General features: G+C 42.7%; 1 protein-coding gene across 1 annotated transcript; it reads right to left on the bottom strand.

The window, feature by feature from the left end:
* Window positions 1–18802: 18802 nt before the first annotated feature.
* ETS2 (ETS proto-oncogene 2, transcription factor) lies at window positions 18803–33602 on the bottom strand. The gene is made up of 10 exons (XM_030476875.1): window positions 33198–33602; window positions 29825–29896; window positions 26699–26819; window positions 25044–25163; window positions 24405–24605; window positions 23474–23557; window positions 22448–22690; window positions 22021–22284; window positions 21206–21324; window positions 18803–20268 (listed from the first exon to the last, which is right to left on the bottom strand). The coding sequence occupies exons 2-10, from the start codon at window positions 29894–29896 to the stop codon at window positions 20053–20055; spliced, it is 1440 nt and encodes a 479-aa protein (XP_030332735.1). The 5' UTR covers window positions 33198–33602; the 3' UTR covers window positions 18803–20052.
* Between the last annotated feature and the right edge of the window lie 30400 nt (window positions 33603–64002).

Raw genomic sequence — 64002 nt, 5'->3', positions numbered from 1 at the left:
GCCCTTCTTTATGACCACTTTCCAAAGGGGCCTGCCCAGCTCCATGTTTTCCTCCATATCCTTTTTTGAAGGATAGAAATAAAATCATCAGATTGTTGCAGAATGAACAATTTTTAGGAAAAAAAAATTAAGATCTTGGGGTTTTGCTTGTAATTAGGATGAAACTATCATTCCCAAGACTGAAATCCCATACAGTATAGGATAACTTTATGTTTGATGTAAACCTACATGCTGTTGTAGAGCTGTTCACATTATATTTCCTGCATGACTTTTTAGATCCTAATAGACTAGACTAGACTAAACTAGACTATCTCAGTGGAAGGGACCTACAATGACCATCTAGTCCAATTGCCTGACCAATTCAGGGCTGACTAAAGGTTAAAGCATGTTATTAAGGGCGTGGAGCATTGGTCACCTCTCTAGGGTACCTGTTCCACTGTTTTACCACCCTCTTAGTAAAGAAATGCTTCCTGTATGTCAAGTCTGAACCTCACCTAATGCAGCTTTGAATAGGAGACATTCACAGGTGGTTATACATCTCTTCCACCAAAACCTCATCAGATTTCTTCTCCCAGATTACTTCAGGTGATCTATTTCATATACATTTTTCTGTGTGTTTTTAGTCCTCATACATGGTGCTCTTTGGGTACACCCTGAATTTCAAAGGGCCCTCTCAGGCGTGTGAATGCTGGCTTAGTCCAAACATGGTGGTTTATGGGACTGCCATCCCTTGGAAGCTTTGTGCTGTCACTTCAGAAATGTAACAGTCCTCTGCAAAAAGTCCTCTCAGACTTCTTTGTTAACCCAGAGAACTCACCGAAGTTCATAAAGTTGTTTCTAGAAATCCTTGCGTAAGTCTACATTTGCATCACATGTGCTATTCCTACTGACTTTGGTATGTGAAAGAGGAATATAGTCTAAAACTCTTGATTTGGCATCCTAATGTGATTTAAAAGAGCCATATAATGTTTTATTTCAAATAAAAATAAAATACAAATATAGTCAGACATAAACATAAAAGATGCACATATGTACATACATACTACATATCTTCTTTTGTTATCAAGGCTATTAGGCATGCTTATTAATGTTGATAAAGATTCAGTCCTTGTGTTTAGTCACTCCTAAACCCTTCTGCAATGACTAAATGAAAAAGTCTGATTTCAATTACAAGAAAAAACCCAAAAAGACGGGAAGAAGTTATCCCATTTACTGTAGGTCCTTGTAGGCTGGTTGGATTTCAGTGCCAAATTACTTTTTTTTTTCAGCTAACATGGAAATTATTTTTTTTTTGGCAGTGGGTTGAGAGAAACCTTGGCTTTGCTAGAGGAATTAACCGTGCAAATTCAGTTGCCATAAGCATTCATCTCAGCTGCTCTTCTCCCTACAAGACAACAGGCTGCTCTGTGTTTGACACTAGCACCAAGTGAATGGAAGAATTCTTGCTTCTAATACTGTTCTAAAAAAGGAGCAACATAGACTAAATCTATACTGGTAAATTAAACATGACCAGGAATATTGCCAAGTTCTGATGCCAGAAGACACAGACTAGCCCATGTCTGAACTGGTAACCTGGCTCGCCATCCAAAACAAGGTGGCTTTGTGCAAGGCACTTTTTGGGAATGGTCCCTGAAATGTTCTACCTACCAAAGCATGCCCCAAAGTTACTTAGGGATAGTGCTGGCAACAACACCAAATTTAGGTCAGGAAGTATCCCTATAGTTCACCAACCTAAATGATTGCCTTGCAGGGCCTGATAATGCTTGAGGGCTTTGTCATAACGTTGTATCTTCTGACCAGTACACGGCTTAAATCTTCAGCTGATGGGCAGCATATGGAGAATTTCAGTCAATTTTCCAAAGCCAACACAGGAGTGCCATCACATCAGAAAATCTATACATGGTTAGATGGTGAGTTTTGCTCATCCATCTGAAAAGCTGAAACACACAGAGTTCATAAAGTTTGTTTGAAAGACAAGTTGTTGCTCATGCTGAAGTTCTCGAATCATGAAGTTGTTGCTTCATGAGCTGCACTGAGGGTGATATCGCTTGCAGTGCTCTCTCTGCAGCATGAATACTTGGCATTACTGGAGCCCACTTATGAAACAACACATTTTTCCTGACCTCTGCAAAAAATTACTATTCTGTGTTAGCCACTTCCTTTCAGCCATTATATCCCCAGAAGCTTATCTCCGTGATGTATTTGTCGAATGAGCGCAAAAAAGACTCTAAAAATTAAAGGAATGTGCTTCTGATTCACTCCTCTATCATACTGCTGCGTACTCATAAACCGAGAGGTCAAAAAAAGGACTCATTTGGCTCTACATATGTCTAAAAGAGAAGAATGTAGTGCAGATGGCAGCACATACTCTCTTCAGCCCTGCAGGGAATAAGTGACTGAAGGGAAGTTAGCGTGGGCACAGGAACAAAGGCATCCAAACTTGCCTATATTGAATTTGGGCAGGAAAGAGTCTACTTCTGCTCCATCATAACAGTGAGGTCCAAAGACAGTTTTCAGAAGGAGTACTGGGACAGCTTCCTTCCAACCCTGAATAGTTTCTGAGGAAAGTTTATTGTTATTTCTAAATGATATTATTTGAAATGGTAGCGAGAGAGCATGTACTAAGCAGTCTGCAGACCTCCAGTGATACGTTCCTACTGGCAACCCAGAGATGATAGGCATAGAACTCTGTCCCTGAACTGTTTTCTGGATTGCTTTGGCACCAAGGCAATTCAACTGGGAAAGTCAAGATTTTTACTAAACAGCTTTATAGCAAGCTGCTGGAAGCACTTAGCAGTCAAAACCCCTGCTTCAGTCAGCAGACTGTATAGTTTAATGGGCATCATCTGAAAAGCAAAGCAGAAATTAAACAAAAGCAAAATAGGATGCCCTGACCAGAAATTCAACTCTGCCCCATAACATTTTGGTATCATATCTACAGCTAACTTCTGCAGTTAAACTGCATGCCACGTTTTACCTCAAACTCATATGTCAACACAATTTACTAAGCATTAAATGTAGGAACACTTCTCACTTCTGCGTGGGCCTGTGAAAGTAAAGTGAAGTTTGCAAGAGAAAGAATCTGCCTCTTGTTCACTAAACTTTATTATTTTTACAGATTTTATTTTTTGGAGCTGTGTAAGATTTTTTTACTTCTAAAGTAATCACTTGATAGAAAAGACCCCAGCACCATTTACTTTCTAAAACCATGCATTTCTAACCATAAGGCCACATCACACTATATGGAAGCAACTTCTAGTAACATCAATTCATGCAAATTGCATGCAGAAAAAACCAGAAAGCATTAGCTTCCCCTTGCCTGCGCTCCCCGCAGCTTGACATTTGTCAACGATTTTTTTTTTTGACTGAGTAGTTCTTCTCTTAGGCAGTCTTGGAAGAGTTTCAGCTTTGTCCTCCACTGTGCCCACACAACGCCTCTTAGAGGTGCTTGGAGGAAAGTGGAAGGAGCTCTTCGAGGAGCAGAGAGGCTGATCCATCTGGGCTGGATTCTGTAGCCTGACGCTAGCTAAATGAAGTGTCCAGTGACCCTTTTGGGAAGCAGCCTTACAGGTAGTTGTTTCTGAAAGGTTTTGGAGAGTCTTGGTTTCATTTCAATGACAAAAGTGTTTGTGGTATTTTTATGACCTTGGTTTCTGATCACTGGTTGACACCTCAGATGTTGTTGGCTTCCACCTAAACTGGCTACCTGAGTGATGAGTCACAACCTACTTTCACCTGAGGGCGGGATTCAAAAAAAGTCCCTTGTGTGTTGCTGGTTTGGTTTTTATTCATTCTCAGATATTCTCAGTGAGAAAGCAGTGCTCACTGAGTTATACCACAGAAAGCCACTGTAATCCTCCACAAGCTGAACATTGTGCCTTGTGGGTGTTAAAGAAGATTAGTACTCACTATGAGGGATATGGAGACAGGGAAGGGGTTTATTTCCTAAAGACTTTTTGTATGGTTTTGGTTTCTTTCCTCTCCACACACTTAAAGTTAGTTCAAACCATTTGTGAGAGGTAGCTTTCCTTGAGACATCATATTTGTGGCCCAGCTCATATGCAGTTAGTTTGCCTGTTGTTTCATGGTGAAATACTACTGTTTCACAATGTTTTAACTCATAGGGCTTGAAATGACTGGTTATTGTCTTCAGCAGTATTTCAGTCAAGTTCCTCGCTCTGGACAATTCAGATCTGCAGTCAAGAGAAAAGCACAGAAGTGCCCCCCTGAAATAGTGGCAGCAATTTTCAGTGACAAAGCTCTGTAATGAGATTCAGTGCACAGGCAAATCTGCCTTTGTTTTGCTCTGTAGGAAGTGTTTGTGGCTTGGTAATGTGTTTGATTGGTGATCCTTAACTGAAATGAAACAGACCATGCAAACCCCAAGCTGCTGTTTTTATCTCCTTGTCCTCTCAATTTTGCATTGGGAGAACACGACTTTGCCACTACAAGAGCTCGTGACGTGTGTCGTGTGCTGCCCTGACAGATACATCTCTAATAAATGTGTGTCTAATCTTCGTAACAACAGCTGATTACAATTTATCCCGTATCATGAGCGATTTGTCAACTGTTTGAATCCCTGGCCAACAGGGGTCCATGAATGATGAATCACAGTGGCTGTCTATGCCCGATTCAAAGACAGACATGTTGACACACGCGGTTGTTTTCTGAGAAAAGTAGGTTTTTATAGGACACAGAATCGTATTACCTTGCTGTATCCTTCTGTCTTGTGATAGAAAGAATCCAGCAGCCTTTTTGATATAGAGTTCAGATTCAAAGTGCAGCATAGATCCTCCTGCTGCTTGTTTTACCGCCCCAGGCTCGGAAAACTGGTGCAAGAATGAAACCACAGAGTGCTTCTGCATGTGTGTTGTGGCTTCTGCTGGCTGCTCAGCCCTGTTCAGATGGACCCAAGCTGAAGGTATGTGCAATTGTGCTCATCTGGAAGTGTCATCTTCACGGGCATTTCTCCTCTTCTTCCCATTATCAGAAAAAAGAGGGCTTGATCTTTGATTAGGTATCTTAATTGTCTTCATATTTCCTGCCCAGGTGAGGCTAGTCTTGAATTGAACAATGGAGCAGATAGCCAAGTGTCTAGACCAGGCAAGCTGCCTGCTACTTACAGCACCTGCAGCCCGAATCCCTTTAGCACCTAGCAAGTGAATAATTCACTGGGGTGATATGGAGATGAGGAACCGGGAAAAGGGGGTTTCTGCACATCAGCATCCTTTGGTGCAGCTTTGAGGCCCTCTGCGGCACCACTGCTCATACAGCAACCGCATCCAGCCTTGAGGTCACAGGGATACCTGCTTGCCAGACTGGGGCCTACTGCATTAATGACAGTTGCTTCTTTACATCAGCATCAAGTGCTGACTTTGCCTTCCACAGGTGTGGGAAATCTGATTTTGTTTAATAACCAGTGGCTTTCATTATCCCAGTTACAGTTTTGTCCACATTAAATTGCTGTCTGTTACAAGCTTAAGACATGCAGTTTGGTTCTAAGCATGTGGCTTAGATCATGCATCAGGCTCCTGGTCTCTAGCTGTTCTACTCCACTGCATCCAGGGCGTGGAAGATGAGCTAATGCACCTGTGGTCTCACACTGGCATGGTGTCAAGAGCACTCCCATGTCCGGTGGTTCTGCTATAGTTATAACTGTGTGATACACACCCAGAACAGAAAAATACAATGCTGCAGGCATAGTTATGCAGTCTCAAAATTGCACCTATTAAGGGTGAGACTGTCATGAAACTGAACAGGAAACTGAAGGGTACAACCACTTCCAGAAACAAAACCTGCCCCTTTTCTTGGAATGTCATTATTTTCAGAGCATGGAAATAATGAGGATTAAACAGAGATGTCTCTTTAATGAGACGTCAAATGATCTTGAGCAACACCGAGAAACTGCTTGCATGTTTGGGCATTACTTTGAATGTTTGGTAAGAACAGTTTATAGAAGGTCTTTCCAGGCATTTGTACAAACAAAGCTCCATTAAACTGCATACCAAACTGAAGCCTCCATTTGCTGAGCAAAACAAGGGGAATTTAGAGGAATCCAAGGAGCTCTGATGGGGTGGGGAGAGAACAGAAAAAAAAAAGAAAGGACAAGGAGGTTATTTCTTCCTCACTTTCTATTGCATTGCTCCTGAAGTACAAGTTCTTGTTGAAGGGTTGTAGGTTGTGTCACTATCACCCCATAAAAGGCTAGAGCTTAGAGACAGTCACAGTGCAAGTTGAGGATATGGAGATTTCCTGCTGAAAGAGATCATGGAGTCAACCTGATCTCAGAGTCTGATCTCAGACGTCCCACGTCATCTCTTGGATTTCCTTGAACTGATTCTCATCTGAACCTGAGTACATCAGCTGAAAAACCCCCTTCCTGTCTTGATGGTGACATTTCTAGAGATGAAAAATCCAGTATACAACGTGAAGTATTATTTCCATTGGTTAATTCCCTCTACTATGAAAAATGCGTTTATTTTCTATAGACCACTCATATCTGGCTTTAATTTTGAGTCACTGAGTTTTATTGTATTATCATCAACTACGCTATCATGAAATTTGCATTTTCCAGGGATACACTTTTTATCCTATGGCTCTACCTTTTTTTTTTTGTTAAGAAAGCTGGGCCGAGTGCTTGAACTTCTTCAAAGGAAATACCTGCTTCAGTGTAAAAGTTTTGGGTATTCTTTTTCTTATTTTTTATCACAGTTCTACTGTAAAGTATTTCCTAGAAAGCCAAACAGAACTGATACACTTTTCTGCCATTACTATGTTTATGTGCTGTACCAAAAGCTGTACCCACATGGTCCTGCCAAGGCTGGCTGTGCATGTGAGTGTAACAGCATTCCCACTGGCCCCAGCTGAGGGCTTAGCCATGATCTGTACCTGTGGTGGTCCATAGAGTACAAAAGGGTAGCTACCACCCACCACCTTCTCTTCACTGCATTTAGTCATGGGTAATGTTCATGCCAGGACCCACAAACTCAGAAATATTCTCCAAACCACCTCCCCTTTAGACATAGCCACTGCACTTAGGAAACCTAGGGGAACCTAGGACGCCATTGTCCTTCATGCTGTACAGATGCTAACTGTGGCCAAGGAGACAAGAGATATCAGCATTGCTAGTATGGCAGGTGATGGTATCACTGCAGCAGCCAGGATCTGACCGGAGTTGGACCTTTCTCCAGCTGTTTGGCAGATAACACAGTGGAGGAAAGCCTTATTGTGGGACACAGGATGAGGTAGAAAAGAAAATGTGTGAATGTTTACGGGAAGTTAATCCTGTGCACACAAGAACTGAGCTGTAGAGGGAAATGTGTTTCAAGCTTTAGTGTTATAGTAATGGGGTTAGATACAGAGGGGTGGCCACAGTCAAGGGTTGTGCTCTGGGCTGGGCTGGAGACAGGGTAAAGAGGGCTAAGAGATCTGACTTGACTCCTTGACAGTGAGACATTTGACTTGAAGATACCAGTGGTCCTGAGGGATGAGAAGGCTGGTGCTTTTGAAACCCTAAGTACAGAGGTCACATCACCTTTCCATTTTTATTTTGGTGTTCTCCTAGCTACATATCCAAAGATGGTATTAACTCTCTGGCCAAATGTCATGCCATGACAATATGAACACCTATGTCTGTTAGAAAGGAACTTTGTCATTATAAAAGTTTCTCCTTCCCTAGTCTTTTTTTCCCCAAACTTTATGGTTTTACACACAGTTGTCTCAAAATGCAGAGTTGTGGTGTCCAACTTACCCGCTGGCTCTGTATTGATAATCTGTCCTCTCTGTTATCCTCCTTGATGATTATCAGCTCCCAGAAATATCACACAAGGCTGAGTTTTCTGCACCAGACTTGTTTCCCTCCTCAGAGGGAGAAAGTACTACACAGAAAGTACTACAAGGTGGCAGCCACAATCACTGTAGGCAGCCTGTTGTCTAACACTGGCTTTGAGGGCCTGGTGGCAGAAACGTTGGTGTTGGGCCATACCTGCTGCCATTGGCCAGATGCCTGTGTGGCACAACTCCAGTGGGTTTGTTGTATTCTGGCGTCCTCTCTAAGCCTTACGTGGCCTGTGAGACTTGTTCCTGAGGCTGTTGTTTGGAACAGTTCATCAGAGTTACCAGATGGAGCAGGCATGAAACCCAAACTAGAGATGCTAAGGAGGCTTAGTGGGCTCCCAGCAGGGAACGAAGGTCAAAGAAGACCTGATGCTTTTAGCATTTTTCTTGAAAACAAGTTTTTGTGTGAGAAAAGAGAGAGATTTCAGAGGAGAACCTGGAGAGGTACACCTCTTATGAGGCTTAAAGGAAACCTGCACTCAAGCCACATGCAGGCTGCTTGCAGTGGAGGACACAGAAATAAGGAGCCTGGGGTATAGCCCACAGAGCACTTGTGAGGCTGCCATTGCACCTTCATCTTGTAATGGAGGTATGGCTGCTTGGTCAGATGGGGACCTGGGGATAAGCACAAGCTGTAGGTCACCATGTTCTCAGCCTCCGGACCCTGGAGGCTGCTGTACCGCAGCTCTAGAAGGTGCACTGTTTAATCCCTTGGTACAGACATGTGCCATCAGCTCTGGAGGTGTCTGCCTAGCCCTAGCTGAGATGTTTGCCATGTCTGTTATACATCTTCAGTCTTGGCTTCCAAAATCTTCCACAGCAATAAGTTAGTTTCACAAATATTTCCAAGTAGTAGTTGTGTTTGGTCACAGTGTGTTTCATTGCAGGAATGGGATTTGTTTCTCAAGATGATAAACTTCCAAAATCTGGAAAACACTTAAAATGTTTGGACTTGTGAATCTGCCCTTGTCTTTGCATCCAAATACATTTGTTGGTAATGCTTTGTGTATTGTCATTGAAGTCATGGATAATAATTGGATTTCTTCATGATTCCACCTGAAGTTTCAAATATGATAACAAGAGTAATAAAATAATCACAAACCTAATTCACAAGGCTAAAAAGCAGACTTAGAACTCTCCAGATCTAAAAAGAAAAACCAATTAGAATCCTTCTGCTAGTTATCTGTTGAAATTTTCTTGCGAATTGCTACACAGTTGCTTGTTTTCTTTTAAATAAGCTAACAACCAAAGAACAGACTACTTCCCTAAATTAGGTTTATCAGTGTTTGTTTGTCTTTCTCCATAGAAATTCAGGCCTTGTCCAGACTTGGAGTCTGTAACAATGACTGATACTGTATTGTGAGACATGAGAAAGATGAATACAGCTGAGGGCAAGATATGCTGTCAGGACTTTCATAGGTTGAGCTACATCGCCTTGGTTTTATATGTCTTTGCCATAAATATGAAAGTCAATCTGTGTTAGAACTGAAGACACGATGATGTGAGTAGGTTTTTTTCCATAAATATGTCATATTAAAATGTAAGGCTTAAACTGCTTTGTACATAGCATGCACAAACACCCCATTTCCAGCAACGGAAATACCTATAACTCCTTATCTTGGTTTTCATGCACTCCTAAGTAATTAAAAAGAAAGGATGATAAAGATCGAATATACTTTGTTTAAAACACTAGAATTAAAACTACTTTTGTTCTGGTGTTTTTTCTCCCACCCCCAAATACACAATTTACTTTTGATCAGATAAAACATTTCATTCATAAAGTATGTGATTTTCTGTTTTCGGTTCTCATTTTAGGCAAAATTGGGGAGGGACAGAAACATTGAAATGAAGAAGCAGATCTTTCAGTAGAACATTTTGAAACACAAGTCTTTTAGTTTTTGTCCCCTACATATTTTTTTTTTGCAGCCGAAACAGTGAGAAGTCTGGCACAAAAGCGAATCATCTCAACTGGCTTGTACATACATTTTTTGGCAGATGAAAATAACTAACTAAGGAAGGTCTTCAGCTCACAAAGCATCTTCCCTGAGAGTGCTAGCCAGAAGTAGCTGCATTTTAAAACACCTAAGCTTCATAGCCTGCTACTACAGGTAAGAAGCAAGAGAAAGTAACCTTAAAACAATTAAAAACTTAAAATGTTGTAAGTTACTTCAACTTGTGATGTGGTTGCATCTCTAGCAATGTTTTCCGTATGCTGACACACATGGTTACTCAACAGCTCAGCACTTGTTCCTGACATGCAGGCCTGCAGAGCCAAAATAGTAGGGACATTTACAATACAATGATGTAACTTTCTCCCACATTTTGTAAATGTGGTTGCGTGTTGCAACCTTCCTTGGTTTTTAATAGTAAAGTGGCAATGTTTAGCGCACAGCCTGTGCTGCAACATGAAAACTCCTTCCTAGCAGCTCAGCTGGTGTTTTGTAACTCGGTGGAGAACTCTGTGTTCACATAGTTATCATCCATGACTTAATCCAGATACAACTTTCTGTTCCTCTATTTTTGCAAACAGAGCTGACCAGTGCTGCTTTTCTTCTGCAGCGGATGCTGGCTTCATGTCCAATCCTGAAAGCAAAGGAATCCACTGCTTCCCTACAGCACTGGGGGTTGTTGCCTCTGTGGCCAAAATCTTGTGTCCCATAGCGACAGAACAGGGCAAACTATTCACAGGGACGCCTTACATACATCTTCATGCTGCTTCTGCGCTCCTATTCTGGGGACAAGAGGAAAACTGGAGCTATTTAAACTTTGGACTTATCTACATGGGAAAATTAATCAGAAGTGCAACAGTGCAATAGTCCCCTGTGCCTTCCCCTGGCTTGGTTTATCCCAGTCTGGGAGCAGAATTACTCTAGAATGCAAACCCCACTTGACATTCATGTCATCTTTTACGAGATAATCATTCTCCCTCCTGCAGGGAGACCCACGCACAGCCCTCAGGGAGCTCGGGGAGCACGGAGCAGCTGAAAGCAATGCCTCTCCCCTCTCCTCCCTTCCTGTGCCGGCTTGAGGGGATGAGCAGGAATGAGCTGGGGTGGGCAGAGAGCTCGGAGCTGGGCAAGGAGAGAAGGGGATGGTGAGCAGGGAACGATAATGTGCTCAGGGTGTTTCCTGGATCGTGCCACCAGAGCTGCTCTGATTTATAGCCAGGCCAAAGAGGCCTCTGCTAGGAGCAGCTCTCGTATTTCTCTTACCACCCACACACAGGATCAAGGAACAATAAGGATCTTGACCCACTTTCCATTTGCATTCCCGGCCCCTTCCTTGTTGTCTGGAAGTGGGCAAAAAAAGCACTGTGGGAAAAGAGAAGTCAAGTGATGGCAGCCAGGGCAAGGGAAGTCTTTGGGCTGTAGTAAGAAGGCAGCAGCCGTGTTCCCCCTTTTCCCTGCCTTGTTTTAGCGTTTGCAGATCTCTGGCTGGCTGGCTGGGTGAAAGAGTCCGGGCTAACGTGGTGACTTAAAGCCAAAGCAAAACAAGGGCCTCTGTGAGCAACTGGAGAACTAGCTCCCTTGTGCGAACTTCATCGCTAGACCTCTCCTCACTTGCAGACACAGCTCCTGACCAGGAGCCCCACAGTTGAAGCAGCACCTCAGTACCTGGCACAGCTCCCCACCACCATGTCAGGTCTCAGGCCTCAGATTAGGGCAGGATACTCTATAAGATGCCTATCTCAACATTTCCAACCTACTCAGGAGGTGCCAAGGCACAAATTTTATGGACTCCCTACCTCAGCATGGCAAACTTTCCTTATGCAGCTGGGTGAAAGGAATGTCAGGAGTCGGGTGGCCGCTGTCAGCATCTGTTCTTGTTGCTGTGCCATGATCCTAGGATGAGTTGGGCCTTTACGAACAAAAGACCAAGACATATGTTAAGCGAGGCTGGCTGGAACCTCTGGTGCAGCCTCCTGCCCAAAGCAGGGCCAGGTTAGGGGTTACATTAGATTGATAAGGAGGCAAACCTGCTGATAGCAGTGAAGCATTGCTATAGAGTTAGTTACACACTGTAAGCAGTTTGTGATACCACAGGGTGAAAGAGGAGGTAAAACCCAAACTGGACAAACCCCAGAGAGTTTGGGTTGTGTGCATGACATAAATGGCTCCCATTGGTCCCCTGCAGCTCCATTATTGAGAAGCTGATCCCTGCAGTGAAGGAACTGTAAAAATGCAGTTGCAGTGGCCAGTTCCTTATCTGAGCCATGCTTAAACTCTGTTTCTGGAGAGCCTTACAGGAATAGCTGGGACACCTTCCTAAAACCTAAAATCACCTCTGCTGCTGCAGCAGAGACTTGCAAGAGCAGCAGAATCTCACTAAATTCTCATTTCAGCTGGATCCTCTGCACATCCGTCTCAAGCGGAGGGAAACGCAGGGACAGTAATTGGCATGGAGCAGCAGCTCGGTTGTGCAAATGACTGAGAATACTGTGGGAGATATTAAGGGGCTGCTGTTAAGGCACTACTAATAATTTTCAGAATCATTTCCATTCCTATTCTTCCCCTGACAGCCTGAAAATGCTGTGGGTCCTTTTAAAGCTATTCTGCCTGCTAATAGTTTATTGCTTTATTTGATAGGTTGCTTAGGGATAGCTAGGCAGCTCGTGTGTTTTATTCCACCCTCCCTTCAAATAGTGAGAGCATTTTAATATTTCTTGGAGAAAAATGGATGTAATAAAATATGAACATCTTGGGCCCAATCATGCTGCAGTGGAAAGCTCTGCCCTGCGAGGCTGTTTTGCGCCGGCTCTTCCGGTTGCTGTACTCTGCAGAGAGCTGGCAGCACCATCAGTGCTCTTCTTGCTTCAAATAGTGGAAAGATTCACTCATTTAGGAAGGGCAGATGGAGCATATATGGACCTCTGTGGTCTCCACTGATGGGTTTTTCTTTTTTGAATGAGCCATTGCATACGGCTGACCTTGGTAAAGTCACACAACTACAGCCAAAATTGCCCAAGCACTGGGATTACCGCTAACAAGAGTCATTTTGGACTGTGGTCTTCAAGGTTTGGTGAACATACAGGTGATAGCAACACCACCACTGAGAACTAGCCGTACTGACCCTCTAGAAGTGTGGTGGCTGGGACGTAGCAGCAGACACCATAAAACCAAACAGCATTTGACTGAGTATGGGTAAGGTCTGCACAAGGCTTCTCCAAGGGAAATGGCAAATCCCATATTCCTGAGCTGCTTAAGGCTGGAATGGGCAGAGAAATAGGGAGCACTGCACAGGGACCGGCCTCACTGGTAGCTCTCATTGCTCCTCACTGCCAGGAATCTCCTTTCCTTGCAAGCACAAGTCGTGGGACGGGGATTCAATCATGCCACTGGGATCTAGCTGGGGATTTTAGAGATATTGCTTAAAAATGTGTAATGAAAGTTGTTCATGTGTATGAAAGAGAGAAAGCAGAATGTGTGAATTCTGGAAGGCACTGCCTTGTAGAAAAGATATATCCCAAGCCTTTAGATCTTGGCAAAGCCCCTTTAAGAGAAAGTGGAATTTTCCCTGTATAAACAACAATGCCTATATTTGTTTAAAAGGAAAAAAAAGTTGGGAAGCCAGCAGAGCAGACACAGAGTCCTGATGAGGAAGAAAAGGAGTGTTGTGCCCAGGACACTGGGGAAACTGTTCAAAGCCAGTTCATCCTTACACAGAAGCTGTCCCTGCTGGCTCACCAGCGGCAGCGGTCACTTGAGCTGCGGGGCATGCAGCCCCTGGGTGGGGGATTTGGGACACGGTCCTGACTTCAGCAAGAGACCTGGATTCTTGGCATCTCCCAGGGGCTGGCACTCAAGATGGGGAAAAACAAACAAACAGGTCTGTTCAAAGGCGTGTAGGAGGAGTTATATTTCTTTTGGAAGAGCTCCCCTTCATCCACAGGGCAAAAGCACCCTGTGAGAGAATGACAACTGCCTGCAAATGGGAGGAAGTTAAATGGAAGAACTGCATCTGCTAGATTGCTCTTTGCCTTCTGTCAGGGTGAAAAATAATAATAATAAAAAAAATAATTAAAAAAGGAGAAGATAGATTGATTCAAGATTCATCAGATCAAAGAGAGGCAGCCCAAGTGGGAACAGGTCTCTTTAGTCTGATAATCAGGCATCCAGCTGAAGGAGAGGGGGAATTCTGGTCTCTGCACCTGAGAGTGAGTTTTAATCTGCAACCATTTAATGGAAAACACTTTCCTCCTTTTCTGCACTTCACTCAGAGGGCCAAGCTGGGAGATGGGCACTGGAATCCCTCCTGTGGCAGTGCGATCCCACCCCAGACCTTGACAAGGAGGTGAGTCAGTTGTACATGCAGTAGGGTGGGAGCTCTCGCTCCATCACTATCCCCCCTGGCAAGCTCAGGAGGGTGAGCCCAGCCCCAGTTTTCCAGAAAGGAAGGGTATGGCCACCAGCTTTCCTGAGGGACTGCAGGTTTTAGCCCCTCTGTGTGTTGCCTTTAGCTCCATGTGCATGCACCTGGGATGGGGCTAGGAAAGCAGGGTTAGCAAGCCCTGATACATAGTGGTGGTGGCCTGGAGTGGGTTCACCACTCAGTATGATGGCTCCCTCTGTTTCCAAACTACAATCTCTAGGCTCAGCTTGCCCAGCCCTGTGCTCTGGATTTCCTTCTGCAGCCCAAGCACTGAACGTTAAGTAATGCATAGACAAACCTGTTTTGTTTCGTGGTTGTGTTCACAGTGGAAGAAAATAATGAACAAATAGTTTTTGGATATGCAGTCTTCCAGGGAATTGTTTCAGGTCTTCTGCATTTCCTCTCTCATTTTGGGTCCTGATTCAGAAAATTATAGCAAACCTTCTATATAGGAGTTTGGGCCATTTTGCTAGTTATCTAGAAAGCATCTTCCAAAGAACATACCCTTTTGCATGTGCAGAGATTTCATCATACTTGTTATCTTTATTACTTAGTGTATTTTGTTAAGCTTGTAATTTACCTCATTGTAAATGCCAAGAGAGATAGAGACAGAAAAAAGTGGCGAGATCTGATGCTTCTTCACCAAACCACAGAATTATCTTAAAACTCTCCTTTTCATAAATGAAACTTATCACTTGAAAATCTCAGCTTGCACAGAGCAAATTATGCTGTCACTGGCCAACCTACTTTATTTATTTTTAATAACTTCCCTTATTGTGTGGTTCCAGACTGCACATCACATGGCACACATTGCAAATGAGATACTAGAGATCTTCCTCAAAGATCGTGCACCCTGGGCTGAATTTTTAATTCTCCTTGATTACAGGGTTGCCTTTTATTCCCTCTGTAGTGTTTTGAGCATTCATGTGTCAAGCATATGAAGCACTGCTGCAGTCACATGGCTGTGTGAACACAGACAGTTCAACTAATGCTCTGCTTCACACAGAATAAAAGAGAAACATAAGACACAAGATAAACTGCAGTGGCCGAGATCTGGCAATTCTTTATCAAAATTTGGACCTTCCTTGGAGAGGGCATCAAAAAGGCTTTCTACTAGTGCTGTGAACATGTAAATTGGTTTTTAGGTCTTGCTTCCTTTCAAATTCCAGGAGGCTTTTTTAGCAAAAATACAAGAAGTTCCAGTATCTGGTTGGCATTTATAGAGTACCATAGTTTCAGAGAGTTTTACTGAACCCTCTTGAGGGCCAGATGCTCTGTTTCCACATTGAACAAGCTGCTGCTGATCCTGTTCATTGCCAGATATGGTCCTGCACCACAAGAGTGCTGGCCCAAAACCTACTTATGGAGAGGGAAAACTCAGAAGATATTTGGCAGAACACCACCTTGGTGCTGCTACTTGCATGCACAAGGATGAGTTAATGAGATTTGTACTAGAATAGCAGCAGACCTGTCAAGAGAGGCTCAGTCTCGGAGTGTTTTACCTGGGGCCACCCAGAAAACTATGGAGGAGCTGGAAACTGAAAACAGAAGAAGGGGTGAATCCTGCAGCAGCCCTCTTGGTCCTTTTATCATGATAACAGCCACCTTGCCTCTACTGTGGCCAGAAATCCCAGGCTGATGAGAGGACCTCCAGGTTTGCAGATGGTACCAAATAGCCTGAGTAGTCAAATGCCACAGTGCTGGTGAGAAACTCCGGGAGGACTTCACAACATGGTGTGAGTTGACAAAAAGGTGGCATATGAGCATCAATGTAGGTTAATTTAAAGTAATACACCCAAGAAAACATAACCCAAACGGGGTGTATGTAGTGCTAAACTAGGAAATGGTAGTTACCAGGAAATGGGTCTGAAAGTCGTCACTGACAGCTCTCTGAAATCATCAGCTCAATGTGAAGTGACTGCCAAAAAGCCAAAACAGTGTAAGGTACCAGAGGAAGGGTACTGAGAGGAGGGCTTTATTTTGCTGCTGAGAAAAAACCTAGCCCCTGGGTGAGGTGCTTGTCTTCAATGCTTGAAGGCAAGCCAGCAGAGAGTGGCAAGGGGCCTCCTTATAGGCTGGAAAAGGAAGAAGTCCTCAAGTCAGTAGTAAAAGAAATGGGCAGTGTCCCACCCAACAGGCCAAACACTGCGGGGGGTGTTGTTAGGGAATCACATGGGGAATGGACCAGCAGAGAGTGGCCAGGTTTAGTCAATCCTCTTCCCACTGGTGGAGATACAGTACTGGGATAAGTGACCCATCATTTGCCCCATTTCTCATGCTCCTAACCTGCGCCCGGCAGTGGCTGACAGCTAAGACCTAAGGTGAGTATAAGAATAGGGTGCAGCAGACAGATGTTTCCCAGAATAGCCTCCTCGACATCGAGTGCTTGTGGCTCACAGATTTCCCGACCCGGAGGTGTTGTTTTATTTAGGATGGGATTTTACCTTTTTAAAAAATAATAAATCTTAAAAAAAGAGCAAAGAAGGCTTTGAAGTCAAACTTTGTTATTAGAGGTGACATGCCAACCATGGGTAGGTGCCAACTGCAAGGCTTTATTTTGACTGCTGTCTCATGAGGAAAGCTGGCAGCTGGAAGGGCAGGGAGGCATGTCCTGAAGAACTTAGCCAGGCTGCTTTCAACAGCCTCTTTGACGCTGGGTGGCTGAGAAAACAGAATGGTGTTCTCTGTGTGTGCTATGACAAAATACCCTTTAATAATTGTCTTCTGGGTCGCACTGGGTTACAACTTGGACCACCGCATTGGGCTGACCCAGTACAGGATACCAGGTTTTGCCTCTGGAAGGCACACTAGTGTGGGTTGCGTGCGTTGGGATGCTTTGTTACTTCTGCTGTCACGAAATTTCTTTTCCTGCTGGGGGGGGAAATATACAAGTTCCCTTTAGTCTCTAGGTTGAAGCTAGCACTGATCAAGAGGCAACTGAAGTTGCAACTCAAGAGGCAACTAAGCTTTCAGTCTAAATGACAAAACAGTTCTGTGTTCCAGGAAAACAGACTGAAAATGAAACTTGTACAGATTGAGAGGATGATTAGGGCTCTGCAGCCACAGCGTGAGAAAGACACCCAGAAAAAAAAAACCCACCAACATATTCATTGTGACAGACTGACCATACATTATTTCCTGCAAAATAAGGCATCTTCCCCTGGTTAGGATAACAGCTCAAAGGCAGTTAATATGTAGCACTCTGTTTTTAAGGGTGTTATTCAAAGCCCAGGAAAAGTTGTTGATTTGAGGGTTTTTTTCCCACTCTGTGCCAAGTTCTGGCTCAGCTCAGGGGATTGCAGCTCTTCATGCCCTTACATCCTCTTCATCGTTAGTGTGAGACCAGTCTGCAGGCCAGCACTGACTGAGGTGCATCTAGGCCTGCAGCAGTAGTAGATGTGAAGAGAGGAATGATGTGGGAAGCTTCTTTTCCTTTACAGGAACAATGAAAAGCAAGGCTGAAGGACAGTGTCTGCAACTGTCCAAGGAAGACCAGGGCCATGTTGCAAGACTCACACCTACCATTTCAGTTTATTTAGGAAAGGCACATTCTCAGAAAAAACCCCCATCCTTTTTCTCCAAATTTTTAACTCGCTGCCGAACACTGTGACTAAAATGAAAGCAGCATCAAGACATGGCCACAGTTTGGCAGAAAGAAAGATCAAAAAGCCTAGGGAAAGCACCATTTTTATTAATAACCACATTTTCTGCTTTTTAAATACGTGCTTAAGAGCAAATGTTTCCTTATTTCCTGCTTTTCTGTAAGGTGGAGGGATAGAGAAAAGTAGAGAGGGCTGGAGCACCTCTCCTATGGAGACAGGCTGAGAGACTTGGGGTTGTTCAGCCTGGAGAAGAGAAAGCTCTGGGAGACCTTATAGCAGCCTTCCAATACTAAAGGGGGCCTGCAAGAAATCTGGAGAGGGAATTTCTACAAGGGTATGTTGTGAGGGGGCAAGGGGGAATGGCTTTAAACTGAAAGAAGATATTTAAGATTAGACATTAGGAAGAAATTCTTTACTGTGAGGGTGCTGAGGCGCTGGCACAGGTTGCCCAGGGAAGCTGTGGCTGCCCCATCCCTGGCAGTGTTCAAGGCCAGGTTGGACGGGGCTTGGAGCAGCCTGGTCTCGTGGGAGGTGTACCTGCCCGTGGCAGGGGGTTGGAACTAGGTGATCCTTAAGGTCCCTTCCAACCCAAACCATAAGCCTATGCACTTCTGCAGAATCAAGCTCCCTACCCATGTAAGTTTGTCCATTTGTTCGGGGGTTTTAATCCTGCAGAAAATGAGGGCAGTGGTGGGAAGGACAACGGTTGAACAAATAAAAAAAAAAAAAAAAAAAAAAAATGAACTTCTCTGAAACTTCCCAAATTAAAAAGCACATGCATTATTTTCTTATTCAAGAGGTTTTAATGAAGACTCATTTTTAAACCTCTCACACTGTACAACACATTTAAATGTACATCAAGCTCAGATAAAAAATAAAGCTTTCTTACAAAGTACATTTTTTCCAGTGATTTTTTCTTTTTTTTTTTTTTTCTTTTGCAGTAAAAATAGCTGCTACATAAATCCCTCCTGATCTTTGAAAAGGAGTCACAGTTATTTCCAAAAATAGAATTCATATTTTAATCATACAGGATAAACTGCAGGAAGAGACAAGTCAACTGAAAAAATAAGGCTTGTATATAAATTTTTTTTTTCAGAGGACATGCATAGAAGTTGAAAAACAGATGCCATTTATAAAGAAAAAAGGTAATTTTATCCATATTAATATTTTCATTTTCAGTTACAGAAGAAACCACAAACAGGCCCTTTATGTCCCAGAATATAACATCAGTTTCTTGTAAAAATGCCAAAATGCACAAAGAATTGCCAACTTCAGTCTTGGCAAAATACTGAGCCAACCCTCCCTCCCCACCCCCCCCATTTCATATTGTAGGCATACCATATGCATGCACACTGAGCACTTATGTTGTCTCTCAGGCCAATTAAATATTTGCAGAAGGTTGTATATCCTAGACAAACATGAAAAAAACCATGTGATAAGTTTACATTCATCCTATTTCAAAACACACACACAATTAGTTTAATTTACACTATACAGTATCTGTTAAATAGGAACATTACAGAGTTTCAAAAAGAATCACAGAATATATACAAACTGAATATTGAAATGGTACGATTTTCCTTCCCTTCTTTACAGGGTCTTTCTTTTTTGTTAACGGTTGCTACATCTGGTTTTGGACACAGAGTGTTTATGTACCTATGCAGCACATTTCTGAAGGAGTAATAATAATAACAATAATCATAAAACGTGCTTTAGAACAAAACTAATATCAATTCTCCTTACTGCTCATTTAAAATAAATTACCTTTGTTGGGGTGTTTTTTTGTTGCTGTTTTTTTATGAATTGCATGATACTAGATGTAAGCAAGGACAATGGTATTTTAAAATATCTGAGCAACAGTTCTGCTGCATCACTGGTTCTTCATCCAACCTTTGGTTTTAAAGCCAACCCAGTTTTACATGGCAGTGTAAGTAGCCAAAACACTTAATACGGCAGTACAGGTAGTCGAAACGCTTAACCCGACAGCACTTCCATGTCTTCATGACAGAGCTAAGGTCTGTGCTGACTTCCATGCTGCTCAAGTGCCTGACATGGCAACACCCAAAGCCACTGATGAAATAAGGCCACTTCCTTCCAGCTCTCCCTGGTTACAAAAATCGGGTAAGGTCCTTATTTCCCAACAGTTGCAGCCATCTGAACAGCCAGAAGAACTGACTACTGCAGACGGTTCCCAGACACAGTCCCAACGCGTGATCTTCGCCCCTGCAACGTGACATTGTTGGGCTCAGTCCTCTGTGTCGGGCTGCACCCCCAGCATTGCGTGCAGCTCCTCTGCTGTGTACCCCAGCAGGTTCTGCAGGTCACACACGAAGCGATACACGTAGCGTTTCCCTGAAGTCTTGTGGATGATGTTCTTGTCATAATAGTAGCGTAGGCCTCGGCTGAGCTTCTCATAGTTCATTTTTGGCTTGTTTTTCCTCCTTCCCCACCTCCGTGCCACCTGGCAGTCCGAAAAGAAAGCAAAATGCAAAGGGTTTATTCAAGTCATGTTCTTCTAGTTGGTGGCTGATACACAGTTATCAAAGCCCTTTCTCAGTCACGGCATTTTACTTGCTTTGGATGTCCTGAACTCAGATAAGGGAAGAGTTGGCGACTGACTGGCGACTGACCCCACAACTGAATATACCCCAGGAAATTATCAGCAGCAGCTTCAGGAGAAAGTGGCTGATAAAAGTGAAAAGGATAGTGGATAGGTCAAAATGTGTTTAAGGAGATCAAGTATACAGGAAATACAGTCTCCAGTCCTGCAAGAAGACACCATTTAACTGTTAATTTGCTATTGAGCAGCATGGGACAGGTCTTTAACTGGAAGCTGAATGAGATGAAGTTCCTTGGGTTAATAATTTCTGCCCCCCTTTTTTTTTTTCTTTTTATTAGAGCCTTTGTATCACATCTCCTAATACAATAACTTTCCTGCTGGTAACAGTATGAGAAAATGAAAATGCATTCTGTTAATTCTTAATGACTAAAGCCGTAAGTTCCCAAAATATTTCAAAAGTGGCACTACTGTGTATCTAAAAGAACACCTATAGGCAGAGTGCATTTTCCCCGTGCCTTTATGCAGTCCCAAGCATTGTTGATTCAACTACATCCAGTAAACTAACCTACAGTATTCCACTGTTTGAAGAACGAACTTGGTATACTACCTTTAAATTTCAAGCTATAAAACATGCTCTCCTAACTACAAACAAATGCTAATATCCCTGGGTGGGAGGAGAGGGGGAAACATCCCACAGCAATCCTGACTGTACAATAAAGCATTTGCAGATGAGATTGCAGCAGGTGTCTGATCGTGTAAATGCTTTCTATTCAAGACTGGGCCCACAGATGGTGGATCAGATCTTAAATGTTTGTGTTCACCACAGCTAGCCACATACCTCATCTGGGTCAGCAAGTTTAAATTCCCATCCATCTCCTGTCCAACTAATGAATGACTGACATGACTTGTCAGTCAGTAGCTCCAGAAGGAATTGCCATAGCTGTATAGGTCCACTGCCTATTGAGAAAGAGAGGGTGGGGAGAAGCCACAATTAATACTTCTGCAAGCTTTTACCATAACCAATGTATGTAACCATACTCATATGATCTTGTAATGACTCTGATCTACCTTTTTTTTTTTAACATCAGAAAAAACCTAAGGTTTTTCTCTGTAACACAAATCTGCACCTATACATGTTAAAATTAAAAGTCTGCTTTTTCATGGAAACACAGCATCTGACACAAGATATGGCTTTCCCTTTCATATGGATCCCTTAGCCCTCACTCCCACCTCCCATGAGCTGCATTCAAAGCTCCAGGGCTTGTCCTGCAGTCCTTGGCTTGGCAAATGTTCTAAAGGAAAAACTGATTTCGGCAAGGACTGTAGGAACAAGTTCTTAACAGGCAAGCCAACACCTGCAGAAACTCCCAAGTACGGCAGTTTTTTTCCACGTTTCCCTCTTTTTCAAACAGATCAAAAAGCGCATTTGATTTTTAAGTGTTCTGGCACACCTGCCTGTCCTTGCTTTAGATGGATAGATCTATGAGACTTTCTTTAGTAACATTTAAAATCGAAGCTCTCTGTGAGTAGTTGTCTCTGACTACATTGCAAGGCATAACTTACAACCATACAACTTTATCACCGTGGTACGTATTTATAGAGAATACTGATGTTACATAAGAATAGGAGTGACCATTCTGCTTCACTACTTACCAGTAAAGCCAGCTAGAATTGCTGCCGGTATAACTGGTTTCCCTTGCTCTACAGGATCACTTCGTTCTTGAATATAGTCTTTGAAAGACATTGTAGGTTTGCTCAGACACAAGGACTGGCTACAGTCATCTTCAAAACTCTCATAGGATGGCACACGCTGTAAATCCACTAACGACGACTGGCTGTTCCAGGACTGTAGCATTGAATCCGAGCTTTCATAGCTTTCTGCACCACTGTCACTAGATTCATGTTCTCTAAGCTTACCTTTATAAAAAGACAAACAAACAAACAAACAAACATAAAGTGTTGGGTTTGGTTGGTTTTTTTATCCTCCTCCATCTAGCTTGTATGTATCAATTATGGAGAGGAGGAAAAGCCATAGAGAATATGGCCTTAGACCACAGTTATCATATAGATGATAACTCACCAGAATTATCTATCAGCAAGTTCAGATTGCTTCTTGGGAAATCTTGATTTACCGCACAGTAGTTGACACCAACAGCATCTGCTTGGGTTTTAGGGAACAACGAAAACTCTTGTTCTGGATTAAGGAGATTCGGTCCTGTGGAAGTCTGACAGACATCAGTCAGGAGACTAGGTTTGGGATAACTGAGGGCTTTAGGGTATCCAGGCATTTGCATACCATAGGAGTTCTGATCTACATTTACAGCTGAAGAAAGAAATAAAAGAATTAATTAGATTATTTTCCCTGCAGACCCTTAAACAGACTAATACACCTCCAGAACCTCACTACAGTTGTGCCACTAAGAAATAATTTTCCCATGAAAATCTAAGAGAGTGATAGATGCTACAGACCTACTGAAAAAGCTAAAGGAGTCAGTAAGAAGACCCCCATCTATGGGCTCCAAATCAGATTCTGTAAATCTCCTTCTATAACTTGCTGACCACAAATATGTCTATTATTTGTTCTTCAAGGAAACTACAGGGCTATAGAAAAAGCTGGAGAAGCTTAAGTGGTTTTGAATAAGACCCTCACCATTAAGTGGTGTAGTAAGGTTGAGCTGGAGATATTGACTATGGTAGAATGAAATACAACACTAATCAAAGGGAGCTAGCACTGTCCCCCACACACTTTGAAAAGGTCTCTTACACTTCTAGAGTCTTCAGAAAAGCCTAAATATAGCTCTTACTGCTCCCCAGTGATGCTAGTTTTTGACTGTTTGCTAGAAGTGGGAGCAGTCATTCTGCTCCACAGATGTAGTCTTTGGCATACCAAGAGGAAATTTGATTTTCTCAAAGCCTTTGCTCTTCAAAAGACTTCTGATATGAATTAGATGACAATTAAACAATACTAGGAAAGAAGGCTGTAGCAATTGAAGTTGAGCGCTTTCTTCAAGCACAGTGACTATTCTGGTGCGCTTTTTTGTTTGGGCTCTGTGACATGCTTACAGTAAACAGAGATGTAAAATGTCAAATTTCTTAAAATACTTACTTAAGGAATTATTATTGACCCAGGGAGGGACTGAGGTGAGATGAGAGTTCTCCGCATACTGATCCTGTGCCTTCTCTTGGCTGTCTGGGGAGAGAAGAGGGGAAACAAAACAAAATAAAACAAAATTTAATTTGGTTTTATAGTTTTAAAAATCTGCCCTATAGGCCACAAAAAGCTTCTAACTCCCATGAGTACTTTGCGGTCATCATTCACATAAATTTTATGAACACACTCCTTTGCATTCTCTCTCTTGAAAAAAAAAAAAAAAAAAAAAACCAAAAAAACCCCACACCAAAACACCTAACCAACTTCCAACAGGCCTGAAAACCATCATACCAATTGAATTTTAACATAAAAATTAGAAACAACATAATTGCAGTGTATTTTAAGGTCCAAGTCCTTAATGTATGCAACTACTGAATGTTACACTCCAAACCCCACGGAACTCACAGGGAACTGCATGTAGTGTTTTAGCAACACCATCAGAGTTCACCCAAGATACCTATAGGTGTCTTTGACTTTTTGATATTCATGCACTGAATTACCTCAAAACACTACATTAAAAGAACAAAACCAAAAACTTGCCATGAGAACTGAACAAATTTTGTGCAACTCTTGGTTATCTTTTTTAAATGGTGTATTGCAGTAGTCTTATCCTAATCTCATTTCGATGATTATTCCAAATAAAATCTGACCACAATAGTACTCAGCCTGAACATAGGAAGATTTCTGCAGATATCTGTATCTGTGCTTTGCATACTAAGGATGTATTAAGGGTTAATAAAAGCATTACCAGAACTAAGTTTTAAAGTTCATTTTGAGTCTTCACATGTAATAAAAGCCCTTCATAGTGAAACAAGTCTTGAAAGAGTCCTGTTTGTGTTTCTATTAGAAGAGCCTTAAAACAAAAGCTTTCTGGCTCTATAATTACCTTTTATCATCTGTTCCAGGTGTTCCCACAGAATATCACCCACATAGTCAGGTGCCAGTTCCAGGAAACGCTCCTTGCCCAGGTTGCACAAGTCTTGGCCGCTCATAAGAAACTGATGGAAGTTCACATTTACCAAACTAAACTCATTGGTAGCCCATGAAAGCCACTGGCAAACTTGCTGTTCAGTCCACAACCAGGGATCTGCAAGACAAAGTATCCAGCACTTAGAGATAACTCCTGACCTTTGTCAAATAATCATTAGAAGGCAGTGAATGAACAAAATTGTTTACCCAAGTTACTTAGTTCTGAATGAATTCAGAATGAACCTATTCTGAATTAAAAAAAAAAAAACCACCCCAAAAAACAGTCCTCTATTTTCCTCCTGCATTCACTTGTAATCAGAGATGTCCTCAGCTTACTTGATTCTCTCTTACGCTGCCAAAGCATGAGCTCTCCCTGCACCCATTTTTAATACCAGCAAGTCTGGTCTTTCCAAGTCAAGCTGTGCCAGATTCACATAGGATCCATTCTTGTATTTCCTACTGACATCATTCTTTCTCTTTTGAAAGAGCCGCTATTCAGCCTCCTCCTTAGCATTAAAAAAAAAAAAAAAAAAGCTTATAAATAGAGAACACTTACTATTTGGGATACCCAGCCGACACTGTTCCTTTGTGAAACCACTGAAAGTATCTTTCAAGGCCTGATTCATCACAGCCTTACTGCATGGGGTTAACAGAGGCAATTCACAGTTGTTTGACTCTACAAGAAAGAAAAGGGGTGGAGGGGAAAAAGAAGATACATTAACTTTTAGGCCAGTGAAAGAAGTGATAGGTTTTTGCTGCACTATTTGAAGAATAAGAAAAGGAAGCTAGAATCCAGGTATTTTAAAACCAGAAACAAACAGAAAACATAATTTTCTGATATATTTGACTTAATACATTAATGCTAAAATCTCTATGCTACTGGTTTGATAAAGTTGCATCACACTAAATTAAAGTTCTGCAGCTTTCCATGATCCTCATTACTCTTAGTACTTACATAAAGAGCCTTTCTTGCAGGGAAATTTTACTATTACTTTTTCTTTTTTAAGGAAATATGAGACTGCTTATTCCCATTTTGTCATCTGTAGTTTGACCCCAGACTTTCTTATAACTCCAGACAGCCTTCATTTAGTTTGAGAGCTAAGTGACTGATAGTGGGGTTGTGAAAAACCAGCTTGCACTATTTATTCCAACAGAATAGAATGCAGTGTTTCAGATTAGGAAGCCTTTTATTGATACTTTGTGATCAGGATCATTAAACTAAGAGTAATTTGAAGACAACTTCACCAATTCACAACTGCATCCCTGAACATTTGAGAGCCTCTGAGAACTCACACACAGGTTGCATTTGGAGCAGCTCTGCTGTGTTAGAGGCATGTTACGGTGGCAGGGTACATAAAGGTGATGAACTTGGCAGATTCCAAGTCAGTTCATGAAGCTGTGCACCTCTTCTCGTTCTCCTAGGCTGTCTACAGGCTCCACTTGACGCAGCAAGTGGAGCTCATTACCAGCCCATGCTTAACTTCTATTTTTACCACACCCATCCTCAATATCTGCTGGGACTTGCTTTGCTGACCAGTGCGGGTGACTGATTAGAATCACATTAGAACAAAGGACTGCTTTTCAGAGGCTTGAGGGTTGGTTTTTTTTCCTTCCCCAAGGGGAGATAAAGGCAGCATAGGATAAAATGTCTACATTTTGGATAAACCCTCATGTTTTGTCAGGGATTTTAGGCAATAATTTGTAGAGAACTCTTGGTAGGTACTGTCCTACACAGACACAAGAAAAAAAAACCACAAAAGGATCTGTAAACATCCCCACCCCTGGTTTTTAATGTATGGAGTAAAACATATTGGGATTTACCAGCACAGTTTTCAAGAAAGGAGCTTGCAGAATACTTGCATTTTGATTATGGTTGAGATGTTGCAAGTTTAAATACACATAAAATTATTTCTTTATTTTTAAGATTCTCTTAGCTCTGTTTTTATACCTACTAAGGCTTCTTCCATGGATAGTCAGTCTATTCGGCTACTGAACCCCAGTTCCTACTCCTTTTCAGTATAGAGAATAGCAACTATCCACAGAACAACTCCCATGAATTAAATCAAGCATGTACACAAAAGTCTGTGTACTAGAACACTTCTTTTTAGGGAAAACCATGTTGCACTTTTAAGAGCATAGCCATGAATTGGTAGTCAGACCCCACAAATTTCTGATCTGCTGACTGGACTAAGGAACAAAGTGAAGAGTTACCATAAGAAGTAGAATCAAATCCTGTTGGCACTTCCTGAAGCGTTTGATCTTCATTTAGTGAGAAAAAGTATCCAGCAAAGAGAGAGTTCGAGCTATCAAAGGTGTCAAATGCTGGTTGACGCTGAAAAGCAAAACAATAAATAAAAAAATAAACAACGATGTGAGTATTTTGCTAGAGCACTGTCAACTTCATTGCTAGGAAGTGGTTGGGTTAGGTTTCCTAGATTTAGAGATCATGCACAACTACTATCTTCCATCAGCTAACTTGTGCCTTTGAAATATAAACACAATGATAGCACAGCTTCTTGTATATGAATACAAAACAACTAACATTCAGACCACAGTGCTAGGTGGGTGGCATGTTCTGCAGGTTGCAGTAAAGCCAAGTAAGGATATTCCTAGTTTTCCTGCAATTGAGGCTTTTAACAATAGGGAACACACATATGTGCATGTACAGATATTTATTTATTTACAGGTATATTTTAAAGAAATCCTTATTTCCTTAAGCCTTGAAATTGACTATCCACTTGATGAATACTTGATGGCAAAGGCACGATCAGTAAATTATGGAAAAACAACTGCCAGTGCAAGACCTTGAGTAGATTTATTCTGTTTTGGGTTTGGTTTTTTTTTTTAATAAAGGAAAAATTTAATCTGAACCATATTACTTGAAGCCATACAGTCAGCTTTACAGGACCTGAGGACAGATATTACTCCTTTTATACTTGTGAGTTACTGCATTTGCCAGCTACCACATTCTTCATTCTTTCAAGTGCTCAGTGAAAAACTGCTAGTTTCATTATACACAAAGGGATGAACAGGACTGATAAAAATGTTCCATATAAAGTGGATTCTACCAATACATTGGCAACATTCAATAAATATTGTTATATTTTGAAAACCTAACTTTTTTCAAACTTGACTTGTGTCGACTGTGTATGCTAGAAATACTAGTACTTTTACTAGATCCCCCTCAAGCCACATTAGTCTTCAGGGGACAGAGGGAATATTAACAGAGGAGGAAATAACTTTAAAAACTACTTATGCAACTTGCCTGTTAGTCACAAGGAAACTGTATCTGTAGTATCTAGAGGCATGGATAGATAAAAGTTGCCACTGAGATTTATAAAAGCACCCGAGGATAGAATATTGTTCTGGAATGCCACAGTTTGTTCATAGCAGCTATTGCAGTTCAGGGAGCTGGAGACAAAGGCAACTTGCAAATGCTTATTTGTTTTAGGCAACCACTGGTCTGCCAGCTTATGCCAAGCTAAAGGATTTGGTTGAGGACAAGGCAAAGATTTTTCAGGGCAGCATTCATTTACGATGCACAAGCAACCTGAACTATGTTTCTGGAATAACAAATGAGTGTTAACATCTCCTCACATTCCCTACCTTTCCTTTTTATCTCACCACAAAATTTCAAGTGGCTTGGAGTCTTTTTGCACCATGTGCCTTTTATGTGCCATGTGTCATCCCCCTCCCCAATCTCCCCACGTTACATTAACCCTAGCAAGAAATAAGGAACCATATCTTTTAAAGTTGTATTTATTTTATAACAGGCTGCAATACGTCCTAGTACACACATTATGAAAGTATGCACTCCACAGAAGAAAAAGTAAACAGTACAATGCCTTGGTTAACTGGGTTCAGAAATCTCCACTGAACACTGGCCAGCCGAGACAAACTGCGTACAGTTGGTACCTCCACAACTAGAGACAAAGCCAACCCGCAAAAGGCTCACATCTAAATGAAACAAGTTAATAACAATTGCCAAACCTCCTAGTAAAAGATTCTTTATACATTACCATATAAAAGCACTGACTCATCACTAGTACCTAAAAGAAAGGGCAAGTTTTTTCAACACCATCTGGAAACTCCTGCGTTTTGTGTAAATAGCTGACCCCTACCCTGAGTCACTGGAAAAAATGCTGTGGCATGTGAATGAGTAAAATCCATACTGTGCTAGTTTCATATTTCAAAAAGGAGAAAATTAATGTTTAAGCAGGTTCTTAATTTAATACTAGAAAAGGGGAAAAACCCAATATAGAATAAATTCTGCTATTATGCAACCATACTATTTGGCTTTTCAACGCATGTAAGAGCAATTATTACGGAACAAAATAAAAAGAAATGTGAACGCTACAAAATAGTAGAATACAGGACTCTACATTGATTTAATTATATGACAACTGAACACTAAATAACTGCTTAGAACAACCACTGTGTTACAGAGCACACAGTTGTTAAGTTGGGAATCTCTTCTGGATTTTGTTGTTGAGGGCAGGAGCATAAGCTAAGAGGGGATGTAGACCATCAGAGAAGTTAGCATACCAGTCTCACTAACCCATTCTTCAAATCATGGACATTCCTCAAAGTTAATGAGAGTGGAAAGTGTCTTCCTAATCTTTATTTGGTTTACATTAATCAATGTCATGTAAAAAAATTGATACTGGGATTTAAAAACAACTTGTATGAATAGGGAGGAGGGAAGCCCTTGAAGACCAAGTCTTTATGGTCTGCCACTAATTTGTCCTCAGCTGTAAGTTCCTTTCAAAACACAGTAACAGCCACAATCTATCTAAAGATAAAATATATTTAAGAACTATCTTTGTTTTATTACAATGTATTAGAATTCCATTTCACATAGTTGCATACAGTAAGTGAATAACCTACTTTTTTTTCCTTCAGTGAAATGAATCAGATCTAACCAGCCATATCAGGAGAGCCCTTTGCCAGGCTTATGTTAAACATATAAAGACCACCCCTACTGCCAGTCCTGTAACTTTTATATAGGCAAAAGTGCTGTGCCAACTCCAATGAATTTCTTGTCTATCTCTCATTTTCAAAGTCTTAGGACTTGGGGGATAGCAGGAGGGAGTCTCCGTGAGGGAGAGGGTTGGAGGTGCAAGATATACATTTTCCTATTTCAGTTCCGCTTTTCACATCTCTACTGGAAGTGGGAATACTCTAGAAGACTGAAGCTTCCAAGCAAGCAAATAAAGCCTGAACATCTGTGTTCATGGTCATACAATTCCTGCGCTAGTATTAATAGGAACACAATAAATACATTAGCTGGGAGATGCCCCAATTGGCTTTAGAAGGCGACAGCTCAAGAGTACTCACCTTGAGCATTCCTCTGTACATGTTAGACACAGGAGCTACTTGATCCATGTTCCTGATCCCAAAATCACTCATCTGAAAAAAAATGAGAGGGGTCACATGAAAAATCTTGCTACCTAGGAAGCAAACGTATTAACAGATGTATCTGACTGCTTCAGTACAGACTACAGAACAGCTCTCGGAATGAGATCCAGGGAAAGCTTCCCTTCTCATTGCTCACATCCCGACCACACAGGGCACAATTTCCATCTTGCTTACGCAGCTTTTTAACTGGAAAACCTTTCACAGGCATCACTGGTGTTAAAAGTTTTATGAAATGAGCAAACAAGAGCATGGTTAGCCTCTGATACCCAGTGTGAGGGCTTTTAGTACCTTATTCTGTTAATCTGAAAAGCCTACAGAAGTCCTTTATCCACCAAGTATCTACCGCTCTGAGATATTTTCCAACTTTCACCCATTATCTTACCATTCAGTTTTGTGCTATTTTTGCTTACTGTATTCCTGCTCACACACCATGATTCACTTTGGACTTTGGCTTTCAAAGGAAGGAAGAGGACAGACAGAGCGCTCACCGTGATACACCTTCAGGTACTAACATTCACCCCTTTCACCCTTTTATGAATAATCACTGAAGCCAATACCCACTATTAGCAACCTCCTTCCTTTACTAGGCAAAGCATCTCCCAACCATGTTATCTCGCACATTTTGTAAACATGGGATTAGCATATTTATAAAGCTTCAGAGGGCTTAAGTTTTAATTGAAGAGGGCTTATTCAGTAAAACACCCTTTCTGAAGTGTTGATAATGGCAACACCATTAATATGTTCATACTGTTGAAGTCAAAGCTATACTGGATTGCCTATATTACCAAGAACAATGTTGTGCGAGGGCTGTATAACTTGTTATCCCATATATCACTTAAGGAAAAGAGTGATAAGACTCATATCCTTTTACTGGCCTGTGGGAGAGATCAAACATAAGGAATAAAGCCAGTTTTATGGCCATTGTTCAGACTTATCATGATGCTGTAATTCAGGTGTTGGTGAATGATACCTTAACAGACTACACTGCGGCAAGTTGTCTCAACAATTTTTCTTCTCCTTTTTCACAGCACTGGGCTAAATTATCTTGCTCCACAGAAACTGCCTGAAAACGTGTGTTTGTTTTTAAGTAGTCACATAGGACACCGTTAATATTTCCACAAAACTGTGATCACTTATTATGAGCAATAAGGAGAAATCAAAATACAATCTTACATTCAGAAAAACATGGCAAATCAGGAGCTTAACAAAATAAGCCCGGCTTGTTAAAACGACAGCACATTCAAAAGCTGTCCATATAAATGAAGAGGAAAATAAAAACATACAACAGTCAAAGACAAGGAACCCTTTCAGCCTCTTATATAGTTGATCACTTAAAAAAAAAAATAAAATCAAGAGTCCTTAACCTGAAAGGCCTATTTCAACTTCACTGTTATCAGACGTATAGGGCTTATCATCGAAATAAAATATCAACTGACTATGAAAGGAACATTCAATTTACGCTTCATTAATGTTACCCCAAAAGTACAATCTACTGAAAGCTGGTTTTTACCTCAAATAGCATGTACAAATATTTGATCTAAATTACACATCTCATTGAGCAGCAAAGAATTTTACACAGCATGAGTCTCACTCAGCAAGCATCCTAATCTTTTCATTAAATTTGCCACAGTTTAAACAACTGTTTATCCTTGCATTCGGCTGGGCTTTAAAAAAAGTATATGGCAATTTCTAATACCCTTTGCTTTGCCTTTGAAATCTGCTCTGATGTCTAGGGATAACTAGCTGTAAGCCTTACCGACTGGAAGGTATTTGTGAAGACATTATGTGTGTTTTCAGTAATTTTAGAGCTGATCCCCAGTGAGGGCTACAAATAAGATTTCTGACACTTCCATGTGCAATCCTGGCCTCTACACAAATCCTGTTAGGGACTTCCCCACTGCTTAGAAGGACTAGGATTCTCTCCTTCCTGGGCTTTTTTGTTTCTTTGGAAGCGTTTTAGGGTCCTAAGACAAAAGGTTTACACAAAGTCTTCATTACACGACATTGCTCATTAACCCAAGGCACAGTTTCTCTACAGTAGGCTGCTTATCTGTTCTGTGGCCTTGCCTGGGCACAACACAGCTTATGAAAAACTAGACACCGAGCTTTGGTCTAATAACATGAGTATCTTTAGCTTGTTCTGTAACACTCTGTTTTAGTTCCTCCAACCAAATCTCTCATGTTTTTACATATTTCCATAGCCCTTGCTCATCGTACATCAGTTCTCTCCTCACCTGCAGTATGAGCTTCCAGCTCCAAGATCTGAAACCCTTACAGAGTATCGCAAGATGACCGGAGCTGAAATGTCAATATGTCTTTTTCTGACAGAAAGGATTAAAGCTGGCTTTCCCCTGGACTTCAAACGCTGCTGTTTCAGTTCAGAAAAGACACTAGGGCAGTGACTGGGCCTCACTTCCAACTCCTCCACTAATGCTGATGACTGCTACTTGCCAGCTATAATTGGTTTAACTGGCAGGACACCTTCTCCAACACCCCCGCATAGCTGAGTGGGTGAACCAGAACAGGGTCAACAGGATCAGGCACTTATTAACTAATACTCCTGAATTCTGATCAACTTCTTTTCAGCAATAGCTAGGTGCTTACCCACAGCTGGATTCAGCTGGGAACCATCCCCATGGAGAACTAAACCACACTAGTGTCCACAACGCATCTCCACTGGCTTTTGGTTGGGTTTTTTTGTTTGCGTGTTGTTTTTTTTTTTTTTAAACTTGAGGAGGTGTCTGGCTGGTGTTTTGCTTTTAAATGGCAATTTTTTTAGCCAAACCACCTTGGTACCAATAGGTTAAGACACAGCCGCGCTGCTCCTCCGCGCAGCTCTCGGGCTCCCCGAGCAGGGATGAGCGAGATAGCCGGTATGACTTTTCGCACATATGACACACTCGCCCACATAAAAGTTAGACGGGGAAATCATTCAGCCCAGCGTTTTTTTTTAAGCCCCTTTAAAGTACTAACCAAATCCAGAGTGCGCGCTGCCCATTAACCCTTCCCTCCCGGCCGCGCTGCCGCCTCAACCCCGGCATCCCGCTCCACCGCCGCTCCGGACGCGGCCCGCCCGCCTCCGGGTTAACCTCACCGGGCGCCCCCACCACCCTCGTCGCCCGCCGGCTCTGCCCGCTCCCCGGCCGCGGCTCCCGCCATACCCGCGGGGGAGGTCGCTCAGGGGGCCCGGCCGTGCTCCTCATGATGGGGGCCGAAGGCCGTGCCCGGCTCCCCCGGGCGGCCGCCGAGATCCGCCGGTGGCGGAGCCACCTTCCCGCCGTCCCCACCTCACCTGGCCTCCGGCGCTCGCCTGCTCCTCCGCGTCCCTCGGCGGCGGCGGCACCGTACAGGAGTCCAGAAAGAGAGGCGTCGCTGCCTCTCCGGCAGCCAAGATATCCTCGATGCGGCGGAGCCGGCCAACAACAACAGCGGCGGCGGGCTGATCCCAGCAGAGAGTCCCGGTGGAGGAGGAGGAGGAGGAGGAAGAAGAGGAGAAGGAGGAAAAGGAGGAAGGGTGGCGGGAGGCGGGTGCCTGGCGGCGGGTGTGTGGGCGCTGGCGGCTGAGCCGCGGATGCCGCCGGCCCGTGCAGAACCGAACCGAGCCGAGCCGAGCCGAGCCCAGCCGAGTCGCGATGCGCCGCGCTACGCCGTGCAGTGCCGCGCCGCCCGCCCTCGCAGGCGCTCTTCAGCGGGCGGGGGGAGGTGGCGGCGGTCGGTCCCGCCTCCCCGCAGGCCCGGCCCCTCTCGCCGCCGCGGGCCCGGTTGTTGTTGTTGTCGTCGTCGTCGCTACGGCCGCGCTGTTGGAGGCCTCGGTACCGGCAGAGTGTGTCGTTCACCCGGCCCCGACGGTCGCTCCCCCCCCTTCATGGTGCTACAGGACTGGAGGACAGGAACGGGCAGCTTTAGCTCGTTGAGAGACACAGATGTAATTACATTTTTTTTCCCGGCTGTACAGGGGATAATTCACGCTGGACGTTTTCCATGCTTATTTTTTATTAATACCTGTCCTCGAGATAGATAAGATTTTATGGGAATTAACCCATAAAATCCAGGCGTCGGTACAAATAGCCTATTTCTGTAAGTAAACTATGATACTTGCTGCTGGGGAAATTCAGCACTTATGTCATGTTGCACCTTCTACAATTATTTTGGGGAGTTCTTAATATAAACTGGATGCAATGTGAAAGCTGCACTGACAGTTTCATCTTGTGAATTGCAGATCCGACTCCAAAATAGTGTTGGTGTTCCTCAGACCTTGACAGAATCTGGTAGCCCTTGGAAAGCTGCAAGAAGCTCTGTGCCACCAAAATGAAAAGCAGCTTTCTGTTAAATGTGTTTTTGTCAAAGTGAGCTTCCCTTGAGGGGCTGGAGAGATGGTAGGCAGGCAGACCAGAGGCATGGGTTGCTTGCCTTACCCTGCTCTGAGCTCATTGGAGCCATCTGACTTTGCGGACTCTCTTGTCACATTGCCTCCAACTGACTGCTTTTATGTGCTGTTGAACACTGTGTGCACCCAGCTGGGGGGATCCATGTGTGCTTCCCAGCTCCTCTGCCTGGTTGCGCATTGGAGTGGGTTTCTGACAGCGTCTTGGTGTGGGACATGCCTGTGTGCCAGCTATCAAGCTGCACGCTCCAGTTGGGAAGAAGCCACCGTGTGTCCATCTGTCCAGCAGCTGTCAAGCTGTGGGTGGTTAGGGAAGCTGTATGGCTGTGTCCCGCAGCACCCACCTCACAGGTTACAAATACAATCCTTGGTAAATCACTGAGCTGTAAGGAGGAAACAACCTGGAGCTGCAGTTTCTTGTTGCTTCCACTCTCGACTTCTCTAAATTTCAGTGAACACCAGGGACCTAAACTGCACTTTAAAAGCTGTTCTTTAAGCTTGCTATTACACCTTGCTTTATTTAAACTAACTCCCATTTCAAATTAACACTTGTGTCATATGGTTGTAACTTTTCTTGTAATAGGAGCCCAGCAACTGCTACTTTGCAGTTCCTCACCAGATTCAATTGACCCTTTACCGTGTGCCTAAGCTGTGATTATTTTTGCCATTAAAAAGCCATAGTTCCCTCCTTCTATATTTTCCAGCTGTTTCTGGCCACAGCCGAAGCTGGACCATACAACTTGTTACCCTGGAGAAAGATTCTCCAGTATTTCTTTCAAACTCTTTAGAAAGCTTTCTCTTTAGAAAACTGGGATATATTTCATTCCTTAGGGTCAAATGTTACCAGGCAAATTGTGACAGTCTACTCCGAGAGAAGTGTCTTAATTATGCCAATGACATTTCTTCAGGAGAGTCCTGATCTAATAAGGCAACATCTGTTATAATCCTAAGGGAAACCATGAAAAACTGTATATCAGCTGCATAGCAATTTTAATTATAACACTGACAAAAACAATTATGCCACCCTCTATATAGGGGAAACATCTGTCAAAAAGATAAGCTGAAAGGCTGGGAATTATTTATTTCTGATTAAATTCATGGTCTGGGATCCAGAGCAAAATTATTAACTTGGCCTATTTTTTGTCTATTAAGAGTTCTTATTTTTAGAGTAGCTCTTCTTATGGAAGAGTATTTAATTTCATTAAATAATACTTATTGTTAGTATACAAATACACTGTTGCTCTCTTAGAAGTGGTATGTGCTTTGTGGGCTGGAGCACATGATGAATGAGGAGGGGCCAAGGGAGCTGGGTTTCATTAGTTTGGAGAAGAGCAGGCCGATAGGGGATCTCATTGTTATTTTCAACTACTTGATGGGAGGTTAGAGCAGAAAAAGAGCCAGGCTCTTGCAGAGGTGCACAGTTGCAGCAGGGGAAATGCCAACTGGATATTTGGAAATAAATGTTCCCAGTGCAAGTGAGAGCTTGATCTGTGGAGAGTCTCTGATCTGGACTGGCCAAAGCCCTAAGCAACCCTGGCTGAAGGTTGGAATAGAAACCTGCTGCACTCCTCTCCAGCCCAAGTTACTCTGTAATTTTGTGATCCCTCTGCACTGCTCATTTACAGAATGTAGCAACTTAAAGCTAGAGAGTCAAAGAAAAAATAGGTTTGGTTTTGCTTTCCTTCTGTAGCGTACCTGTGTGTTTTGTTCTGTTTTGGGAATTGCCCATCCTCCTCACAATTTCTTTAGCTCTTACCTGTGCATTTATGCATGTGTATGTTGGCATACTGTCAGCCAGAGAGACAAAAGTTCTGTATGAACTTAAGAATAATGGAGGTATCAGCACTATGCTGCAAACTTTCGAGATTTGTTGTTGTTGAAGACCTACTGGTGCTTTCTTGGGGTTTTTTTGCAGGAGTGAGAGAGAACTAACTGTGGTACTCAAGAGTGAAGTGGCTAGAAAGAAAAAAGGAAAGAAAGGGATAAAGACTAAAGAACTAATTGCTGCAAAGTCATTGTACTGGGATTCTGTGGTAGTCCAGATACATAAGACTTTTTTCAGTCCTTCTTGCTCATATATTTCTTGTTTGAAAGAGGACCCACGCTACAGGTGAGTGCTAAGTGGTTGTTTCTGTTTTTTTAATTGTCTTTTTCTGTAATGGTGTCTCAGGAATATGCTGGAGAGTTACCTTCTTGTAGTGAATTAAGGCAAAGGATCTTGTTAAATTTTTTTTTTTTAAGTATGTAAGTCCATGACAATTTGCTCTGGAAGCAGTGGGTGGTTGTCTGAGGTGATAGTTTGGCCCCATATTTCTGATTTGAGCAGCTGCAGTGCTGATTTGTGAGTTCATTGGCAAAGACAAGGAGAAGAACAGCAGCTGATGGTCAGGGCATCCCAGGGGAGCGCTTCATTCAGTGTCTGCACACCATGTTCTCACTGTGGCCAAGAAAGAGGGGGAATAAGATCTTAAAAATGTAGAGGTTTAAAGCACAGAGAGGGAATGCGAGGCAGCAGGTATGTGGAAGAGCTGCATTGCAGCCAGCACTCCAGAGCACCTGTGACTTACTCCTCCAGAATTTCTCTTGCACCACAGGAGAGGACACACAGGAGTGAAAACCCTGTCGTGCTGTCAAAGTATGTGTTGCGCAGTCATCTGCATGTTGGCTCAGCTCCTCCACCTGAGTATGTTTGGGGTGCACGTGTCTCTGCTCCTACTCCTCCTCCTTGTTTTCCTCCTCTTCCTTGTCCTGCTGCGGCCATGGGGAGCAGCATGGCTATGCTGTGCTGTAGCAGCCCTTGATGGGGGAGCCCCATGGGTGTGTGGTGGGCACTCGGGTGCAGAGTGGCTGATAGGCCAGCACCTCCTCACACTCTTCCTCTCATCCCTGCAGTACTGGGGATGCCTCGTTGTTCATTTGCATTCAGTGACATAAATAAACAGAGTCATCCGGAATCTGAAAGAAAAGGCTGTATGTTTGTGCCCCTAAAATACAATTAACAATGAAGCTCCAGTAGTGATCGTCTATAAGTTCACAGCATAAAGAGTCTCAGGAAATAACATCTTTGAAAAATGAAGGCCCAGCTATTTTGGTTTGAAATAGCAACTTCAAACAAGATGCTATTACGATTGAAACAAAGGATGAAACTCATTGACTGCGCCATTCAAACACAACTAAACGAAAATATTTTTACAGAATCCAGGAAAGGAGGGTATCAAATGACCTTTCACTTAGATGTATATTCTTTGCTGTTAAAATAAAGCCCTGCTGACCATCCCCACCGAAATGTTCTCCTCATGGTGTTTGGTGCACAAAGTGTGACCAAGATCATTTCTGTGAAGGCATCTCAGTGAGTCACAAAGTGTAGCAAGTTATTCATGTGTGTGTCATTATTCTAAGCACATGCAAACCAACATGAATAATTACCATGGAGAAAAAAGTACTATGTCAAAGTTGTCAGCATGTTCAGAAATTGTTACCTTTTGCCCATAAAGCGCTACATTTCACGTTCATAAAACTGAAGGAAATTAAGTAAACTGCCAGCTCTGTAAAGTCTAAAAGTTTGAAGCCTTATGTTTCTGATTTTTTAGTTAAGTGAAAATGTTATAAGCATGCCTCAAATAATGTTGCCAGCGGACAGGAGAGATGCCTAACACATGAACTGTGAGATGATGTCTCATATGACTGAAAAACCTAAGCCTTTACCTTTCATACTAAAGCAGAAGATTAGTCTCTTAACTAGTGCTTAAGAAATTGCTCATACCATTTTGGGTGTATTTAATTCATTTCATTCAGTCTGAGGCATAAAATAAAAAGCACATGTTAATATTTTAAGGCCAAGGGTATTCAGAAACAGCAGAGGTTAATAATTGCTTTTGGATGACTGTGTTCAAAAATACACACTTGAGCTTCCTTTAGCTTTTTCTTTTATCCTCCGCATTTCATGTACTGCTGGTTTCATGTAAGAATTACCTTGCTTGTGTACAGGCTCCTGTTCAATGCTCTGTGATGTGCCCTTTATCACCACATTTGCTCTCCCACCGATGTGGGCAGCGGCATGCTTCTCTTACCAGTGAGGGCAGTATATCATCTTGTGATGAGTATGGTTCCTGTATTCTTCTTCACCATCACCAAAAAATATAGGAGTTTTGCATCATTCTTTGGTGGCTGTAAAAGTTCCATTCTGGCACTTGGCAAGTTGTGATTTAAAAATTTACATTAGCGCTTAGTATCTTGATAATGATGTTTTTACCATGGAATGGAAGAGCCCATTGCCAGGAAACCTTGCTTGTTGCTGCTGCTCTTGTACTTCTGTAAGTGGAAACTGTCTGTGTGACCAATGAGTATATTTTTTGAACAGTGATTTAAGATTATTTGTTTCATACTGACATACTCCAGAGTGTGTGAGTGCCCAAGACCCAGCATAATAGAATTTGTTCATCTTTTATGCTTTCTATTACCTTCTTTATTATTCTCAACCTACTTCATTCTCATCCCTTACCTTCCAGAGCAAATTCCCAGTTTGCTTTTTTACATCTTTGACTTATCTTTGTGTAGCGAGCAGTACAAGCCAAGCACTAGGTGGTGGCAGAACTTGTGGCACAGAAAGTGAGTACAGAGTCATATCTAATAGCTTGTTTCTTTCTGGCAAGAAAATACTATGATTTCATCCCTGTGTCCCTCTTACTGTATGTTTAGTGCATATATACAGCCTTACATAAAGAGAAGTGGAGAGTCTCGTTCTGGTCAGTGAATAAGCGGAATATCTCTATTTACACAATACTTTGAAATTCATTCAGAGCCTGGCAGGTGCTACATATCGGGACCTACAGGACATGCATTTTTCAGTACTAAGAGTGGGGGAGAAGTTGCTGCCCTCTTTCTTGACCTAAGCAAAAATTGAGGCATAGACCACTGTAGTCAGGATCATTCATCCCACTCCATGTTGACGATCTCAGCCTGAAGCAACCAGAGCAAAAAGTCATCTATTGAGCAGCTATGACTAAAATAACATCTATGCAAGAACAATATCCCATTTTATTGACTTATTCGTCTGCTGGAAGACTGTTCAGGCCTTCCTATCTCAATGAATTCTACCGTAATCTCGCATAAGTAGGAAAAGGAAAGGCAGTGCCAGCTTTAGCTCTAAGTGGATGTGTCCATTGCTGTGTCCACTGGTGCATACATGGGTAGACTTGGAAAACTGCCTGTCTTTGATTCATAGACATCTTCTCTGTGAAGAATTGCTCTGTGTTAGCCAAGTTGGCTGTCTTTTTGCTTTTACTTCCCCAGGGGCATAATGTCAAATTAGTAATTTTTACAAGAGAGGGAAGCTTTATAACAGCCACAACATACATCCTCTGGAACACTGACAAGATGAATTCACTTTAAACAAATATAAGCAGTTGCTGCATTGTTGTATCTGTCCTGGTTTCTTTTTTTCTCTTTCATTTTCTTTTTTTTTTTTCTTTTTACAATGGAGCAGGTGCAATGCCTATATCTGTTATCAGTATGTAATATGGTTTAAGCAAACACTGAATTACTCACGTTGTCTAGGTGTTGCATGTAGTCTATTAGTCATCTCATCTAGTGCTTATCAGAATGCAAAAAAAACAACATTTGAGATGAGTCATTAAGATTCATTAAAGAATATCTTTGTCATAACAGCAAATGAGGGAGAAATACAGAAAGGACAGGCAGGGGTATGTCTAATATTTGTGGAGAGCACATGATATATGCCATATACCAGAGATCTTGAAAACAATGGTCTTTGTAAGCATATTATTAGCAGAGCAAAAATGTGATCTTAGTTGTGCAGATCGACCCTAGTCAGCAAATTCTGTATGCGGAGTTTGAAATAATTAGCTGGGGGGAGGAGGAACTGGATTATAGGGTATCGGGGAAGCTGATATCCCGCACCAGTGTCAAACTGGGGTCAAACCATAAGTCTTGCTTCACCGCATGTGCAGCTTTGTTAGTGGCAGAAACCCCAGGACACTGTGGTCCCCTTGCCCTGTTAGCAATGTCCCCAGCAAAACAGACATTCCTGCAGGTTGTGACATGGTCACTCATGTGGCCACATGTCCCCATCCTGTGTGACTGTGGCTGTCTGGCCCTGCGTGAAGCCCAAATGCTGTAAGCACTCTGCAGGCGCTTAATGACACACAGTACCGAAACCACCACCTCTGTGTCGACACTGGCCAAGAAACCCTCTGAATGGGACAGCCTATGCCAGGCTGACACAAAACAAGGGGGAAATAATTTTCTTAGCCCATGAGAATCTGCTGGAGCTTAGGCATTGGGGTTTTTTTCCCCCACAGGAACAACAAAATCAGTCTCAAAAAACTTTGTGAATTGTATTTTGGAAAAAAAAAAAACCACCCCAAAAAAATATACAAAAGCAAAAACTAGCCATGATTGATCAAATCTTTGCATTCTTTTTGCTCCTGGCTTTTTTGTTTTTTAACATGTTTTTATTTTAAATTGCCTTTTTTACAAACAGTGGGGTTTGGTGGAGTTCTGGACACATCAAGCAAAGGCTTCATCTTGTGGGAAAGCACTGTACGCAGTTCCTCTCCACACAAATCTCCATGTAGCTTTTTCCCCACCAGCATGAATTCCCCTCTGTGGGCCAGATGTGCTTTTCTCCTCATACAGATGAGTGTTTCCATAGCTGAGGATTTGGTCCCGCTGACAGCACTGAGATTTCTGGAGTCAGTGCTCACTCGCAGGTGTGAAGTGGATTGCTCTCTGACCTTGGGCAGATAAGTAGCCGTAGCAATTTGTTGCTCTTGTGCCTTTTCCCAGCATTGGAAATCTTTTAATCTGGGGAGAAGTAAATTGTCCACATAATTTCTGTTTTTCTGTAGTGCAATCTCTTTCCTGTGTCTTGGTACAAACTGGTTTTCTTAACATGACCGATGCTTGCCCAGAAGTCTTAAAATGAACATATATATTCTACTGTGACCTTTACAATAATAATTCATTTGCTTTTTTATTGATGTCATCCAAATGATTGCTACCCACATCACAGCTTTAATGCTGTCCACACATGGAAACTGAACTTTGGAAGCAATATGCTCTCGGGTCTCACTTGGGCAAGATCTGCTGATTTCCATTGGGTTTCTTTAAGCAGAACCTGTATTGCTTTTAATGCTCCTAAAACCAGGAGAAACAAACTGTTGTGTGGAGCTCTTATCTCAGGGGAGCACACACTTTGGCCATGCAGGAAACAAACTGAACTGATTTTAAAAGGTACGGATTTTGATCTCGCCTTCACAGAAACCTGGTGTTTCTGGGAACCCACACCCAGTGTGTGCCAGGGTTTAAAGTCGGCAATCATCACTGAGTATCTGTTCCCTGCACTTGAGCCCTGTGTCCCTTCCCCATGTTTTTGCAGCTTGCAGCCCTGCCTCAGGCTGGTTGAGCTTTTGCTGCTTGCCACTGGCAGCTTCCAAATCAAATACCAAACGCATTTTGGGGAAGTGCTGTGAAGACGCCTCCCAAAAGAGACTTGCTGGAGGACTCTCACCTGCAAGGGCAAGCATTTATGTAGTAGAAGTGTCTCCTATTGTAAAAAAAAAAAACCAAAAAAACCACCAAAACCAAAAAAATAAACCCAACAAAAAGAATCCCTTTGAGGATTGTGTAGAAAATGTGCCATAAATTGTATTTCATCTGCTTCCCACATCAGACATTTTGACAATAAAATCTTCTCTTGCTTTCTTTAGGTCTCTGTGTCCTGGGTCATTATACTGTCTGGTGGAGAGTTGTTACTGACAAAGAGGTGAATAGCTCCTAAATGAGCACACTTCGCTCCTTTTGTGTTTTCAAGGATATTGAAAACACCTAAAGAAATCTAGTTTTTCTAGGATATTTCCTTTTCCAAGGTCCGCATGTATACCATTCTCTTCCCTTGAAGGGAACATGTCCCTAAAGAAAAAGTTTGTTTAACAAGTATTTGTTAAATGAGTTCATGCTTTCTCTGCAGGGATGTGTTTTAGTTTGGATTTAGCTTGCGGAAATGAGAGTCACGGAGTCACTCAGCCATTTTTATTCCTGGCTTCCTGTTTCCCCCAAACAACTTTTGAACTCTTTGGTCAACTTTAACCAAATCTGGGAAGGGTCTTATGATCTGAGGGAAATAAAGTTCTTACATGTCTTAGAAATAAGAGGCAGCAGTGTAGATAAAAGACACCAGAGTTAGTGCCCCCATGGAGATAAGGGCAGAAACGTCGTCTCAACTGTATTTGTTTCCAGAGAATCACACAAGAAATAAATGCTATCAACAAGAACCTTTGATCAGAGCTCACATCTCACTAGGCTTGAGATAAGAGTTTGTATCTTATTAGAGATGAGATAAGCCACCGTAAGACGTAAATCATGGGAGCCAGGCATCATTTGTTCTCTAGCTCGCAGAACGACATGTTGCTTTGGTGAAGTATAATACTCACTTCTACTCGGTGGTTTCTCATCACTACGTAGACTCTGTCTGAGCCAGCTCTCTTGTGGGGATATTTGGTGAGATATGAGAGGAGACCTGTTTCAGTGTTTCCTGAAGAGCAGAACTTGTAGGATCAGCCTTAAATCTTCTGCCAAGCCTACAAGTGGTGGGGCTGGGTGGCTCCCAAGCTTCGACTCCCAGGCTTCACAGACTGGTGCCAAATAGACCTCTTCCTGTCTAAATGAGATCAATAGTGACTGAAAGTCATGACTGTTTGAAGGCTATTCAAACCCTATTAATTAGTGAGTTGGCAGTTTCATTTGGAAACCTATTTGGCAAATGGCCACTGCTATTGATACTTAGGTTTCCCAAATCTTACCAGGAACGAGTGAGCAGGCACTGAAAATGGGCACCTCTCCATCCCTGGAGAGTGAACCATATGTTTTATTTCAGGAAGATCATGAGTGGCAGAGCACCTTCTGTGCTCTTCTTCCTGCTGTGGCAGTCTTCTGGATTTCAGTGCTCTCTCCCTAATTCTTACCAGTTTGACATGTTTCTGGTATTTCAGTATGGATGGTGTATCATATATACTCATCATGGAGAGTACTCGCCATATCTGGTAGTGGTGGAGTCGGAGATACTTTCATTTTTCTGGTATTTGGGATACTAATCATCCAGATTACATGATCTCAAGTGATAGAAGTATGTGTGCTTAGCAGTGTGGAACTCAGGACCTGTGCATCTTTTGTCTTTGGGTTTCAAAAAATAAATCGTTCCCAGTTATCTTTTTTGACATCTTTTGTAAACAGTAAATTCAAGAGCAAACTTTGTAAAGCTCTTAACCCTAATCTTCCTTATAAGCTGCAAAGGTCAAATTGCCAATTATGCTCTCTGTTTGTTTTTGTCCTCTGGATCTCAATTTTCATGCTTGCTTTTGCTCCCAGGGACTCTGAGGCTTTTAGTTAGGTCAGGTTTTGTACAGCAAAGCAATCCATTCCTTTTCCAAAGAGCTGCCATCTGGTTTAAAGAAGGCAGTGGAGTGCAAGAATAGCTTGTTCTTCATAATACATAAGTGGCAGGTTTCGAGCGAAGGTTTACAGAAGGAGAAGTGAATTAATTTGCACAGGATAGCAACTTGCTCCCTAACTCCTTTATTTAAAACATGGTTTTTGTGCCCTCCAGAAGAAACCTAGGGGATAACCAGCTGCTTTTCATTTTTCAGGTGGAAGCAGCAGCAAAGTCATTCCAATCTGTATTGGAGTGGGGGCTGTGGAACCAAGTGAGAAGGTACAAAAGCAGGCATGTAGGAAAGACTAAGTCTCATGAATCATGTCTCCGGTAAGGGCTGGAAGCCTGTGGCTAATGTGATGCAAAGCCTTGGGGAAAAAGGTGTTGAAGTGACAAACCACGCAGATGACTTTAGCGGCAGCATTTTCAGTATGGCTTGCGTGGGGAAGGGTTGAAGATGAAAGAGACAGAGAAAAGACTGCAGCTGTTCAAAAGGAAGAGAGATGTCCCTTTGAAGAATTTTGTCTCCTATTGACTCTCTGTGGGATAGGGTTTAAAGCCTAGCAATAGTTAAGTGAAGGCTGTTTTCCCATGTCTGTCCCTCATGGATTCGTGACTAATTCAAGCTTCACAAGGTTTCTTCTTCAGTGAGGACACTGACAAAGTCTCTCTCCTCTTCTCGGTCGCTCATTTTCAGTAGAGGTATGAACGTAACACATTGGAGACCTTTGTCTTCTGCCAAATGTTACTGCAGTTGGCTAGGGGATAAAAATTTATTAAAGATAAACTGACAGTCACCTCAAACATTTTGTGATCACTTGTTTACTTATAAAAACATGATAAAATAGCAAAATATTTGAATTAGCTCAACAGCTTCTAAGTATCTGTCCAACACACATTAATGAATTATGTACTGCATGTTTCACTTAAAAATATAGCATATTTAACTTTACTCTTCTGAGCTAAAATCATGCCAGAAATGGCTTTCGGTGAGTCAATAATTAAGAGAAGAGCTCTGATAGATGCTGTTAATGTATTGTGATATTGGCTAATGTTTTGGTTCCCTTACTGGGGAAATACATTGCTTCAGCCCTGGGAATGACTTCTCTGAGAAATGTTGGTATTCTGAAGTGGGTACTTGAATAGATAGTTGGAATATTTGATAGCCTACTCTGAGGTGTTTGGATGAACTTGACATTTAAAAACAAAATCAATAGGCATTCATCTCTAGGGAATAGTAAACAAAGTTGGAGTCATTCCTAATTATTGGGATACAGCTCTGTCATCATCTCCTTCTCTAGATACTATTATTTATAGAGATAATTATTATGCAGTATTTAAATTTGGGATGTACACGGTTCTTTAATTGGGGGCTGACCCTGTATTTGGTGATCTGGATTGCTATCCTTACTCATCCGTCTATCATTTGTAAAGATTATATATCTGGAACGTGACCTGTGTACATAATTACAATTAATTAAGTCACCAGCAGTATGCTGAAAAACTTGCATTTAAATCAGGGGTTGAATAATTAAAGCAATTAGTTAGAACTGACTATTTGTAATATGGCTTCTTGAAAACGTGGAATAATTGCTAATCTTCTAGGCAGAGATGGACAGAACATCAACCTGGTATTTAATTTTGTAAATATGAATTAGGTGAGGTGGTGCAAGTATGAACTTTATGATTTTTTTTCGACTTTTCAGATGTCACATGAACTGTTAAATGATGTGCAACCCAACGGATTATTTCAGGACATGGTAAATTTAGGATGTCCACATGAATCCTCAAGCTATTAAAACATTTCCCTCTCTTGGCTTTCATAATTTTTATTTATAATCCTTAATTTGTGTGGTCGGGACAGTGACACTCAGAGAGTAACTGTGCTTCTTCCACGCCCTGCTCTTCCACAGGCTGCTGCCAGTGCTTGTCCGTATGGCTGCATACAAGCTGCAGCACAGCGGGTTACCCATGGGCTCTGTGCCTCTCTTAGCAAGCTCCCTGTTGATTTTTTTATTTCAGGAAGGCATGAGGGAATCTAACACCCACACTTGGTAAACTCACCTCTCTGTCACTGTGCACTTATTTGCAGGCTGCAGCTGGAGGAAGCATGCCACGTGTGGGAGAAATCTAGAGGAGGAGACCAGCTAGTGTGGAGAAACAGGACCCAGCCTCCCCTTGCTCCTCCCCAACTTCGGTCAGGGCTGAAGAAGGGGCTCTCTCAGCCCCAGCCCAGCCTGCCGGCACTTTGCTTCCAGGTAGATGGCCTAGATAGGGCATCCTTCCAGCCTGAAGTGAGCACCCTGCCTCTACCTGGGGAAAGGCAGGTGACTCAGAGCAGGATGTACATGGGAAGGTGTCCAAGCAAGTCAGCCCCGGCAAGTGGAGGAGAGCCTGCCCCCAGCCTCACAGGGCAGCGGCTGGGTGTCTTGCTCAATGATGTCGTCACGCAGTGATGGGTGATACTATTTGCATCTTTCCCAATGCAGTTGCAGAAAAAACGTGTCATGATACCAACAAGTATCAATTGGGCACTCTTCAGAGAAAGGGCTGGGGACTTCTGAGGGCTGTGGTGGCACCAGTCCCTCCTCTCACGGTCCCAGCCCAGGGACAGAGGAGGTCGCCATGGTTTGGGGCTTCAGGGGAGAGCTGAAAGTCCACGCTGAGGATGGGTAGCTGTATTACACTTGCCCCAGCACGTGCTGCCTGATGCCTTTTGTGCTTTTCCTTTCTCTCTGTAGCTGAGCTGATAGTCTGTGACTTGGACTGATAAATTTTTGTCTGTGTTGTCAGGCACAGAGGGAAGGATGTGCAGTGGCCACACTGTGTGGAAGGTGAGCTTGCTGTAAAACAGCCTTGATTTTACACAGATTTTAGGTTTCTGTTTTAAAAAACTGCTGTGGTTGTGGAACTGGAGACTGTTATAAAAGGTTCTGATATTTAATTGGAAGCTCAGTTAAAAAATTTATTGCAATAGCTTAGCTTTTATGCTTATAGCCCAAGAAAGTTGAGAGGATGTTGCCAAATTTTGCTCTTAGGAACACACATGCATTTTCCAGAACCCAAGTAATTGCTTTCTATGTTTTTCCTTCCCCCCCCCCCCCCCTTCAAATCACATTTGAATGAAGCACTCGACAAAGTGGAAGTTTTGCATGCTTAACATTGGGCATATGCACAAAGAAGCATTGGTGGGACCTTATCAGGACACCTAACCCACCTCTCTGCCCCAGGGCTTAGCCAAAGTAGGCTTTGTGCTTTTAAAGCAAACAGAACAATTCAGTGTCCTGTGGGGGATGGCTCCTAACCAATTTGGAGATATTTTTAGGAGATGATAAAATGACTCCTCATAAAACAACACTTGGGCAGCTCAAAAGAGGAAATAAGAGTGGAAGAGACTTTGGGAAAACATTACTGTATTTTTAATTATCAGTCCTTTTGAAGTTGTCAGCCCATACCTTAAGCAACAGGAATAATTGTTTAACTTCCTTCCTATTCAATGTGGTCATTTTACGGCTTACAGAAATGGCTTTTGCTGGTAACACCATTTTTGGCCATGGCTGTGACACTAACAGAGCCAGCCCAGGGAGAGGGTGTTTTGACCGCACAGATGCCCCCACTAGCTCACAGAAGCATCCTTCCGAGAGTAGGCAGGAAGATGCCTCCCTGCCTTCTGCCCACCATGGGCAGCTCCTCCTCCATCTCCTCCTCTTGGCGCTGCTCCCTGCAAAGTGGCCAACACCAGGCTTCCTCCCACCCTAGCCCTAGGAAGGCTTTGCCCAGGTCCCAGCAGAAGCAGATGTGGGAAGGCAGGGAGAAGGGGGTCTCTCGCTTCTGCTTTTATGCAGCCATGCATTTCGGAAACCCATATCCTCACACTGCCACACAGTGTTTCTTGCAAAGAACTGGTCACTTGTGCCTCTCTGCCGCTCTCCTGTTATTTTTAAGGAGAAGTTGGCACTGATTAGTAATTATTACCATAGCAAAGGCCCACTTCATGAAGTTGAGCTCAACTTCATTATCATTAGAGGTGGGACCTCAGAAGAAGAACGGTGCTTCTGGGTAGCTATTTGGCAGGCCGCATCTCTCTCTGAGCTGTAAGGCATATTGTTTTTCACAGGAAGCATGCCTTCGCCTCAAAAGAGCCCACTGAAATTTCAGCTTGCTGGGGCTGAAATGTTCCCATGTATGGCATCGGCACATGAATAGCCATCTACTAAGCCAGAGAGGGAGGCAGAACCCTCTGCTCCTCTGCTGACTCTCATGCGGGTGGGAGGTTCTCTTCAGGATGGGGCTTTGCAAGTGCACCTCAGAGCTTGCTAGCTGATCTGGGAGAGGACTGCCTTTCTCACAGAGAAAGAAAAGGAGGAAGCAAGTCCAAGTTTGTGCAAATAAATCATTTCAGTGCAAATGGGAATAGGGTCTCAGAGGGTGCAGGGGTTCTAAAATGTACAGAAATGCGCAGGTCTAAAATTAAAGCAAGATTTCATCAACTTCTGCATTGTATACTCAGGACAGCTGAGTTGGCCTGTTCTCACTGAATTTGCCCAGTCCATGCCAGCTTATGGTCTGGCACTATGAATGAAGCCTAAATGTATTGCTCATGGGTTTTTTCTCCATTTTAATAGTCCTGATGGCCTAGGGCAGGACATGCTCAGCTCTTCAGGTATAGTTGTCTTAGGTCAGTGTTATCCTAGGTTTTTTTTACATCACTTACTTACACTCACAAAGTAAGGGAGGACTTAGTATTCTTTGAGTTGAAACTCTTGCCCCTTCATGAGTTAAATCTGCTGAGAAGACAAGCAAAAGACGATGCTATCCACATATGCTCTCTGTTCAGTATGACAGTTTCCAGGTCAGCACAGGGAGAAGCCATGATACTCAGTAGACTCCCAGCATGCCATGGAGGTGGTCCTTAGGATATGGATTTCTCTGCCACAATGTAGAGAAGCTCGGATAAAACAAGCAGTTTGGTTTCCCTTGCCACTGACACCAGAAAGGGTGCTCTGAGGTTCTGACTTCATGCTGTGGGGGGTGATGTGCCTACTGAGCCAAGGAGATTCACATTCATCCTCAAAGCTCCATTGAGCCTCAGCAGAAAGGGCAATAGTTAAAGCATGATACTCCTATATATGCAGCTTGACCAGAGAGGGAATTCAACTCCTCAGAGAGAGCTGAGGAATAGTGTCTTGCAAGAAGTCTCTGAGAAGTTGCCTAGATGTGGGTGGGTTGGAACTAGATGATCTTTAAGGTCCCTTCCAACACAAACCAATCTGTGATTCTATGATTCTATCCTTAAACTAGGAAGGGCCCACCACTCCAGCAGGGCAATGCGGCTTCTTCAACACCCCTTCATTATTAACAGTGCAGCTCTGGGGATGACAGGCCAACAAAGACTGAGAGTGATACATAATGGAGAAAATAATTACCTGTTTTGAGAGACTTTGACGTTACTTGCAGCTTTCCTTTTTCCCAGTGATGCAGTGAAGGACATCTGCCATGGGAAAGCTGTAACCCCTGCAGAATTTCTCTGCATGCTAATAAACTCCGGCCTGAGCATTCACATCTCTATATTTGTAAACATTCTTAGCATATCTCTTCTTTGGGATACATACAAGCTGTACTGTACTAAAATGTTGTTATATTACTGCTGGCTGATGCAGTTCATCATAATTTTTGTTGTGTTTCACTTGTTTTGATTGTCACCAAATAACTTTCAATGAGACAATTTTTTTTATTATGATAGCTGGTGAATATTGTGTTGGGGGAAAATAGAAGCTTAAGTGGGAATTTTCTAATCAAAGTCACTCTTCTTTGTTGTTTGCAATCTGGAAGAAGACAACACACAAATGAAAAAGGACAGGTAGATGGATGAGTCAGTGTAAATAGTATCTAATGCTTTTGAAAGAAAGACTTGTATAAATACCTGGGTGTTATGATGAAATTTGCTACAGGTACTCATGATAAATGAATTTGTTAAACACTATTTAAGAGCCTGAGCAATCTTTGGAGATCGTCTTCTATTGTTACAGTATTAGTGGAACATATCTTTCAGATCTTCCGTACAAACTGAGACAGATATTTTAGTATGGGTTTCTTTTTTCTTTTTCCAAAATGGAAACGATTTTAAAACTGTAAGTGCTCATTCGTGCTTAGCTCTCTGTGTAACTGGATTTAGAACAGTAATGCTGGCAATGCTTTTTCTTTCCCTCTAAAATGCATATTTTCCATTAAGCAGTGTAGCCTATGAATGTTGCTACTTGTATGAAGCTTTTTTCCAGGTTACTGGTGAATCACTCCAAGCTGTGACCTTATCTGATCTTGCATCTCAACAGGGCTGAGGCTAATCAATAATTGGTGAGATTTCATCACAGGGACCGTGGGTGCTGCAGGAAGCAGTTTGGTGATTAAGAAGTTGACACTCTTTCTCTCAGCCATTAATGAAACTGTGCCATCGAAGCCCTAACAGGACTCTGAAGCCTTTTGGATGTGACGTAAAATTGAGATCTTCACTGCTCATCATTCATAGCTACCTCATGCCATTTTTTTATGTGTGGGTGCGAGAGTAGAACTATTCATCCAGGCAGTCCTGGCCAAATTCCAGTTTTGGTAATTGTTTTCTGCCTGGCTTCCCTCGGTTTCAATTTAGACTGTTATTCTTCTTTGCTTCCTAAGCCAAGGTGTCAAACTGCTGGTATGAGTGCTTCCCAGGCCAGCGCTGGGAACCCTGCCTGGTGGAGGGGGTTGCAGTTCTGCTGCCTCTAACCTTTAGTGAGTATTTTGATGTTTTCTGAAAGGGCTGTTTCTGTGAATGGCTGATAGCATCGTGTGGAAACATCTGGACAGGGTGGGCTTTTCAGCTTCCTGGGCCGGAAAGACCTTAGCTATTGAGGTGCACAGATGTAGTCTGATCTGCAGTTTGATGTTTAGATCATAGACAAAACTCATGGTTTTTTTCATCCTGTGACAGCCTCTGGGAATTCTTAGTGGTGGTGTTAAAGTGCTCTATAAAACGCAAGAGATAATGTCTGAATGCCTTTCTTGTTGTTTGTCTGTGATACGTGTAAAGACAGCCTGGAAAGTTCCTGGTGTTTGTTCTTGGTGGCATTCTCTGATTGCCTCCATCTCCCTGCTCCTCGTGGATAAATACAAGAGATTTAGCAGCTGATCTCCTGCTCCACTTCCCCACTTCTGCTTCAGTACTGCCCTTCCAGGCACAGAGAGAGTGTCCGGGACATTTCTGTGGGCTAAAAGGGAATTAGAGGTTGGGGAAGGATGGGGAGGACAAAGACTTGATATTCCTGGTATTTTTGAGAATCACAGACTCAGTTCCCAATCAGGAATATGTGCTGCTGAAGTGAGCACTAGGCTTTGGAAATATCACTGTTCCCTTTCTCCTCAAGTAAACTAGTCAGGTTATGAAAATCCTTCTGATTATTTCTGTGCATCACAGGAAAGTCCAGTTCCAGTCCCCCACTCCTCCCTTCCCAGTCCAGCTGCTGGTTTTGCCTGGGTTGCTTCTTTACAGCAGGAAAATTCAAAGGTGCGGGAGGAGTGACAGGCTTTCTTGAGCTAGAGCTAGAGATACTTAGACAAAGCCAGACAAAATCGGAGCAAAATAAGCTTATCAATCAGAATCAGATTGGCTCAAGATGATTTAAGAGGTTTTGAATTCCGTGGAGAAAATGAGAATCCTAAACCCCTGGCTGCAGCCTGGGCTAGGGATGCACACCTTCTCCTGGCTGCAGCTCTGCCAGATGGAGCTCATCACTGCTTTCCCCATCCCAAATTATCCCTAGTCACATCTCCTGGTGGACCTGTTCCTCGGGCAGGGGTGGGAGCAATAAAATCTGGTTTTGTCAAAATGAGCAGGTTGCCTTGCACAATACATAAGAAGGTCTTTGTGAACTGGCTTCATGTGGTCCTCAAGGAGAATCTACGTTGCTCTCCAGGACCTTCAGCGTGCTTCGTCTTGAACTCAGTGACCTGCCATGCCTTAATTGTCCTTAGGGTTATCTTGCAGATAAACTCTGAAAGGCAGATTGCATTTTCTTCTGTCAGCTGACGTCACTCACAGGTGTGGAGAAGGGATGGTCCCTCCTGCCGTCAGCTTCCGCCAGGCAGCATCCATGGTGTGGGAGTGCTTCTGCGGCCAGCCTCTCACCAGCTGTGTTGGATGGATTTACATACTGGGTATCCCTGTGCCTCAGCCTCCCAATACCTCTATTCAGGGTTGTCCTGTTGGGCTTGTTTGGGCACACATTGTTTTTGTGGAATATTGTCACCTGGAGAGTTCCAATGGAAATTTTTGTTCCTATGTCCTATGTGCTACATAAAGAGATGAGGAGAAATAGACCCTGCCCAGAGCTGTAAATATTGAAGCCAGAGAAAGGCCATAGCTCCCCAACTATACTACAGTGGTATAACCACACAGATTGTGGGCAGTGCTGAGCCCCAGCAGAGCACATCCACATCTGCCTTTACATGTCCACAGAAACACTCTCGAGCTATGAGATTAAGACAGCACTGTGTTGTGTCTAGATGGGAACTTGAGGTAAAGAGGCTAAGCAACTTGTCTATCTACCTGATGGAGCTGAGAAATGAGCCTGGACCTCCATCCAGTACCCCTACAGCAAGCTGTCCATCATAGCTACCCAGGGTCTGAAAATGATCAGCTGCCTGAACTCATCCCTGGCGCTCAGGACCAGTTATTTCCTGGTACAAAATCTCCTGCAGTTTTAAGTCGCGGCTTTATTTTTAGATCAACTCAACCTCAGCTGTAATTACATTTGTACCAATCAAGTATGTGGTAATGCTCACAGGTCTCTGACTAGTCCTTTAGTGTAAGAATTAATTTGCAGGGTTGGAAAAGGCAGAATGGCAGGTGTATCATGGTAGCATGTCGCTGAGGTTTCACCCGCCCCATAAGGTTACTAAACAGTGACGTCCCAAGAAAAGACAGCAGCAATAGTGGATGCTTCATTTAAGAGTAGTGATTCAGGGTCCTCCTGTACCCTCTCATTTCAGAGGGGGTCCTCCGGTGCTGACCATATCTTTGCCCTGACTTGTCAGGGAGCACCTTTTTAGTGCTGCTTTATTAGAGAGTCAGAAGCATTTGTGGGATTGGTGTGGGAGTAAAAAATTGTTTTCTGATGAGGAACTGAGTCAAAGTTTGTTGGCGTCTCATGTAGTGGCTGTTTGTATGTAAACTTGAAATCAAACCAAGCAAAAGGAGTGAAACCGTCCAAGGCCTAAAATGTCATCTGGCAGCAAGGAGCGCTGCAAATACCAGATTAGGAGAGCCCAGAACCAGCTGGCTGCTGTTCGTGCTGAAATGAGTACTCACCAGACATTCAAAATCTGGCCATAAAGCCTTTCTAAGCTCGCTTGCTTGAGCTCCTGTGGTCACTGCTACTCATTTCAGGGTCACAAGCAAGCATGAAGGGTGCTTTGTTTAGCTGTAAGAAAGAAGGCAGGGAAAAGAGCACAAAGTCAATAGTTACAGTGTCTTTTCTTCTGTGGTCCACAGTGAAGACCCAACTTCTGCTCCCTCTAGAGTCATTTTGCAAAGTTTATACTGGTTTTCAGCAGTACTAGGGTGAAACCAAAGTATAATAACAAGTCACAAAGGCTATATTAAAGACTGACGCATGCTCCCTAAGAAAACAGCCATGGTGGTTTAAGAGGTTCTTGCCTCTTCTAGCTGTTTTGCTCCTACTCCTTTGACGGAGGTTACTGCTCCCAAAATGATGCCAGCAGAAGGGAATGTGAGATCATGCTCTGCTTTACAGCCTTCATATAGTTCTGCTTTCCTGGGAAACAAGCCTGTTTGCAGTTGCAGGCTGTGAACTGGAGCAGGCAAGCTTCTGAGACACACACACACATGGCTTCTGGCACCTCCACCGTGGGGTGGCCATCTCCAGCAGAAGGCAGGCCAGCCAGATGGGGCTGATAAGAAACAGCAAGGTTTGTCAAAGCCCATTGTCAGAGCCTGTCATTATCCATTGTTCACTTTATTGAATGCAGTTGTGACTATTGCATGTCTCCATACTTGGTTTGACTTAAAAATTAGACCCCACATACAATGGATAGAGTTTGTTGGTCAGGAAGTGTTTCTTTTTGTACATTAAAACACATGAGGCTTTGTTGTTGTTGTAGCAGCAATATCCTGATACTTGCTGCAATGATGGGTGAAGGAAGTTTCGTTTCTGAATATAGCTAATCTCACATTAGAAACTTAACACTTTGAGGTGTGGAAGTAACCATCACTTACAAAATCTCAAATGTCATGTGAAAGGATGAGTTTTAAAAGCCACCTTTGAAAGATTATCATTAAACCAAATCTTACGCAGCTTTTGACTCAGAGAGATCAGTTTTTACACATACGTAATTCCAGTGATCTTGATGGAGCTGTTTCCCGGTATAAGTAAAATCAGAAGTGGAACTTGCAACTACAGCATATACGTCTTTGCAGTGTGCTTCAGAGAGATTAGTAATGTAACAGCCTCTGTCTAGTGTAGTTCTGTCTCCTTTAATGTCTTTTTTTTTACTTGAAGCTGATGTAGCTTAGAGTTTCTTCAGCTAAAAAACTCACAGCTCTTGGCATCCTGCCCCATGATGCTTACCTGGAGCTCTTTCAACCTTCTGTGACATTAGTTTCACTGTTGACCGTGTAATTGATCTTACCCAGTCTCAAATGCGTTTCGTATATCATTCATTATGGTTCTTTTTTCAACACTGGTATTTGCCCACCTCGGGAGGTCTATGCAATACATATCTCCATATACTTCCTTTAGATGTATGGACCATCTCTAGGGGTTATGTTTTTTTGATCCTTACAAAGTGAGGATCAGAATATCCCAGGGCAAAGTGGGGGCAAAAAAAAGTATAGGGAAAAATGTTAAACAAGAATTGAAGTTTGTGTAGTCTTTGTGAACTTAGTATACTGCATAGGGTTTTATGTACTTCTTTTCTTCTAGTAATGCTTTTACCATCTGGTTAATTTACAAGTCAAAAACTTCAAGGATCCAGTAGTTCAGCCTCTCACTTCATGAAGTCTTAGTCTATGATGCTAATGTAGCTCATGGAAATTTACTTCAGATGATAGACTATTTGGTAGAGGGACTGAGAGATCTATCTTGGTACTTGTTTATTAGCTTTACTGTGGGTCCCATCCCAGTGGCAGGGTCTCCTGCGTAAAATGGAAAACCTTAATTCACATGAGGTGGGTGGAATGTATAGCAGACTACCTATAGAAAAAACACAATCCACATTGTACATGGTTTAGGGTGGGTGCGTTTGTAGAAAGAGGGGTATTTCCTCCGCTTGTGTTCAGGAGTTTGAGACATGGTTCCATTTTTCTAAAAATCAGGAGTGTTCAGTAAATAGCACATCTGAAGTAATACCTTATCAACTACTGTGGAAAGGATGAAGACATTTAGATGACGCATAGATATAATCAATTTTCAGCTATGGTATACAGTGAACTATTTTCAATGTAAAATCAAGGTTTTCAATGCAAGTCATTTAGCATTTCCATTTTAACATTTCCTCCAAGTCAATTGCAGCAAAAACCAGAAAGCTCAGTGTGCTTCTTCAAACCAAGACATGAAATAGTCAAGAACTTCTGCTATGAAGCAACAAAATCTCTCCAGGACAAAAATGCAACCTTTTTGTACTGCAACTGATGACATGGCTTAAGGGCTTTTCCAGTTTGCTGTCAAAGAAAGGGTACGTCTTCATTACTGATTTAAATTCAGTGTAATTAACAACAGTTTCATTTAGTTATACATTTTTCCCTCCCAAGTTACTTCAGTGTGGATAAAAGCAGCCCCTCCATGAAATGGAATGTGGGCAGTTGGTCCTGCTCTCAAGCATGTGTTGTGCTAAGGTTGCTGAGGGGTTTATCCTGGGGGGGTCTCTGCAGGAATTTGACTAGTTTTATGATTTTTGACAGGGATATTATCTCAGCACACAGTGTAGCTGGGGGTAGCCATTAATGAGTAGTTGTACCCAGAAAGAACAAAGTTGCCAAAGTTGTCCTGTTAGTAATTGAAACTGTGCTAGCAAAAGTTTTAGCCTGTGCTTCCTGCAATGAAGCCAAGATTGGATTAAAAGGTACTAAATGCAAGTAAAGATCTTTATATCTAAGTAAGCCTCAACTGAAAGGCAACACTCAGGATGTATGTTTTGCAGTAAGGACAATCCCTGAGTATTTCTTTCCGAGCTACTTATTTTTGTTTCATTTATTAATGGCTTCACTGGAATTCCCTTCATAATCAGATTTGGGGGGAATAATAGTACCAAGAAAAAGCCAACATAAGCAACCTCCTGTCCTGTCCTTTAAAAATAAAAATTAAAAATAAAGTCCACCAATAACAGTTTGGTCTTTGGTAAGGGGCTAATGGGATACAGAACTTGGCATACTGAAACAGCAACTGGAATGAAGATATTATCATAAAAATCACCTAAATCTTGTCTTCATTAAAACCTATTTAATAGGATCAACATTTTTTTCCTGGCCAAAATTTCTTCAGTTATGTAATAAACTCTGTGTGCCTTATCCTCCAGGGTTATTTCCACACTCCATTAACAGGCTATAGCAGGTTTTTAAAATATGCAGCATGGTATAGTGTGTACCTGGGAACAAGGAACGGAAAGTTCTTTTAAAGATTGTATGTACATATGTCTGTAGGCTGCATGAGCTTGCCTAAACAATTCACACCGTTATCAAGAAGATCTTGGCAAAAACAAGAGAAAAAGAGATTCAGTAGGTTACATAACAAGTACATATCTCTTTCCTTTTTAAGCAATGACTGCTTCCACTTAACAAATGATATTTGAAGCATTTCATAAAAACTGCTAACAAAATCAACTCCCATGGCCTCTTCAGGAATGGAGTTGATTACATGTAGGATGGTAATACATTGGCTTCAGTTGCCTAATCTTCTGGGTGATTCCAGATATTCATATTCCTGCTGATTTCAAAATATGTGTTTATAAATATTAAATGGCAAGAGGCTGATACAGAAAGCATTAAGTTAGGAAGAAAAGTGGAAGGGCAAATAGTATTCTTTTTTCCCAGACTGAGACAGACTTGACCATACTGTAACTTCAGGGAGAAATCCACTTGGAAATCCCCCCAAACAGCAACTGTACATGCACAGATCCTGTATTTCTGGATGTATGTGGATATTTCAGAATATTGGAGATAGATAGTCAGATGATCAGATGTGTTCACAGGGTGGATGGAAGTCAGGGAATCAGAGTTCCAGCCTGGCCATCTTCCTCGAAAGCTGTACTTTAGGAAGCTTTTGCCACTTATTTCTTCACCCTCAAATGCAGCAAAACCAAGATTTTTGGTAAAGGTTATAGAAATGGAAAGAAATTTCCTAAATGCTTACAGAAATTTTCACTTCGGGGACCATTGGGTGTTGAATATGACTTGAGTTCCAGGGTGACTGAAGGTTTTGACCTGCGCGTTTGATCCCTTGTAGAAGAAAATCCCCACTGCTAGAGGCCAAAAGTCCAGCCAGTTGAGTGTCTCCGGACAGTGGACACAACCCACAGCAGGGCGCAAGAAGGGGGCAAGCACATGCTCACATTTCCTCCAGTGCATCCTCCCTGCTCCTGGCAGTTGCTGCCCAGGGACTTCCTGGCCCAGAGGCCGTATTTGTGTTTTTGCATTTAATAGCTCACTGTAGACTTTTGTTCCATGAATTAGACTAAGCTCTCCAGTTATATTTTTGGCTTCCATAACATCCGATGGTAATGAATCCCATAGCGTAGCTATGTGCTTCATGAAAAAGTGTGTGTGTTCATGCATGTGTGTGCATGTGTTTTAAACCTACTTCTTCTGTGTGAGAAATAAAGAAGGGACATCCCGTGTTTGCATCTTCCCAATCATTCAGTCCCTCACACTCTCTCACTTGAACTAGCCGTGTTGTCTCTTGTGCAAGCCAAGGACTTCTCATCTACCGATAGCTATTCTTACCCAATTTACATAGAAGCTGAACTTCCCTAGTTCTCCTTAATGATTCTCCTTAATGATAATCTCCTTTGATTACAAAATCAAAGACGTGGGTGCATTTACATTAACATACCCTGGTTTGTATTACCTTAGCTTATGTGACTGGTTACTCCTCAGTGCTGCCACACTTTGGTTTCATCAATGCCATTATTTTCCCCCGATAATGTAAATTGTCTCTGCTCCTTTAAGCACCGTCTCAGAATAAGAGCTTTGAAAAATGCAGGGCAGGCTTGATGGGAATCTATATTTTAAGTGCTGAGTTAGCTCCTCTGCTAGCCAAGACAAAAAGCTCTGGAAATAAAGTGCCTTGTCCAGAGGGGAAGAAGTGTCTTCTATCCCTTTCCCACAGTTAAGAAACAGCTTTTGTTGAGTTACAAGGAAAGTCACTTACATAATCTATGGTCAGAAAGCTGGGCTGGCATGCTTTTGGATAACTGGATGTAGAACAAAGGCCAAAAAAAAAAAATATTGACATTTCCCAGCTGACCCCAAAATGAAAACCTCCCATTATGTTGGCGCTTACTGCATGGCTACTGTGTAATTTGGTTTTGTTCTGACTCCTTAAATTGAGATTATCTTTATGTAACTGTCATTCAGTTGTATATGGGTTGCCTCATAGAAAATACATCAATGTCACAGTTCTCATTTACTTGGAAATATGTCCCTCAATGCCTTTCCCCAGCTCTCCATAGAGATTTGTTCTGCTTTCCCCCGCTACACTGCTTTCTGCTCTGCCCCTGTATTTCAGGGGAGAAAATGGTGCATTCACCTTGGTCTGCGGAGAACAGCTTTCCATCCTTTGGCCGTTGGGCCTGGGTGGGAGCCGGTGCTGGAGGCAGCTCAGTAGGACAGGGTTGCATGGACAGCAAGCAGATCCCAGCTCAGATAGGTCTCCCTGAGGTTCCTCGTGCTTTGTTGTCTTGGCAGTAGGACTGGAAACCACACCAAGGTACCAGCCAAATACAGTTCCTTCTGCTGCTTTAATACAAGCATGCTGTCTTGCTGTGAAAACCAGAAGAAAGCGATGCTCTAGGGATGGTGAAGCCATCTAGCCCAGATCTGCTGATGTTGGCAGCTTCGAAAACGGGGGGAAAGTCTGACATGTTCTGCACATGTGCAGTGGCTCTTTGGGGGATTTCCAGGTGGGCAGAGCACTGTGTTTTCTTTGTTGGGTATGAACTAGTGGTTTTAATTTATCTTTTTTTAAATTTTTGTTTCTACTTCATGCCCAGCAGTCTTGAGGAACTTTCGAGAATACATGTCGTAAACCACAGTCTTGATCTGGGTGGTCAGTTGCTGTGTGCCAGCATCTCCGTGGGCTTCTGAACATGTCTGGAAGCGATCCATGTGTCAGTCAGCATGTCTGTGTGGGACAGGCGCGATAAGCTACATTCTGCAGAAACCTCTGTAAAGATTACCCAGCTTTCTCCTGGAGTCTCTTCAGAAGGCATGGGATCCACGAATCACCTGCTTACTCATAAGCTGTCCTTAACAGCACCCCAGAAGTACACCAAACACTAGTGCTATGCATATTTTGTACAGACAGACTTAAAGCTTTCCGTTTGTGTAAGTGAAGTCATGTCACAACCACAAGAAAAAACATACTATGACGGAAGGCTGGCAGAGCAATTCCTCTGATTATTCCAGAGGCTTGTTTGGGACTAATACTAGGCTATGAATTGTAGTGGTTACCTGCTACTTGGGAATATTTGCTTTGAAAAAGCCTTTGGGTGCAAGTTCTACACTGTGTTGTTACACATTTCAGCACACCAATGGCATGATTATATATCCGGTATGTTAACCTAACAAAAAGGTGTAAACGTCATTTCCTTAGTGGTCAGAATTTGGAAGCTAGTAAGCTGTTTTCTTTGGTTCTGTGTAAGCATGAAAGAAAGGAATATATGTATCAGACAAATACAATAAAAGGTTTAGCATGTATAAATTTGTCTTAGTATAAATGCAAGGAATAGTACAAATGCAATAGGAATATATGAAAGTACATATGTGCTTATATGCATATGCTTATATACATTTAAGTATATTTATATATAAAAAAACATATGGTATGTAAAAATATTGGACATTATTACATTCAGAAAACGCTTACTTCATCTGCAAGACTTAAAGAAATCCCTGCATAGCATTATTATTGACAACAAAGATTGATTTTTTGCTTCTGATGTGAACCAGAGGAGAGATTTTCTGAGTCTCCTTAGATTGCATCTAAACTCCGCTGTTGTAGAAAGAAGAGAAACTGTCCTCAGTGTGTGCAGCAGAACATGTAATTGATCCCCAAATTCTCTGCTTCAGGAGTGTGACTTGCTTATGTAAACTCCCTGTGCCCCTGCATGTAGAACTAATGGTTCCTCGCACCCCAGCTTCCACCCTCATCACACTGTGAGTACCTTACAGTGGAACCACGATGTCCTGCTCCCCTAGCCCGCATCGGCACTTTGTCCAAGGGATCTCCTCATGAGAGTCCTGTGTCAGACAGCTTTCATGGGGATGCCAGCAGAGCTGCAGCCTTGTCCTGCTCCCCATGCAGGATGCACGCTTGCCTGACCATCCCCACTCTGCCTTCTGCCCTGCCGGGCCTGTGCTGTGCAGTGCTAAGCACTCCCGTGAGCCTGCAAGGAGACAGGCCCACTGCATGGGAGGTACTTGGTCATATGTGAGCTTACCAAAGTGCTCTCTCACTTTCTTGAGTGAAAGTGGCCCACTGTCTGACACATTTGGGAAAGGTGTGATTTTCGTTACTCCTGCCTTCAGCTGTGTTTTGGATCATCACTTAATTTAGAATGTTAACCCCCACAAACTCATCACGAATCTTGGCCACCATTCTTCCTCTCCTCCTATCCTTCGTCTTTCCCTCCTCCATCCGCAAACTCCCTTATTTGCAATTATAGTCATCTTTAGTGAGGAGCAATGGCTTTTTAATTTTCCACCAGAAATGGAAGTGTACAGTTATTATGCAAAGCAGCTTTCTTTTAATTCCCCAAAATTTCCGGTGTACACTGTAATCAGTCATTTTCTACTGTACCTTTTACTGTCTGAAATTGTAAGCCTAGACCATTAGAAAGCCGTAATAAATAATTCAGTGATTTCCTTTCAGCTTCATATTCTATTTTGCTGAATATGTTTGGAGGTGTAAATATCTCTCTGGAGGGGGATAATTTTAAGTTTAGTTTTCTAATTTGATTAAGGAAATGGCGCCTGCCTGTTTCATCTACAGGCAGGAATCCGAGTGCACCAGGGAGATTGCGTAGGTGTGTTTAATATGTTCCGCCTAATTGTGTTTCCTTTTCACTAAATAAGAAAAGTTGTAATGCAATGGGACTAATCTTCCCATTTCCAGCTCCGCCCCCCCCCCACTCCTTTTTCCTGGTTTTAATTGTCTTGCTCCTCACAGCCACAGCGGCACGCCCTGGTAATGGATTTCAGGTGATCAAGGCACATCCCAGCATAGATGGCTGAGGCCAGCATGGGGCTCCAGCCCAATGTCTTCATCCAGGTGGCACCCGGTAGTCCAGCCTGGAGTGAAACCACATGGCCATATTTGGCATAATTAAATCAACTCACCCAAGAGAGAAGGAGGTTTTTTTTGGTCAGGAAATAGGTGTTGGGTTTTTTTCGGAGCTGTGTTTTTTTAATAGTTCAACCAACTGGTTAAAAGCAAAGACAGAAGTTGTGGTAAGACAGTATGGCATGTCCTGCTATTATTTTTTAAGGGTTTCCATTTTGTTTTCTTCTGAAATTTATGAAATTCTGAACTTGTGAGGCACTGGAACAGGCTGCCTAGAGAAGCTGTGGATGACCCGTCCCTGAAAGTGTTCAAGGCCAGGTTGGATGGAGCTTTGAGCAACCTGGTCTAATGGAAGGTGTCCCTGCCTGTCGCAGGGGGTTTGGATCTAGATGATCTTTAAGGTCCATTCCAACCCAAACCATTCTGTGGTTCAACCTCAAGACTGCACATGATTTTACTCTGTCAAATGTGATGTGATGCAAAGGACACGCTTGAAAACAGGCTGATCTGTCTTGCACTGGTTTCAGTGCCTCTGAGAAGGAAAGAAGAAATGCCTGCATCAAGGTGTACCGTCTGTTCTCTGTCTCACGAGTAAAGGAGGGACCATCTCACATGAACAAGTCTTTAAAGAACGCATTTTTCTTATGTTTCCATATGGAGTTGTGGCTAGCAATTCACTGTAACAAAAGAACAGATTTTGCTTTAGCAGCCTTTGAGAAATATTTCAACATATTTTGAAGCGGTGAATGTGGTAATTCATTTGAACAAAACGGTCCATGTGATATGTTAAAAAAAAGAGAGAAAACACAGTGCATAGCTGCATAGAAGTACAGGTGGTCTTAAAATTCTGATTTTTTTCTCATGTAAGCTAAGGGTTCTTGAGTTTTCCTTTAGGTCCAGTGGGATGAATTTGCTTTATCTTTTCAAGCTCTTCTTTGAAACCATGAGAGCTCTAAACCCCAGGTCTTCAAAACAACATGCAAAAATGAGAATCCTTATATGGTCTCTTGGTTTCTGTAACTGGAGTTTGAAGGGGAGTGAGGGAGAGAGCAAACACTGACATAGCTGCAGTGAGGTTGCAAATATTGGCAGTGCTCTTCAGTGCTTGGCAGGAGGGGCTGTTAGTGTGGGTAAGCACCTTCCGCAAACTAGTCCTTGTTCATCTCTTTGTTTCTGCAGCAGTTGAAAAGGCAGGTGTGCCTAGCCCTAGTTTCCAGTTTTGCAGTTCATATTTATCTATGTGGTCCTCCTGGAAGATTTTGTTGCAGTAAAAATATGCAAGGTTTATTGCCTTATATGGGTTTTCAAATGTTCGCTCTTTCTGCTCCTGCAGATATCATGACTCCAAGTGCTCCTGTTTGAGTTTTGAAGCATAAAGGCGAAACCCAAATTTGTAGCAATGTTACTAATATCTGAGCACACTAATTATACATACAAAACAATTTTGACCAATTCCTGATTTCATTATGTAGCCTTGTGAAGCATAATCCTATTAATGTGCACTTAGGCCTGCTTTGTGACAGCTTCTCACCAAAACATCCTGAGCTTTTTGGAGACAAATGAGTGCAGTAAACAAATAGTGCAGGCGAAGTGGTGAGGGCATCACGGTCAGCATTCAGTCTGTGTCTCCAGCTCATGGGGGAAACTACGTAGGGCTGCCTTGAGGCTGAGTAATCCAGTTTTACTTACATTGCTGAGCCTGTGCTGTGCCCAGTTTAGCAACATCCATCCACACTGCAGCTTGATGCTCTTGCTGATCAAATGACAGAAAGGAGGGGCTTTCCCCCTGCATTTTCTGTCTTTAGTGCCTGTACAGCTAACAAGCTAGTCATTACGGACCCTGGATAAACTTTTGAAGAGTAATTAAAACGCTTATATTACCTGTGCCTCAGTATTATATGTGCCTCAGTATTACCCAAAATGTAAAGAAAGCCTAAAGGACACCACTTTGGAAAATGCCCAAATTCTGCTGCAGGTAGAATATATTTTTTTCTTAATAGGTTATCGAAGGGCCTGAGGGCTTAGAGGGGGTTGTGGCCCTGGGCCCCCACTTTATTCTGTCCCTGAGTGCTGCACTATCGTTTGCTCTCATGTCTCAACAGTGATGGCTTGTACCTTCTTGGGTTCACAGGGGCAAAATGTGAACAGGAGAGCATGGTGTTCCTCACTGAAGATGACCCATCCTGCAGATTAATGTGCTCTTGTAGAAAGTGCTTGACTCCCCACAGGCTGTAGTGTGTTTTTTCCAGCCCTTTCATTTCTGTAGCAGGCATTGTCAGAAACTAATTAGCTGGACACCTTTACCTGCTATAGCAGGTACCTTTGGTGAGGGACCTGGGCCTGTTTGAGGTGTGCTCTGAGCACCCTTTGCAGGAGGGGCACTCCAGGCTATTCAAGCACAGTGACTGGAGACCAGTGGAGTTTTAGTGGAAGCTAAAGGCACGAGAGTGGGGTAGTGCTTGGAGCAGGGGGCATCTGGAAAGTTCAGACCAATTTGAGGGACAAGCATCCTATGTGGGAGAGGAAGGGTAGGTGTGGAGGAAGGTATTATTGGGCCATAAGCTATAGGTGAGCTTAAGTTCTTTTTGAAGCCAGCCCTTTGTCAAGGGATGGTTTACCCTGCAGCTTTTGGCTGTTTTCTGAGGAAGAGAACTTCCTTCAAGGCCTCACCCTTTGTTCACATTCATCATTTCTTGGTTCTGCACAGGACCAA

The sequence above is a fragment of the Strigops habroptila genome, chromosome 2 (assembly GCF_004027225.2).
Source record: "Strigops habroptila isolate Jane chromosome 2, bStrHab1.2.pri, whole genome shotgun sequence".
Taxonomy (NCBI): domain Eukaryota; kingdom Metazoa; phylum Chordata; class Aves; order Psittaciformes; family Psittacidae; genus Strigops; species Strigops habroptila.
The sequence above is the reverse complement of the archived record's forward strand: the minus strand, read 5'-3'. Positions and strand labels throughout refer to the sequence as shown.

Excerpts from the sequence above, each read along its gene's own strand:
- ETS2 (XM_030476875.1), bottom strand. The coding sequence starts at position 29,896 with ATGAGTGATTTTGGGATCAGGAACATGGATCAAGTAGCTCCTGTGTCT. Across the intron at positions 25,164-26,698 it reads ATTTGATTCTACTTCTTATG|AGTCAAACAACTGTGAATTG; the intron begins GTAACTCTTCAC and ends TCTTTCTTGTAG. Across the intron at positions 23,558-24,404 it reads CCTGGAACAGATGATAAAAG|ACAGCCAAGAGAAGGCACAG; the intron begins GTAATTATAGAG and ends TTCTCTCCCCAG.